This window comes from Nicotiana attenuata, unplaced genomic scaffold (assembly GCF_001879085.1).
Source record: "Nicotiana attenuata strain UT unplaced genomic scaffold, NIATTr2, whole genome shotgun sequence".
NCBI classification, from domain to species: Eukaryota; Viridiplantae; Streptophyta; class Magnoliopsida; order Solanales; family Solanaceae; genus Nicotiana; species Nicotiana attenuata.
In genome coordinates, this window is record NW_017671695.1 from 200,336 (window position 1) to 257,540 (window position 57,205).

The window sequence follows — 57,205 nt, forward strand, 5'->3', positions numbered from 1 at the left end:
GATCATTAGAATTTATGGTGCTTCAATTATTTGTATAACCAAAAATTCTAATGAGATGAATTCTTTATCACCTGTAATATTCACATAAGGAAAAAAATGTTATAAAGTATCTTCTGAAATTCTGATCATAATTTATTTGGCTGATTTGCCATTCCAAGCTACGTAGATATTATGGAATGAATTGAAGTGATTTGGAGCTTTGAAGTCTGAGTAAAAAGCCAAGGAATTAAGCCGGGATCATGTTCGGGGATGAACGGATGATAGTTAAGAACGAAACGAAGAATCGAGCGGGCATACGGCGCATTGTCTAGTAAAATGCACATAACCTTTCGCTCAGAACTCCGTTTGGGCTCCACAATATATTGTTGGAAAGCTATTTGAAACGGCTACAACTTTCTTATTTTACATTTCTGCGAATTCCCACTACCGCAAGTTTGTCCACTGGAAAATATAATACATATCCGTGGCTGATATTTCTCATTATATATATATATATATATATATATATATATATATATATATATATATATCCACAAACAAAAGGAATACTTAATAAGTGGACTCATGATGTGCCCTCTGCTCTGCTTGTTATTTAATGGAGTAGTTTTCTATAAATTTGCTTGCATTTTGTCCTCAACTTAGAAGCTTCAATATCTTAGGCAGGCTAAACAAATTAAATAAATATTTCACCACACCAAGATATACATAATGAAACATCACCATTTTCCTGGTGGATTGAGCAATAGTCAAAAATCTCTCATGATGTAAATGCTGAATTATAAGAAAGTTATTCACCGGATGTCTTGTTTTCTGTTAGCTTGTGTATTCTCAGCAACTTTCACAAAAATAAGTCTTCTATTAATAATCTGCAATCGGTAGATCATTTCAATGAAAGAAAAGCAGCACCAAACTAGAACAGATTACACAATTATGAATCAGTTCTAGAACCTTATACATAGGAAATCAAATACTGTTGGCATTAAACATAAGAGATATTTTATGGATAACTGTCCTACCTCATGTGCTTTTACTTCTTCAACTCATCTCCAAAAATAGCTCTAAGGCCTTAACTGATAGAGCATTCCCAGCATAGCCATCAATTGTAGGTGCATAGGCTATCATCAAGACTTTATGATTCATCTTCATCTTTCTCTGTTTAATGAACAAATAAAATCGAGGTTATTTTAATCAACGGGTAGATCAATATAACCTGTTCTAAAGCATAGGGCCAAAAAATTAAATTTATACATATCCAATTATAAGCTATTCTTCTTGAGCCATTCATTACCATCTTTAGATGAAAAAGAAGACAACTTCTCAATTGTGTAGCAACTTCTACAAAATCGGCAAAGAAAACATGGGGAGGCTTATGTCTTATGAACCACAGTTCTGCCAAACTAAAAAAACCACAAAAAGGTTGAATGTCCAATTTGAAAGTATTGAACCTATCAATTGCCTAAAGATTGGGCCTTCAGAGCAACTTCTTCCTACAGAAATATACAAAAAAATTCTCTATTATTTCCTGAACATCAAGTCCACCTCATTACCTGCAGAAAATTGAAATTGCAAATAATAAGCAGAAAGTAAAGTTTTACAACAAATTGAAACAGTAAATTCACAGGAGAAAGGAGAAAAAATACAATCTTGCAATCAACATCACTTATGTGGGTAACCAAGATGAAATTAAGAATAAAAAATCCTAAATTATCCCCTAATTTTTATTTATTTCCACGAAATCCATCACTTAGACCGAAAGAACATCTTTTTTTTCCTGTAATTTTCAGTATAAGAAAGAATAACAGAGATATCCAAAGCTAGTTTTCCTGAAATAGTAATGTTTTATATCACCCAAGACATACAGATGCATCAGAGGATCACAAGACAAAAACATGAAAAGAGGAAAAAAGAAAAGAATTATGGAATATGAATCCAGGCTGCAATTCCTTTTTCTTTTCCTTTTTTTTTGATAAGTCAGGCTCCAATTCATTTCTGGACTTTGGATCAGCCATAACAACATGCTATGCATGTACACTTTCAGCCACACCCAAGTCATGTTTTCCATGCTGATGAAACCTTACTCTTAATGGAAGGTTTCTCTGAAAACATGATATTCATTTGTCCAATGTCTTCAAATTGTATTTTATGACCATTTAAACGAAATGCTATCAAATGATAAATGAGTCTTGAAAAAATAAATAAATGTAAGTGCAGTAGAGAGAGTTGAAGAAAATTTACCTTTTGAACGATTGGTTAGAGCATCATGAAGCCTAAATGAATGTTGCCGCTCTTCTTTCTTGTATTTTAGCTTGTACAGTCTACGTGTCCAGCCAGGAAAAAGTTGTTGTATCAGGGATAAGTCACTCCCAAACTGCTGACAACATCCTGAAGACAAGTTTTGTTCTAAATGTTTAAGAGCAACCAAGGACAAACAAAAGAGGAAGGGAGTGCATAACAGTATTATTTGTGCTCAATCACACAAAGTCTGACCATATAGCTCTAATTGGTGCCATGACACCTATAAGTCAAAAGTTGTACCATTTTTTCAACTGCTTGATTTCTTGTAAATACCTGATAATTCCATCATGTCTAGATTCATCTCAAACCAAATTACGGAAAACTTCTTTATACACCACATTTCTAGCTTCATTCGTTATTTGGCCATCATCATCATAAACTAAAATTTTCAACCCTTTTCTACTCGTCACGCGTGAAAGAGCAACATACAGTTGTCCATAAGTAAATACTGGCTTCTTCAAAAATAATCCCACATGAGACAATGACTGGCCTTGACTTTTATTAGTTGTCATGGCAAAAGATACAACAATTGGAAATTGTCTTCGCTGGAACTTAAAAGGTATTCTTGCATCTGATGGCGTCAACGTCATTCTCGGGATAAACACTTTTTGTCCGGCCATATTACCAGATAAAACCTTGGCTTCAATAACTCGATTTTCAAGTCTTGTGATGATCAACCTCGTGCCATTGCACAATCCTGATGACTGGTCTATATTTCTCAGCAACATCACAGGAACACCAACTTTCAAAGTAATAGAGTGATTTGGAATTCCAGAACATTTAATACTGTTTAGGAATTCGGGTGTATGTACGTGTTCCAAAGCTGAAAAAGAATGATCAGACATACAGACTGTATCAGAACTCAAATATGTCTTCTGAGGACTATGATTGAGTGAAATCATATATTCATTGATCGACTCCACCATATCAAGAGTCGGAGCAAGAATTGCTCTTTGTTGGAGGTAATCAATGTCACTGGAATGGTTAAAGAAATATGGATATGTACTTTCAACAATTGCCGATATTGGATCATCACAATTATTTATGAGAAGATCATTGGGGATTTGGACTTTCTCAATGCCATCAATGGAACTCCCAATCCTTCCATCACCGATTGCTAAAATCCATTCAGAATTTTTTTTAACTCATCAAATGTGCATCTAACTGATCTCTTTGTAACTTCATATTCTTTGTTAGATTGAAGACTTCACAGTGGGCCGACAAATACGAAGAATTCAGAGTAGCGTTAACAATATCTTGCCTAGATCCTTTTGCAATGACAGGCAAAATTTTCCTGAAGTCGCCACCAAGAACAACTGTTTTACCTCCAAAAGGTTTATCAGCACTGGATGTGTCTTTAAATCTAAGAATATCTCTAAGAGTTTGATCAAGAGCTTCAAAATAATATTTATGCATCATTGGTGCCTCATCCCAAATAATCAACTTTGTCTTTATAATCAAATTTGCTAGAGGACTACCTTGCTTTATATTGAATGTTGAATCTTCAGTTAGATTAAGAGGGAATTGCAAATCTCGAATGAGCTGTTCTACCACCTGATAACAAAAGAGNGTTGATCACCAATATCACTGTATTGTTCTGTTTTTCATCTACTTACGACTTCAATTTCCTCATTCAAGTTTCATCTACTTTTCCAAATTTTGATTATTAACATTGGCAGGTCCTTTTTCAAGCACTGGATGCACAACTTGAGAATGTAGTTTTCACATAACAGTACTATTTGTGCTCAATCACACAAAGTCTGTCCATATAGCTTTAATTTGTGCCATGACACCTATAAGTCAAAAGTTGTACCATTTTTTCAACTGCTTGATTTATTGTAAATACCTGATAATTCCATCATCTCTAGATTCATCTCAAACCAAATTACGGAAAACTTCTTTATACACCACATTTCTAGCTTCATTCGTTATTTGGCCATCATCATCATAAACTAAAATTTTCAACCCTTTTCTACTCGTCACGCGTGAAAGAGCAACATACAGTTGTCCATAAGTAAATACTGGCTTCTTCAAAAATAATCCCACATGAGACAATGACTGGCCTTGACTTTTATTAGTTGTCATGGCAAAAGATACAACAATTGGAAATTGTCTTCGCTGGAACTTAAAAGGTATTCTTGCATCTGATGGCGTCAACGTCATTCTCGGGATAAACACTTTTTGTCCGGCCATATTACCAGATAAAACCTTGGCTTCAATAACTCGATTTTCAAGTCTTGTGATGATCAACCTCGTGCCATTGCACAATCCTGATGACTGGTCTATATTTCTCAGCAACATCATAGGAACACCAACCTTCAAAGTAATAGAGTGATTTGGAATTCCAGAACATTTAATATTGTTTAGGAATTCGGGTGTATGTACGTGCTCCAATGCTGAAAAAGAATGATCAGACATACAAACTGTATCAAAACTCAAATATGTCTTCTCAGGACTATGATTGAGTGAAACCATATATTCATTGATCGACTCAACCATATCAAGAGTCGGAGCAAGAATTGCTCTTTGCTGGAGGTAATCAATGTCACTGGAATGGTTAAAGAAATATGGATATGTACTTTCAACAATTGCCGATATTGGATCATCACAATTATTTATGAGAAGATCATTGGGGATTTGGACTTTCTCAATGCCATCAATGGAACTCCCAATCCTTCCATCACCGATTGCTAAAATCCATTCAGAATTTTTTTTAACTCATCCAAATCTGCATCTAACTGATCTCTTTGTAACCTCATATTCTTTGTTAGATTTAAGACTTCACAGTGGGCCCACAAATACGAAGAATTAAGAGTAGCATTAACAATATCTTGCCTAGATCCTTTTGCAATGACAGGCAAAATTTGTCTGAAGTCGCCACCAAAAACAACTGTTTTACCTCCAAAAGGTTTATCAGCACTGGATGTGTCTTTAAATCTAAGAATATCTCTAAGAGTTTGATCAAGAGCTTCAAAACAATATTTATGCATCTTTGATGCCTCATCCCAAATAATCAACTTTGTCTTTATAATCAAATTTGCTAGAGGACTACCTTGCTTTATATTGCATGTTGAAATTCCCAATATTACGCGTTATTCGTATAGAGAAAATCAAGGAGATCAGCTTTAATGAGGAGGCGAAGAAAATGGGATACGCGTTATTTGTCTTTGGAGGGTGTGAGCCAGTTTTTGTTATAAATGGGATTCCCCATTTAGATTGATATCCCGAAATTTACTCATACGATTATTTAGTAATATTTTATTATTAAATATAGAGATAACGCGTAATAGAGTCATTTAGGCCGAAAAATCTGGACTGAGTATATTTGGGATTGCAAGGTTTTCTCATACCTATAGATTTGGGATTATGGCCGTTATATGCAAGGTTTACTCATACCTATACATTTGGGATTTCTGCATCAGTCAATTAGGCCGAAAAATGTGGATGCTAAAACTTGCATTTTAATAAAAGTAAGTCTTAATAAATTAAGTTGCCATGTGTCTTTTTAATATGTTGCCACTTGGCTTATTAATAACTTGACACTTGGCTAATTGAGAATGCAAACATTTTGCTTTAATATATATATATATAGATATTAAGAAATAGATCTCAAGGAAATTGATTAAATAGAAAAGGATGGGTTAAAGGTTCGAATCACGCTGATGGGATAGCAATGATATAAAAAAAGGAATAAACTACAAAAGGGCAACAGTATTTGAACAATGTTATTGAGATTAAGGAGTATCTTTTTAAGATTAAGATGTTTTAATCTGAATACGCAAATGTATATTGATATTGTATTTGGATCTACAACTGAATTGTTAAAACAATTTATTTTAAATTTTGTGAATGTTTATAATTTATCTTTAATAAAAATTAATAAGTATAAAATTAGATCAAATATTTGTTCACGAGTCGTGAAATTTAATTTGTAAACTAGTTGAATATATTAAGATAAAGTATTAGGTCTTTATCATGGTGGTGTGGTGGTTTAGGGTATGGGGAAGCAATTTAGGGGAAAAGTTATATACCAATCTTTAAAAAAAAAAATGGGTAAAAGCAAAGATTTAGTAAAAACCAAACCCAGAGAAGAAGAAAAAAAGAAGAATTTAAATGTTAAGTGGTAACTTTCTTAGGAGATATTCTTTTCTTAACCCCATCAAGTTCTCTTTTAGAATCTCTATCTTCTTTAATTTTCTTTCCTTACTCCTCTCTATCTGTCCAAAAAGTTAATTAAAAATGCATGGGCACATAAGATACACGACGTATGGCATTAATGCATATGCATATTGTACACATGTTTATCTTTTGTGGAGTCGTGGTCTTATGAATTGAACTTCGTTGTCTTTCCGCGTGCTAATTTAGTTTGTATCTCTTAGAATATTACGAGAAATATAGTAATGGATTTTGCATTTAATTTATCTCACTATATTCGTATAGATGAATAACACAGAGTATATAGGAAAAAGGTGGTTACATTCTTGTTATTGGACAGCTTGAGTTTTATAAATTAACAAGTAAAATAAAAGTAATTAGATAATTAAGAGGGAAGGAATATGCACAGAGGGTTAACCAAGAAAATGAAGAATAGGTATAGAGCGACCTAGCTATATATTCCAATTTTAATAAGTCTAGTGTATAATTATATTTTGTCGAAAAAGGAGAACTATTCTAAATCTTTTTAGAAAATGTAAGAGTCTTTTTTTCATTACTTTATTAGTCATATCTACAAAGAGGTTGTTGTGCATGACTCTATATGGTCAAAGTCTCAAAGGTATCTTATATCATTACATTTTAAATTTTAGGGGATGCACAAGAAACTGATTTTTATTTTATTTTATTTATTTTTTATATTTACCTACTTGGTGGGGTAATCCCTTTTTTTTTTTTTTTGAAAGAGTCGAAGCTAACAATTGAAGTGGGAAAACGTGATAATTAATTTCTTTACTTGTATTTTGGACGGTGGGGGTTCATTTTTAGTCACTTTTGATTTTGCACCCCTTTAAAAAAAATAATAAAGTATATATTTTATAATTTTACCTATAATGAGAGTATTTTTAAAAGTTTTGGGGAATGAGTAATTAATGTAAAATAAGAAAAAAGATTATTTTTTCTTGATTTAGTATAGCTACAAGTAAAAATAAAATATATATATTTACTATGGACAAGTAAAGTGAACGGAGGGAATAAGTCATTAAAGCGGTAAAATTTTGTTATAGAGTTGGGTCCACATATAAAATAATACTTTACATTATCAATTTCAAATTGCATGCTTACCTTTTCTTTTTGTTTATATTTATAAACTAGTATTTAGTTTTAGTAAAAGAAAAATAAGTGTAACAGAGAAAAGGAAAAATAAGCTCCCTTCGTTTCAATTTAGATGACACACTTTTCTTATTAGTCTGTTAAAAAAGAATGACACATTTCTATAATTGAAAATAATTCAACTTTAAGAGTTAAGAAGAAGGCAAGTCTCGCGCCGCCGTCGTCGTTGCTCCCTCGGCTTCGGATTTGGATTTGGTCAATTGATTTATTAATTTTTTGGGCCAAATTTATTTGTTAATAGCAAATATTAACAAAAATTCAACGGAATATTAATATTAAATCCAACGGAAATATTAAACGTTTTATTTCCGTTATCCGTTTTCAGTTCTTCGGTTTTGTAACTGAAAATTAACCTCCCTCTTCAATTTCCGGTTTATTATTGCATAATTAGCCATTTATGTTATGGCCGTTTTACATAAACAACTATTATGAAGAGTTGCACCTCTTTAGTTTTGAGCTCTAACATTGGCTATAAATACCAGTCCATTCTCTCAGATTTTTTGAGTTCTCCTCCTTTCTTCTGCATCGTTTTAACTTCAAAGAAAACAACAGTAAGTATGATTTGCTGCTGAACTTTGTGTTTGCTGAAACATTGGGGGTTTGAAGTACCACTACACCAGTGTGTAATTCGTTCTATTCTGGGAGGAAATAATCCACAACCTTGGGTACTAGGAGGGGGTTAAATTCCTTAAGGAAACGCTGTGAATTCAGTAGGCTCGAATTAACTTCTGTTTCGTTTATATTTATATGTTATTTTATTTTCTTCAGAATTATTTTACAAATACAGTATAATAACAAGATTTTATTGTATTGTATCGTTAAATCCGTCGTTACATAATGACGTGCCACTTTATGGAACAACCGATTTGGTGTGGCCGTATCGTTACCTTATTTTTTTTTTCTCTCATCGATCTTACCTTTTTTTATTATTAAATAATCTTATTTTATACTTTACCCTACCTAATAATACCACCTCGTACTCTACTTGTTCTTTATAATATCGTAAGTTTTTCCTTCATATTATTGGTGTATAGAACGACAGCGAACAATACAATCTATTCAAATATTGTACTTATCAAAATAATATAGTAATACTTTATAATACGATATATAAGAACAACCCAAAGAAGGTGTTAAGCAAAACGAATTCGAATGAATAACTTTGGTGATGAAAGTGACAGAGATGCATGGCAGGCATAGGGCGGTAGCGTCGACCCCACCGTGTCCAAATCCTCTAATTTCCTGCATTTACAGGAAAAACCGATATATATAAAGAAAATCGTGTAATGAAAATCTGTATGTAAATTACGCTCACACCCACCCCCCTAGGACCCTAACCAACAAAAAAAACACAAGTCCTTATTGGCGGTTTTTCTGTGATCTCTATTCTCTCTCCGTGTCTATAGAGTTTAGTTTGTTGTGATTCCTTTTTCTCTTTCTTTTCCTCCTCCTCCTCCTCCTCCTCTCAATCTTGCCTCTTCCCATTCATTCATTCATTCATTCATTCGGTTTCTGTCTCACAACCCATTTTCTATTCTCATTCTTGATCCATTTTCTGCTTTTGTTCTTACTGGATATCTTGTTTGGATTTGATCTGTCAATTTTGCCCCCAAACTTATAGTTCAATTTGGTGCTTTGTTTCCCTTTGATATTTATTGGATTATTATTATGCTTTCTTTGTGTGGTATCAAATTGGATTTTGTGCTATAAAAAATTTCTATGTGGGCGTAGTTTAGATAGATCTGCTCTCTTTATGTTTTATCCCTTTTTGGATGCCTCCATTTTTGCAATTACTTTTTGTAGTTTGAAGGGTTAAAAAAATTGGGAATTAAAGATAGTGGTTATTGTTGGTGCTGTTGTTATTATTACTCTTATTATTATTCTATTCCTACAATTCTTGAATAATCAATTCAAGATATTTTTATAGATATTTTTAAAAGGTTCAGCACTTTTTCAGGCTGAAAGATTTTTTTGGGGGGCACTAGATTCTGACTGCTTTTTTTTGCAGTTGAAATTGCACTTGTTATAATGGTGCAGTTGTTGGATTGAGTGGAGAATTGGGTACTCGGATTTTAAACAGTTTTGTGTAGGATTGTTTGTTATTTATTAGAAGGGGAGGTGTGACGGATCCGAACACGGAAAATAGGGGGGTTGGTTGTGTAGCTGCTCTGGATTGTTTATTGAATATAGTCCGGGCTCTCCGGACGGGGTCCTGCTTAACTTATGAAAGCAGGACCCCTGTTCCGGGTTCTCCTACATCCGCAGTTGGAATTAGGAAAAAGAAGAGCTCAAAGAAGAGGCCAGTTTCTAGGAATTCTTCTTTTAACAGTCGTAAGGAAGAACAGTTGCGTAAGATTCCTGGCCGCTTATTCTTGAATGGCTCGAGTGATGTGGCTTCGCTCTTCACTCAGCAAGGCAAGAAAGGAACTAATCAAGATGCCATGATTGTTTGGGAGGTTTGTCCTTCATATTCATATTGCTATCTTTGTAAATATTGTTGATTAGGATTTAACTTTATGTTCCCAGCATAGCAAAAAAGCATCTTACTTTAGTTGCATTGGAGGAAGTTCAATGGACAAAGTAGTTGTATTTGTTTTAGATTATGGTTTTTGGAGGTTAATGGTAGGTTTTTTTCCCTTCTTCTTCTTCTTCTTTTTTTTTTTTTTTTTTTTTTTTTTTTTTGCAGAAATAGCCTAATCATAGTTAATTTTTCGCTTCAATCTTTATATAATACTTGTCTGATCATAGACTGTTCACCTGAGTATTCTGATGACCATCTGATATTGTGATATGCTATAGTTTCCTGTACATGCCTAAAAAGAAAGTATTTCATTTTTTTATCAAGCTGAAGAAAATATTCCTTAGATACTGCATTTCTTTCTTTTCGTTTTGGATCTGCGGGTTGTTTTCGGATACATGTCGAGGATTCTACCTTTCTCGGCCTTTTGGCTAAGATTAAGTGTAGTATATGTCGAGGATTTGTTCACACCTAGTGATCCTTTTGTTCAGATTGTCTCATTATAGCTATATGGAGAGCATCTTCTAATTCATCTGTTATAATTATATTTCAGAACTTTGGTTCCAGAACAGATACAGTATTCTGTGGTGTTTTTGATGGCCACGGTCCTCACGGCCATATGGTTGCAAAGCGAGTCCGAGATTCCCTTCCCTTAAAGCTAAGTGCACACTGGGAAGTTAATCTGAAAAGTGAGGATGTTCTGAAGGAGATCAGTCTAAATGCTGGGGCTAGCCTAAATTCTGAGGATGCTTCCCTTATATCTGCTGATGAGGATTCCAGGGTCTCAATTGACGTTGAAGAGGCTGAAAAGCAACCAGAGGTCTTTCAGACTTTGAAGGAGTCATTTCTGAAGGCTTATAAAGTTATGGATAGGGAACTCAGAAGCTACACCAATATTGACTGCTTCTGTAGTGGGACAACAGCTGTAACCTTTGTTAAACAGGTCCCTTGACAGATCTGGAAATTTGAAGCTAGGTAGATTTTATAATGTGTTATTTAGAAGATTGAACCCTACAATTTTCATTTTTTTGTAGGGTCAGGATCTTGTTATTGGAAATGTAGGTGACTCCCGAGCAGTTCTGGGTACAAGAGATAAAAGTGGTTCTCTTACTGCTGTACAATTGACAGTGGATCTGAAGCCTAATCTACCAGGTTAGATTCTATATTTTGTGTTGTGCAGATTGAACTGATTTTGACTCCCGAGCACTTTTCTGGATTTTGCTTTGGTGTAGATCACTTACAAGATTACCACTTAGCTTGTTTTAATTTGATAAACTTATTACTTTCTAGTCCTGATTGTTATGTCAGCATTTTGACTACTGTACAATTTCTCCATCTCGTATTTATGCAGCCATCAACTTGGATCAGTATAGCAAAAAATCGTCATGATAACTAACTGTCGTTCATATGTTGCTACACTTTCTTTCATTTTCCCTCGACTTCTGGAATAGTTTAAATTTAATCTTCACCTTCTAGTCAAGGATAAGAAGAGTCTTTTCTCATTTTATTTTTCATCTTCTTATTGCAATTATAGAAGTTAGAGAGGGAAAAAGAAGTTAAAGATGGAGGACTGGACTTGGAAGGAAAAAGAGTTCAAAACTTCTCTATGCTTCTCATTCAACTATCGTAATGGACACCATACCCTGTTTTGTTCTTTCTTCTTTTTCTTATTGTTTTTTATTTTGATAAAGTAAATCCCACTACCAAACCAACTCTCGAATACTCTAGAGTGGCCCTCTCCCTACCTTGCTCCTGTAATCACCTGAACTCCAACCTCTTGACGGGAACTGGAGTGCTCTTGCCACTAGAGCAACCTCACTTATCATTTTGTGTTTTCTTCTTTTCTTTTTCTAATTAATTATTAATTTCATCACGTTCTTGTTTCTAGGCATTCTTTTATGTTGCTCCATGTGTTTTTTTTTTGAGAAATATTTTGAAAAGAAAGAAGAGAATCATTACTTAATAGGTCAATTGTCAGGTTGACAGACAAGAAGAGAAAAGGAAGGCATTTGGCCTCCTTGCAGCATTGGAGGATTTGTTTTAGTTTAATTATATAATTTTGAGGGTTAAAAAAAAATATTCCTAGCAGTTTCTCTGTACCTTTGTCCAAAAAAAAAAGATAAATATCCTAGCAGTTTCTTGATGGAATCTCAGGTAAGTTCTTAGCCTAGGCAGAAGTGTCGATTCAGGGATAAGTGACAATGGGCTTAAAGATGAGTTTGTAAAATCAAATGTTTAACGACTCCCTTTAATTTCTTATAGCCGGTTTTTGGTACACCCTGCAATATTTTGTAACTTCATCCTAGGTGTACCTAATAGTGAGATAGTGATCATTCTTTTTGTTTTCCTTTTTCTTACTGCTGTTCATGAGCTTGATTAGGATTAGCAGCATCCTGAGAATTATGTGCCCATCATGCTCCATTTCTCTTCTGATTGTATATTCAACTTCTAATTACTATAAGAAACAAGTATCTATAAGTAAAACAGGTGTGCGCAAGCTAGCCCAGACACCATCGTCATAAAAGAAACAAAAAAAGACAAGTATTATATGGAAAAAGGTTATCAGAAACAAGTAACTTCATTTTGTTTTTACTTCTTGAGTGTTTTTGTTCAAGTCTCTCTGTTCGGATCACTGGATTGCCTCTGTTATTAATTGCTTAGGAAGTGTTCATTGAACTGATGTTAGTAACAGACTGAAGGATTGACATATATAAACCTTAAAATTCGAGATTTATATGTGAAATTTGACAGTTATTGGGCAGTATGTGCAGAAATACATTATTTCTATGATCGACATGATAACGAGTGATGTCTATTTGAGTTAATATAACATTACGATGGAACCACTGCATGTTTGAAAATGACGTGCTTCTGCCGGACCATATATTGGATTAATAGGAAAACATTGGCAGAGTTGTATTGAATTAAATGCTCATATGTTGTCAAAATAAGTGTGATAATTTTCAGAAACTGAAGTCTTTATTTGTTGACCGAAGTTCTGCATAAACTAAAAAGATTAGGATCTCATCCATGTGTAGGTTCTGAATCAGGGGATTAGTTATTCAGGTCCTGCTGGTCAAATCATCTTCTTGTGGTGGCCTGCCATATGTAAACTACTTGCTATCATAGCCAGTTGAACTGTCAATACAAACACATCCACTGTGATGAATGGAGAACTGATTAATGATTATAGTTCATTTTTCTTGGAAGTTTTGTCTGTTTGTTTATCTGGTCTGATTCCATACTGCTCTCTCCATTGTATAAATCTTGTCGATAGCCAATTTGAAAATATATGCTCATTTATTTAGAATAAATAAATACTGGGTTTGTTGTTGTTGCATTGTTAGAAGTATCATCGTTAGAAGAACTGTAATTTGTCGAGCCGAGTTTTTCCCTTCTCGACAAATTACAGTTCTTTTAAATTATGCTTCTGTTGAAATCCTCTTAAAGCCATTCTCTCCGTCTTTGCTTCCACGATTAAAGAGGTCTGTTGCATCGTTAGAAGTATCATGTTCGAGCCAGCTTTTTAAAATTTAAAAAGTGCTGTGCAATTCTACGCCTCTTTACATCCATGACCAGTTATAAACAAAAAATACTTGTGCTATCACAATGAAATAAAATAAAATGGAATAGAACACAGTTACCTAGATTTGAAAGACTAAGACAGATACAAGGAAGAAAAGAGGATTGGGAAAAATCTGCCCAGCAAAAAAAAAAAAAAAGAAAGGATAGGAAAATCTATATCTCTGAGTGGAAGTTTACCGAAATAAATTTGATCAATAGACCCTTGTGGTCTGGCCCTTCCCCGGACCCCGCGCATAGCGGGGGTTTAGTGCAGCGGGCTGCCCTTTAGATGTGTGCTTTGAAAAATTCGTGGAAGCTGAAGTTTTATACCTTTTGTTGGTGGATGTATTATACCGATAAAAAGCTTGGTGCTTTCTTCAAGAAAAATGAATACTTTAAAGTAGGGTGGTAGCCATCCTACATAGTGGTCAACCCCCTATAGATGGATACCCCTCGAAAGCATAACTTTTTCTGTTTTTTTCGAATTGGTGATTCTGATTAATGCTATTGGTGCGTATTTCAATATATTGTTTCTTAATTTCCTTGTCCTTCTAAATGTACAGCGGAGGCTGAGAGAATTCGTAAATGTAGAGGACGTGTTTTTGCTCTTCGCGATGAACCGGAGGTTTCAAGAATGTGGTTGCCACATAGTGACTCTCCTGGACTTGCAATGGCACGTGCTTTTGGGGATTTTTGCCTCAAGGATTTTGGTCTCATCTCTGTGCCTGAAATATCATATAGGCGTTTAACGGGAAAAGATGAGTTCATTGTTCTGGCAACTGATGGGGTATGAAACTTCGAAATTTAGTACTTTTTTATGACCATTTTACTTATTAAAAAAAAGAATTTATACATGGGTTCTTGGTATTACTTTCTCAATGGTTGTTTCATTATATTTATCCTAGTCCAAAATTAATTCCGATGACAGATATGGGATGTACTTTCAAATGATGAAGTTGTAAAGATCATAGCATCCGCTTCATCCCGTTCATCTGCAGCTCGATCACTAGTTGAAGCAGCTGTTCGAGCCTGGAGGACAAAATACCCAACTTCTAAAGTTGATGATTGTGCAGTTGTCTGCCTTTTTCTTGATTCAAACTCAAATAACTTGTCTACTGCTTCTAATACAAACTACAATGACGAGACTGTCTCAATGGAAACAAATGAAGTTGGTGCCAAGACAGATGATGCCTCTGGTCCAACTGCATTGCCTCGTTCTAGAACTGTTCGAGAAGGCGATGAAGTTTCAGGAGAAGGCGACGACGTATCAGAGGAAGGCATAGAGGAAGCCTCGGAACATGAGGAACTGCTCTTGGAGGTTGGGACAGAATGGTCCGCGCTTGAAGGGGTTTCCCGGCTGAATACATTGTTGACATTGCCAAAGTTTGTGCCTGATAAAGAAGAGAAGTAAGCTAGAGGTTTGAGATGTCAAAGTTTGGATTTATATCTTTTGATTATTTTCAATCTTTATTTAGTTGTTTCCGTCCCTTTTAAGTTCTCACATATCTTCTACTGGGAGAAAAAAGAAAACAGAAAATGCAAAAATTTGATATTTGTTGTAGACAGGAGAGGTGGGCCCAGCTATATTAGAGTGTCTGGGAATCATCCTTTCTCTCCCTAGAAGTGGAATTTTGTAAAAATCCAACTCTCCGTCTTCTTCATTCTTGGTTTCTAGCTTTTCTTTTCTTCCGCCCAAGAGTGTTGTGTACCTTATCAAAGATATCAAGATTGTGTGATTTTCCCTCATTGTTATGTTGATAATAATGCAGTCCATTTTTGTTCAAGTTGGATATTATGTTCATCTCTCCCTCTCTCACACACACAAACATGTGGCCGATTGGACAAATTGATCTTTTTACTTGTCAAAAGCTAAGAACTCAAGGAAAGGGTGACAACTTGCCAACTTTTGGCTCAATAGGGGTATGGCAACTAGCATTTGGGATGCCCAAGTGTGTAACTATCGAACTGATCCCTGTCTAGGAAGTGCAATAAAATCAAATGGTGGACCATTTTGCAATTTGCATGATTCACGTGTTCCCAATTTACATATATTTTTGTCCAAAAACTTAGAAATTCTGGGACCCCGTTGCTGGTGGTGACGCTTTGCCTTGCAACCACGAAGGGTATCTCTTAGGACAAGATTAACATAGACTCATCACAAGGATAACATGCACAAATCAATAAATGGTCTCAGAGGCAAAGCCAAGATTTGAAATGTATGGGTTTAGTATTCTAATTTTTTTTTAAGTTACTGAATTCTAAATCAATAATTTGTGCATAATTTAATAATTTTTTAAAATAAATACAAGGTTTGGACAAAAGTTACTAGGTTCAACCGAACCCGTATCCGAAGGGCTAGCTCCGCCCTGAATGGTCTAACCACTTAACCTGTACTAACTACCCAACTGACTGTAACTAACTTTCCCTCCCCTAACTAACTTTTGACTAACTACTTTGTCTTCACTTCTCGATTCTTTTGCATTTGAGCTGGCTTCTCTAAAATCATGTATCAGTACTCCCCCCCACTCGAAGATCCTTGACCACAAGGATCAAAAGAAGAAAACCTCGTTTGTAGGACAGTAACAAACTCCCAAGTAGCAGCCTCATTAGGGAGCCCTTGCCATTTAACTAAAGCTTGTGCAACAACTTTATTTCCCTTCTTCAGCATTCTTCTTTGTAATATGACTTCAGGATCAGGACAATAAAGGCTTGCCAAATCAAGAATTGGAGGATAAGAAATCTGAGATGGAACCTCATAAATTTTTTCAGCAGTGAGACATGCACTGTGGGGTGGATCTGAACTTCAGCAGGAAGTAATAACGTATAGGCAACTGAACCCACTCGTTTAAGAATCTGAAAATGGCCATAGTATTTAGAAGCTAACCTGTGTGAGGAATGGTTGGTTACAGTCACTTTCTTGTAGGGCTGAACTTTAAGATAGACCCAATCACCAACCACAAATTGTCTATCACTCCTATGGGCATCTGCTTGTTGTTTCATTCTGTGTTGAGCTCTTGTTAGGTGGTGTTTAAATAGTTGTAGCTTTAGTTCCCTGTTGATCAAGGTATTATCAACTTCAACTGAAGCTGATTCTCTTGGCAACTAAGGTAAATGTAAGGGGGGTGGTCGACCATATAATGCTTCATAAAGGGTGGTCTGTATGGCTAAGTGAAATGAAGTGTTATACCAGTACTCAGCCATAGGTAAACAAGAGTACCAATTAGCAGCATCTTCATTGCAGTAGCACCTTAAGTAGGTCTCCAAACTTCTGTTCAATACCTCAGCCTGTCCATCAGATTGAGGATGGTATGCAAAAGATGTATTCAATTGAACTCCTTGTAGTGAAAACAACTTTTGCCAAAAATTACTAAGAAAGACAGCATCTCGATCACTAGTAATAGTATCAGGTAGACCATGTAACCTCACCATAGTGTCTAAGAACACTTAAGCGACTGATTGAGCAGTATAAGGATGTTTCAGTGGAATGAAATGACCATAATTGCTAAGCCTGTCCACCACTACTAGTATAACCTCATAACCTTTTGACTTAGGAAGGCCATCAATGAAATCCATACTAATTTGAGACCACACTACATCTGGAATAGGTAATGGTTGTAACAACCCAGGATAAACAACCAAGTCAGATCTGTTCTTTTGGCAGATATCACATTTCTGCACAAAGTCTTTTATCTCCTTCCTCATGTTTTTCCAGTAGAACAGTGTGAGTAGTCTCCTTAGGGTAGCTTCAACACATGAATGCCCCCCTTGAGGAGTTTCATGCCATAAAATTATAATTGTTCTTCTCAATTGTGGCACCTTGCCTATCACCAATCTGCCTTTTCTTCTCAGTTGGCCTTGAAACCATGTGAACTGCTTGTGAGTGTGTGGATCGGCTTGGAGTTCTTCAATGAGTTGCTTGAGATCCTGATCAGAGTTCCAGCTATCAACTATAGCTTGGAAAAGATCAGTATGACCAGATGAAACCATCAATGCCGATAATTCAGCCCCAGTTACCCTAGAGAGGGCATCAACTACCTTGTTCTCCACTCCCTTCTTGTACTGTATTGAGTAATCAAATGGCAATAGTTTGGTTAGCCACAATAGTTGGGAATTAGTGTGTAATGTCTGCTCCATAAGGTACTTCAAGGCCTTTTGGTCAGTTCTGATGATGAACTTCTGTCCCAACAGATACCTTGACCATTTAGTTACTGCATGTACCATTGCCAATAACTCTCTATCATATACAGATAGAGTTGCATGCTTTGGTGATAAAACTTTGCTAATAAAAGCTATAGGGTGCCCTCCTGCATAAGTACTTCCCCAATACAATAACCGCTGGCATCAGTTTCTACAATGCAGGTCTTGGTAGCATCTGGCGAAGCTAGAATAGGAGCTTGTGAGTGCTTTTTTCAAAGCTGCAAAAGCTGCATCTGCTGAAGTCGACCACTTGAACCCATCCTTCTTAGTTAAGTCAGTAAGAGGTTTGCAAATCACCCCAGAACTCTTAATAAATCTTTTGTAATAACCAGCTAGGCCTAGAAATCCCCTAAGCTGCTTGAGGGTTGTTGGTGTAGGCCAGTTTTGGACTGCATTTATCTTTTGAGGATCAGTAGACACTCTTTCAGCTGTGATGAAGTGTCCTAAATACTCAATCCTCTGAACCCCAAAGAAACATTTGATCCTCTTTGCAAAGAGCTGATGTTACTCATCTCCACAAAAATAGACTTCAAATGAGTTAAGTGGTCCTCTATAGTGCTGCTGTATATGAGAATATCATCAAAGAAAACTAGTTAATGTTTCCTAAGGAACTTCTGAAAAACAAAGTTCATCAATCCTTAAAAAGTTGAAGGAGCATTTGGTAGGCCAAACGACATTACTAAATACTCAAAATGTCCAGAATGCGTCCTGAAGGCAGTCTTAGGCACATCTTCCTTGGCCATTCTGAGCTGATGATATCCAGACCTTAGGTCTATTTTAGAGAAAACCTTAGAGCCCCCAAGTTCATCTAACAAGTCTTCCACTATAGGAATAGGGAACTTGTTCTTCACAGTGTGCTTATTCAAATCTCTATAGTCGATACACAACTTCCATGACCTGTCTTTTTTACCTACTAGTACCACTGGTGAAGCAAAAGGATTGCAATTAGATTGAATGATACCTTGGTCCAGCATTCGTTGTCCAAGACTCTCAATAATATCCTTCTTAACTAAAGGATACCTATAGGGCCTTTTATTCACAGGTTCAGTACCATTTTGTAAAACAATCCTGTGATCAAAACACCCCTAGAAGGAGGTAATTCAGTAGGCTCTTCAAATAATGCAGAATACTCAGCTATTAATTGTACTAGCCTGTTATCTGCCTCAGGTTCCTCCTCAGACTTAATAGCATGCCACTGTTCTTCTGTCTTTCCCATAGGAACCACCTGTATCATGCATAATTGAGATAAATCCCCTGTATGTTTGACCAATTTCTCAGCTTCCTTACTTTCACCTGATTACCAGCACCTCTGAGAAGGTGTTTCCTTCCCTTGTACCAGAATTCCATAGTCAACTTCCTAAAATTCATCTTAATGTCCCCAATTTTTAGTAGCCATTGCACTCCTAACACTACTCTACATGAGCCTAAAGGTAGCAACAAAAATTCTGCTGAAAACTCAGCACCTTGCAGCTGCCAAGTGATTGTGCATACCCTATCTACCATCATATTCCCATTAGCAGCAGCTACTAATTGGGGTTTAGTAGTCTGGATTGTAAACCCTAAGCGCCTGACCAATTCAGGATCTATGAAATTATGTGAACTACCAGTATCAATCAATATACTCAGAGCCTTCTTTGCATGATAACCAGTAACTTTTAAGGTCTTGTACCCTAGTGAACCATTCAAAGCATGGATGGAAATGTCCATCTGTTCCATATATTGAGATGGTTCTAGTTGATCCATTCCCTCCTCTTGAATTACTAACTCCTGTCCTTCCTCTGCATGAGATCCTTCCTCCAATTCTTCTAGTTCTAATAGATATAACTGTTTTGAGCTGTTACATCTATGGCCTGTTACATACTTCTCATTACAGAAGTAACACAATCCCCTTGCCCTCTTTTCATTCATCTCATCTATGCTTAATGCTCGCTTAGTAAACCCCTTAGTATAAGTAGAACTACCAGAATTAGGAGTTGGTAATAAAGGCTTACCACTACTGTTTTCTGCTGCATATCTCTTGGTTGAAGGATTGGTTGTATAAGCAGGTTATTTAGTTGCAGCCAAGTAGACTTCTTGCATTCTTGCAGTTCTATACACTTGACATAGGGTTGTTGGATTAGTCAGCTTAACAACAATGTTCAACTTGTGCTTCAGATCCCCAATAAACAACAGATTGCATTTTCTTGAGATAACCTCACCCTATTCAAATTTCTTCAAAGATAGCTTGGTATTCCTTCACACTCCAGCTTTCTTAATCTTTTTGATTTCTTCCATTAGATCATCGAAATCAACTCCAAACCTTTCAACTAATGCCATCACATACTCATTCCAAGTGGCAGGTTGTAGATACTGCTTGTACCTCATGAAAGAGATATGCATTTGTATAGCTTCTCCTTCCAACTGTAATGCAGCCACTTCAACCTTTTCTTCAGCATCTACCTTTTCCATAGAGAAGAATTGTTCGATTTTGAACAACCACGACCTCATATCTTCCCCATTAAAACGTAAAAACTCCATCTAGACCACCTAGAGAAGTTAGAATTATGATGATTACAACTCATAGGACTTCTCCCTCGATGAGATCTAGCTTCAGAAGGTTCACCTTCCTCTGTTGCTGGAGCTTTATCCTTCTGGTGTTCCTTCGAATTTTTCATCTGTTCCTTTAATTCAAGGACTACCTGATCCAACTGCTTCAAGGCTAAGACTTCACCAGATAAAGTCCCTACATCAGCTATCAATTTCTGTATCAACTCACGTGGGTCAGGATTTTCTTCAGTCGAATTGTCAGTGGATCGCGTGCCTTTTGCAATGATTCCAAGGATCATACAACTCTGATACCAATGCGACACGATTGCAGGAACTCAAGAGAATTCGAGGATCGTATCACTGCTTCAGGATTAACTCGAGAAATGCAGTAGAGAATGTTGATGTTGCAGAAGAAGAAGAAGAAGAAGAAGAAGAAGAAGAAGAAGAGAGAGAGAGATGAAGAAGAGAAGAGAGGATTTAGGGAGAAGTTTGTGTATTCATTTATGATATGTAAAATGTAGCTTATAATTCCTATTTGTATTGATTCCTGTATTCAAAATGGTAAACTAGATTCATTCCTAACAGAGTTTATAACAGAATTCTGTTATACTAACTACCCAATTGACTGTAACTAACTTTCCCTCCCCCTAACTAACTTTTGACTAACTACTTTGTCTTCACTTCTTGATTCTTCTGCATTTGAGCTAGCTTCTCTAAAATCATGTATCAGATTATGACATGTTTGTTGGGTGAATATTAAAATGATCCTTTTGACCAAAAAGAGTTTGACTTTCAAGTTCGAAATAATTAAGGATTATAATAGGCAAACGTTCAATGCTCACCTGAAACTTCTCTTTGTCGATAGTTCAAGTCAGATGTAGTAACAAGAACATTTAAAAAAACCATAAAAGTCAAACGAATGAAGAATTGTGAAAAAGACAGGAAGATGTTGCCTTCAGTAATCAACGTTTATCCTCGTCTTCTTAGTCATCGTTGTACACGAGACGAATTCCTCAAATTTTCAGGAAAATATGTTTTGTCAAAGAATTTGCAGAGAAATCGATTTGATCCAAATTGTTTGGTCTGTCTATGTTGTCCTTGTACAATTAATATTCCTCAATTGGTAGATATGCAAGACATGTATGAGCTAAAGCAACATTCTTGTTTGTCCACACAAAACCAATGTTCATTAGGCAACTCGTGCTCCTCTGTCTAATGGCGGTTTTTAACTCTAAACTCGATCGAAATGCCTGGCATTTCCTGTAGGTAAGCATCATTAACTGATAACCATGTTGTTTCGCGGTCCGGGACAACACACATAGCAAATCCCATGAATATGTACCTATTATTTGGCAGCTGCATTGAAACTCAAGTTCCGTTAAGTTTGTAGACAGACCACTCTGGAACTTATTCTTCAGGGAGGTAAAAAAGTGGGCAGTCCGGTGCACAAAGCATCCCGCATTTATATGGACTTAGGCGTGCGTCCAGATATGGATTTGGAGGGCCGTAGGATAATTTGCAGCATTTTGGCAAAATTGGATAGTTGAAGTTTTGGAAGGTTAAGAGGTTTGATCGGGAGTTGAATTTGTTGATATCGGGCTCGGATTGCGATTTCGAGAGTTGGATTAGCTCCGTTTTGTCATTTGAGTCTTGCATGCAAAATTTGACGTTATTCCGGGTTGATTCGATATGTTTCGGCACGAGTTTTGGAAGTTGGAAGATTTGAAAATTCATAAGTTCGATTCGAGGTGCGATTCATAGTTTCGACGTTGTTTGATGTGATTCGAGACCTTGAGCAGGTCCGCGTTATGTTATGAAACTTGTTGGTATGTTTCGACGGGGTCCCGGGGGCCTCGGGTGTGTTTCGGATGGGCTACTGGCCATTTCATCCTCTTTTGGAATGTTGTTGCTGGTGTCTGATGTCCTTCTATGCGATCGCGTAGGTACAGCCGCGATCGCGAAGGCTGTTTTGGTGGCTGGACCTTTTTTCTCTTCGCGTTCGCATGACTTTGCCCGCGATCGTGTACGTGTGTATCCTCCCTCATCGCTTTCACATTCATAGTTTCGCGTTCATGTAGCACAGCCTTGGTAGCTGATATCTTTCTTCTTCGCGATCGCATGAATTAGTTCGCGATCGTGTAGTACATTTTTGGGCAGTAGTTATTCCTTCTTTGCGATCGCAGTTGTATCTCTGCGATCGCGATGTGCAAATGCCTGGGCAACAGATATTAATTTTCAAACCCGAGGGTTTTGTTCCATTTTTCATCTTTCGAACTAGAGGCCTCGAATTTGAGCGATTTTGAGGGGTTCTTCACGTGTTCGATTGGGGTAAGTTTTCTTTATCCAAAATCTATTGTATTTCATGATTCCGTCTTTATTTTTTCATCATTTCATTAGTGGTTTGAGTTGGGTAAAATGAGGATTTTGAGGAAAACTTTCAAAAATGTAAAATGGGGATTTGAAGGACGAATTGATATCGGAATTTGGTAATTCTTGTATGGGTGGACTCGTTATCGAATGTGTGTTCTTTCGATACGTGGGCCCGGGGTTGATTTTTTTAGTTTTTATTAAAGATTGAAGCTTTATTATCTGGAATTATTTCCTTTGAGTTTTATTTATGGTTTGAAGTTATTTTGGGTAGATTTGAGCCGTCCGAAGGTTGTTTCACTCGGGAAGGTCATTTTAGAGTAATGCTCTAACTTTTTTGAGGTAAATATCTTGCCTAACTTTGTGCGGGGGAACTACCCCTTGGGATTTGAGTCATTTGTGCTAATTGTGTCATGTGAATGCCGTGTACACGTGGTGACGAATATGTACTCGGGCTTAATTGTGGAAATTTGACCGTCTAAGGCTCTTAGGTTCTTTTATTAATTAGAAATGAAGTTGTTTTGTCATGTTAAATCCTCCTTTTACTAAATTCACCCTTATGTTCTTATTTGGTGTAGACATGTAATTTTTGACCCTCCCCGAAATTTTACACATTTAGCGTTTTTTTTAAAAATTTAGTTTAGGTCTAATATCGCTATTTTAACTAGTTTTGACTCTTTTACTTTATTTTATCACAAAAATGAAAATTACAAAAAATATTTTTTTCTTTCATTTAGCTAATTGATATTTTATCTAGTTACTTTTAGTTTATCTACGTTTCATAAAATTAAAAAAAATATAAAAATAGTATTGATATTTTATTTTTCCAAAAATAAAGATAAAGATAAAAAGAAAATTTTTGGACTAATTTTTGTCTTGTTTTTATGTGAGAAGACTACAATTTTAAGCTTGAGTTCCCAATTTTAAGTCCAGATCCGGATGGCCCAATACCCTAACCGTAATAACTCTTTAAACTAGACACTCCCACCCTAACCTTCTTCTTCTTCTTGAACCTAGGGCTTCAACTCCACCACTCTTAAACACCCCTAAGCAGCCGCAGCTACTGACCCCCGACCTCATCTCCAACTCCTCGCCGCACCAACCTGCCGCCACCAACAAGAACACAGCCGCCGCCGCACAGACCCCCCATCAGCCGTTTCTATCATCATCTTCAACCCCAAAACACCCCCTGAACTTCCAACGCCATCAAACTGGAGAGTCTCCAGCGGCTCCCCTTGGAGAATCGATCAACTCTCTCAATTTTGAACGCAAAAAACCAGAGAACCCTTCTTCTTCACTCCCTAACACCAAAAAGTTCCCGCCGCACCACCCCTGGTTCTCAACAACCAGCCGACGACTCCTCCATCTCTAACATCGGCGGCGATCTTCAGTCCAATTTTGAGAGAAAGAAGAAGCTGAAAAACAGAGTTAAATTTTAAGAAGCTGAGAAAAATAGTCTGTAGTAAGCTTTAGAAAATGATACTCTGAAGAGGTTTCAAATCTGTTCAAAGATTCTGAAGTTTTTGGCTTCAAATTTTCAAATTATTTCTGGGGATAAAGAGCTGAGAATCAGCATGGATTTCTGTTGTTGTTCTTCTTATAGTTCCTGAGCTTAATTCCATTTACCCTTTGCATTCAGTTATTATTTTAGCTTGTTTTTATGCTCCTTAAGGACAATCCAAATACTTTTCTTTCATAGAGTTTAGCTTCTTCCGATTTTCGATTTTGAAACCATGGAATCCGACGGAGTTTCATTGAGGTCGTTCTGGTGCTCGAGTTTTTCCGGTTCCGGCTCTTGTTTGTATCACTGTTGCTGTAACTAAAAGAATATCACACCTTTGAGGTCCATTTCTTATCTCTTTCTTTAGTTAATGCAAGTATTGGTGTTCTACATTGCTTTTGGTTTGAATGAATCTGATTCTTGATGAATTTTTCATTGCTTTGGATTAATTTTCCACGTTTGTCTTCGTGCTGTCATCATTTGAAATTAGTACATAATAGTGGTGAATTTAGGATTGGGCTCGGTCTAGCAGATAAAATCAATTGTTAAGAAAATGAGCATGATCTAGAACTCTCTTTTTATTTAGTTTTCTTTTATTCTTTTATTTTGTTACATCGTCCGTTAGGAGCATGCTTAGGCCGACCACATTTGGGTAGGCAAGCCTTAGCACGTTTAGTTTAATTTATAATGTTTGAACGTAAGGTGAGAGGTTGTCCCTTAGATAAATTCATCTGGGGAATGCCCCGTGGACTTTGTAAATATTTTAACCCGGAGAATACCCCGAAGTAAATGTAAATGGAGGTCATGGCATCGTCAGTGGAGGCATAGTATAGGCTAGTAGGACTTATTTTATTTTGTTTTATTAGGAAGGGATGACCTCAAACTTTTTGGATGTTTATTTTCCTTTGTGTGTTTTTACCTCAATTCGAACATTCTAAAAGTCAACTTGTTCATGTACGCAATCGTACTAGTTACGGGACTTGGGGAATGCCTAACACCTTCTCCCCGAGTCAAATGAACCCCCTTACCTTGAATCTCTGGTGCAAACTTAGTTTTGGAGTCCAAAGTGTTTTAAAAGGAAAATTATTTCTAAAAATGGTGACCTGACACACCGAAACTAAATGTCGGATGGCGACTCTGAAAATCCTTTTGAACACAAAATTTTGTCACTTTTCAATTTTGCAAACCCTTTTGAGCTTCAAAATCTTTTTATTAATTTTAAGAAGGTTAGTGAGGTGAAAAAAAGGGGTGTGACAGCTTTGGCGACTCTGTTGGGGAGTTGCAGGTTCGAGCTGATACTGTGATCTTGTTGGCTTTTTAGAATATTCGGTTGAGGTTTTTATGTTTTTTTATTTGCTTTATTTGATTTTTATTTTGTTTGTGTTTTTTTATACTATTAATTGCTAGTTGTTTATGTGTTTACAGTTTTTTTTATGTGTTACTGCTTTATAATTGTCATCATTTGCATAACCTCGAGTTAATTCTTTCTGCAGTAAGTCTCGGAGTACGCGTCGCGTACACGAACACTTTGTTTAGTCACCCTTATTTTAGGAGGGGGTGCCGTCGGACGTATGGAGTGGGTGGAAAGCTTGAGCAGCCACCATCGACCATACGCTCCCCCGAATTGCCTTATTAGTGAACCCCAAACTTAGGTCAGCCTTTAGGTCATTCTTATTTGCATCATGTCATTTAGACCTAGTAGGGCTTGGTCCCAGGTACCGTGTCCCTTTGTAGGAGGCCTATCCAAATTTTGTCAAAAAAACATTTAATCATCCCTATGCGATACATGTTGCATCTTTGAGGGTAGAAAGGTCATTTCGCGGACTGATATTTGGGAAAGAGGGTGAAATATAAAAATGAAGCAAGTAGCGCCCAGTTATGATTTTCTTTCACAACTTTTTCAAGAAAAAGACAAAAAAAATGAAAATGAAAAATCCAAAAAGATTCTGCACTTTCCCATCATTTTCCAAAAAATATCAATAAAAAAAAAAAGAGAAAAAGAAAATCCAAAAAGATTTTACATGTTTCGTCATTTTACAAAAAAAAGACAAAAAATATGTTTTCTTTAAATCAGTGTTTTTAAAAAAAATTCTATCTCGTATCCACTCTTCCCGAACTACGCATACCTGATTCTCGTCTTTCGGGGCGGGATACGTTGGCAGCCCACATAGGGTCCGATCTTCCTAGTGAGTCTTAGGTTCTTGGCTTCGGGGATCGTAGCCAAATCTTGCATGTTTAGCCACATTTGGCTACATCGGTCATTTTTGCAAAATGGGGCTATTTTCTCAAAGTAGTTTGTTATCCCATGTGTTAGAGCCTTAAGTCTACAACAAGGTGTCCTCTCAGTTTTAAGGTCCATTACTGTTGAATTTGGATGTCTAGCCATTTTTGGGCCACATCGGCCATTTTGCAAAATGGGGTCATTTTCGCAAAAGTGGTTCAATGACCCATGTCTTAGGATCGTGAGTCCACAACTAGGTGTCATATTACTTTAATGTCCGTCCTTTTTGGGTTTGCATCTTTAGCCACTTCTGGCCACATTAGCCGTTTTTGCAAAACGGGTCATTTCTGCAAATTAATTTTGGGCTATGATTATTGGGAGTTTGAATCCATATAAGCCTTAGTGAGGTATTTCCATGTCTTTGTGGTCACATTTGTTGAGTTTGAGCTAATAGCCACCCTTGGCCACGTAGGACATTTTGCAAAAATAGCCCAATCATGTCTTGCATGTGTCCAATAGGAGGTGTTGTGGTATCCCGTAGTGTCTCGATTCACTAATCTATTTGGTGTTATTTTTTTCATTCAAGTATGGATTCATCTACTAGAGCTCGAGCATGACAGATACCCCAGGTTCATTCCAGTCAGGACCGTCGCATTCAGGAGCTTGTTTGAGACGACTTTTTATGTTTTGAGTCTGTCATTCATGTTGTCTTTTACTTTCTAGTCTTGTCCAGTAGTATTGAGTCTTTTAGCTGGTGTAAGTTTGTCGTAATTTCGGTGGGTTTGTCGAATCTTTTGTTCTGTATTTGAAAACTAAAAAAAGTTATAAATGAAAAATCAAAAAATATTTTTGTTTTTTTGGTTTATTTTGTCCATTACTTTTCCAGAACTATGCTTGGTCTAATTCATGTGGAACATGATACATAGGCAACCTACATAGGGTTCGATCGAATTATTTTTTTTAAAACTAAAAAAAAAAAGAAAAAAAGAAAAAAAAGTGAATGAAGTTGTGGGACGTGAGGGATGAGAGAAAGAAAATAGTGATAATTAAAAAGAAAAGAGAGGAAGGGAAAATGAGCAAGCCAAGAAGTGCTAGAAAAGAAAGAAAAGAGAAGACTGAAATGGACAAAATTGGGATGATGCCAAATGACCTTGTGATCCTCGAAGTCATTCTAGAACCGTTAATTGTTGCTAGGGGCATTGCACTCAATGTGATATTTCTATCTGATAAATGCCCTAACGCTAACATGTTGGCTTTGTTTTGCTCGTCTTTGTTGCTTTCATTGTTATCATAACAAAGGGTGGTTAGTTTGTGGCACTTTGACGATTCATCCATACGACACAAGGTCAAAGAGCATGGTAGCCATGGCTAGCAAAGACTTGGACACAAGAGTTGTTGACCCGTCGAGGGAGTTTGTGGAGTCGGAATCTGAATTGAAAGAGGAGGTCCAAAAGTTGAAACAGCAGATGGCAGAAATGTATCAGTCTTGGATCAGGGGGCATCCTCCACCTTTATTCCCCACTAACTACATTGAAAACCCTGCAACTATCCCACCACTATCACAAGCTCAGGTTCCCACTACCGTTGATCTTTCCCCTCAACATGCACCGGGCTTTACCCCTTACCACAACTACCCTAGCACTTCCTCCCAAATTTTCCATGCTCCACCAGCCAAAACAACCACATACCCTGCTCCGACATCAGCTCCTATTTTTGTAGCCACTCCGCGAGCTACCCTCCGTCGATCTTCTGATGAACCTGCGTTCCAAGCTCCAGACACCCAATATTATGCTCTGGAACAAACTTTCAAAGTCACGGATCCTTATTCCTACACCCTTCACTTTGAACCTCCTATTGAAACTGAGAAACCACCCAAGAACATAGAGCAGGATGAGATATTCCGGAAAGTGAAAAGTTTAGAGAAATCTTTAAGAAACATGCAAGGGATAGGAAGCCAAGTAAGTGTGGCTTACAAGGACTTGTGTTTGTTCCCTGACGTCCAATTGCCCGTGGGGTTCAAGATGCCCAAGTTTGACTTGTACGATGGACATGGAGATCCCGTTGCCTATTTGAGAGGATTTTATAGCAAGATGAGAGGTGCCGGTGGGAAAGACGAATTATTAATGGCATATTTCAGCCAGAGTCTGAGTGGGGCGGCTCTAGAATGGTACACCCACTAGGACGCCAGCAGGTGGTACACATGGGACGATTTGGCTCAGGCCTTTGCTTGGCATTTTCAGTACAACATAGACATTGTCTCGGATCGCCTATCCTTGACCAAGATAGAGAAGAAACCAAGTGAAAGTTTCAGGGAATATGGTTTCAGATGGAGAGAGCAAGCTACTTGAGTCAATCCCTCGATGGAAGAAGCCGAGATGGTTAAGTACTTTCTTCAGGCTCAAGAGCCTACTTACTTTGGGCATTTGATCTCGTCTGTGGGTAAGCTTTTTAATGATGTGGTAACAATGGGAGAAAGGGTAGAAGATGGGCTGAAGTCAAGCAAGATCATGAGCTATTCTGCTTTAAAATCGACAACACAAGCAATTCGTAACGACACAGGAAACTTGCTGGTTCAGAAGGAACATGATGATGTTGCCATGGTTGTCTCAAGATCACGACATGGCCCAACTGGTCCGCCTCACCAATATACTCAGCCTCGACCCCGACCCCAACCCCAAACCTATCCCCGAGCTCCACATAATCCACCTCAGTATTATCCTCCGAACAACGTCCAATCATTTGTTCAACCACTGGGCCACTCCTTATGGCGAGCACCAGCACCGCATAATACTCTTTCGCCTTCACAACATTTTCGAGCACCCAAAAACTTTAGAAAACAAAGGCATAAAGGGGAATAAAGGCAAAGAAATAGTTTCACGCCAATCGGAGAATCCTACACAAGCTTGTTTGAAAAGTTAAAACAGCCTGGCCTGATTGGGCCTCTCCTCGTCTATACTCCGGACCCATATGCAAAAGGTTTTGATCTTACTGTACGGTGCATGTACCACTCTAATGTCCAAGGGCATAGCATTGAAGATTGTCGTGCTTTGAAAAGGGAAATAGAAAGAATGATTTAAGAAGGGATAATTGTGATCCAGGACAGTGACACCCAAAATATCGCGCAGAATCCTTTACCTGCACATGATGATGCACACTTTGTGGGGAAGATGCGTGGTGACAGGGAGTATGAGAATCCTCTTGGGAACTTGCTGAATGAGGTTAATGATATTGAAATTGGTGAAGGTCCTAGTAATTTTGATGTGCAAACCAGTGGTTAAGATGTCGAGTTTGGTAATTGGAAAGACACTCCTTTCTTGGCTAGCCAGGGAGGAGTTTTGGTGGTTTATTTTGTTGTCATTTCTATTGTCCGGGTTATTTTAGGGTTCTAATCCGGATATTGTCTTGTGGCTCAAGCCCTTCTTCTTCTTATTTTTCCTAGTTCATTTAGTTGTAGCAATTCGTCTAGTGTTATTTAGGATTGTTCCACGGTTGAAACCCATGTCTATTTTGGTTGTTTTTTTCAAACCCTTTTCACCACCTGTCTAATGCAATCTCCTATTTTCTGTTAGTTCTAGTCCGTTTTTGTTTAGGTCACTTTTCCTTTTATAGTTCTTTTCATGTTGACTCTAGTGACATGACATGCATGCATAGTTCTCAGCGTGGTCTTGAAAGTTAGTTTAATCATGAAGCAATGACACAGTTTTGAATATGATAAAAGGATGCATTTGAGGAAACAAGTAAAGATTCACGCATTCTGAGATAACCTGAAGCTTGAATTAAGTGAAACTGAGGTAGTTAGTCTGGGAAATCAAGAGGTTGATAAGAGCATACAACAAGGAAATGTCTCTCAAACAGTTTGAGGTAGATCAGTTAGTGTTGAAATGCATTCTTCCACATCGAGATAAGGTTGAGTCAAGTCTGCTTCGAACTGGCAAGGGTCATTCATTTGGACAAAGGTATTGCCCGTTGGCACTTTTGTTTGTGTTGATGCCATCAATAGATACTATGTATGATTCCTTTGCTTATCTTCAATTGCATGTTGTACTTGGCATTTTTAATGTTTGGTATGACGAAGACATTTTATTCTGCTACCCAAACACTTTTATCTTTTGTTACCCCTTTTGAGCCCTAATTTGTTTTTGTTTCATACCCCTCTTTTGGAATCAGAAGTAGAGTTAGGAACTAGAAAAGAAAATGAAAAAGAGAAAAAGCAGATAAAGAAAAGAAAAGAGGAAAAGAAGAAAAAGCAAAGAAAAGAAAAAAAGGAGAAAAGAAAAAAAAAGGAAAAAAAAAGAGAAAAAAGAAAGAAAAGGAAAAGAAAAACAGCAACAAAAAAAACAACAACTTTGTGTTGGAACTACGTCCGACCTGATTCCTTTTAAGGATACGTAAACAGCCTTACTCTGAGGTTCGGTCCCATCAAAGCAAAAATCCCCCCCAAAAAAAAATCCAGACTCCAAGAAACTGGGGCAGAAGTTTTAATTTTGCCAAAAGATCTTATTCCAAAAGTTGTAATTTTGAATCCTTTCATCTTAATTTATTTTGAGCCTTCATGCCACCCTTTCTTTCTAACACTTTTGAGGATGCCAAATCAAGTGTGTGGTAAAAGTATGATCTTCTTGTATCATGGGTAATATCTTGTTCTCAGCACAAAGAGAGAAAATGATAAAATGAGAGAGTTTTATCGGTGAAAATCCTCATGGGTACCATAAGCGACGATGAGTTGAGAAAAAGAGCAAAATGAGAGAGACTTGATGGTGAAAACCCTTCAGGGCACTACAAGTCGACTGAGGATTGTGGATCAAATAGGACAATTGGAGCACTGAAGCCCAGTTTCACAACTTTGAGGCATAACAAGAGTTGAAGATTAGACTTGCTTGACAGATCAGGCCGCTTAATCCAAAATGCATGTCATGGTCAGTGGAGATGGCCTTCAAATCAGATTAGTTTCTACTTTGTTCTTTTTCCTGGGTAAAAATATTTTCTTTTTAGATACCATCTCTTCTCGTTTTTTTTCCTTATTTTGTTCCTCTTGTTTGTTTGAGTCCCTTTTGAGTCTGTTTTTGTCGAAACAAGTGAGAAATGACTTCAAAATCTGCTACCAGCTTTTTAATCACACAAAGTCGAGTCTGGAAAGCACATCAAAATGGCCTAAGACATAGGAGAATAATATGTGCACTGTGTTGGTAATAATAGATGTTCTTTGGGATTGATGTAAAATGCAAAGATTTGGTGAATGTTAGAACACGAGTGCAATGCATCGGGCATAAGGTATTGGACTTGAGCGAATCAGGAATATTTATTGTGATAAGGGTTGTCTGGAAAAGCGGTCGGCCGATAACAAGCACTGTCTCCTAAGTTGAAGTCCAAGTTGATCATGACAAGTGCAAGAGAAATCGCCCTCATAATCAAGGCCACAAACTAACCACCATGTTTTAAACTCACAAGTTTTCTTTGTCTGAAACAGGGATGAAGGCTATGTTCATATCATAGCTTGAATTTTCCAAGTGTAATGCCCCAATTCTGCTTATGCAAAGGCTATTGAGAAGATCACACATCACCCCTAGGAGACGTACTTCCTAGTCTGGGTCATTCAGGTTATATTTTGTTTTAGGAGACGCACTTCCTAAATTGAGATTTTACCCCTAGGAGACGCACTTCCTAGTTTGGGTCATTTGAGTTCACCCCTAGGAGACGCACTTCCTAGTCTGGGTCTTTCAGGTAATAGTTTTGTTTTAGGAGACGCACTTCCTAAATTGAGATTTACCCCTAGGAGACGCACTTCCTAGTTTTGGGTCATTTAAGTTCATTCCTAGGAGACGCACTTCCTAGTTTGAGTCATTAAAGTTTCACCCCTAGGAGACGCACTTCCTAGTCTGGGTCTTTCAAGTTATATTTTTGTTTTAGGAGACGCACTTCCTAAATTGAGATTTTACCCCTAGGAGACGCACTTCCTAGTTTTGGGTCATTTGAGTTCATTCCTAGGAGACGCACTTCCTAGTTTGAGTCATTGAAGTTTTACCCCTAGGAGACGCACTTCCTAATCCGAGTCTTTCAGGTTATACTGTTTAGGAGACGCACTTCCTAAATTGGGATTTTACCCCTAGGAGACACACTTCCTAGTTTTGGTTCATTCAAGTTTCACCCCAGGAGACACACTTCCTAGTTTGAGTCATTCAAGTTTTACCCCTAGGAGACGCACTTCCTAGTTTGGTTCATTCAAGTTTCACCCCTAGAAGACGCACTTCCTAGTTTGAGTCATTCAAGTTTTCCCCCTATGAGATGCACTTCCTAGTTTGGTTCATTCAAGTTTTATCTCTAGGAGGCGCACTTCCTAGTTTGAGTCATTCGAGTTTTATCCTTAGGAGACGCACCTCCTAGTTTGGTTCAGTCAAGTTTCATCCCTAGGAGACGCACTTCCTAGTTTGAGTCATTTGAGTTCATCCCTAGGAGACACACATCCTAGTTGAGTCTTTAGTTTTACTCTCATCATTGCATCAATAGCATAGGTGATTTACAGTTTTGCTAACAACTCACAAATCTTCCTAGTGCAAACTGGGGCAGAAAATTTTGTTTGTTTTGTTATTTTGATTGCAGGCACCCATATGGAGAACGAGGGAATTCATTTCGGGAATTATTTCAAGTTTCAAGTCAGTAGCAGGCACCCACCTGAAGAACGAGGGAAGTCATTTCAGAATTCAATTCAAGTTAGAAGTAGCAGAAGCTCGCCTCAAGAATGCGAGTCGAGAGTCCGAGATGACCAAAAGAAGAAGTCTCAATCCAGAATGAAAAAAAGGAAGTAAAGTAAATCCAAATGCAAAAGTAGATGAAAGATGTGAACTGCTCAAGACATGGTTGAAGTCACGAGCACTGCATGTCAGGTCTTGATCCAAAGAAGTCGTGGAAGAATGAACCAGCACATGCAACTAGCAAGTATCAAGGCTCAAATCAAAAGTCTGCATGAAGAACCATTCAAGACTCAAGATCAAGCTTCAGTAGACTTATAGATAGGGATCTTGTAACTCATAGCTGATAGGCTTGCTTAGTTCTTTTAGATTTTGATTTGATATAATAACAGGACCACGGACCGGAACCTCGACGACACCTCAATCGGCTCTCCACCTCGGTACACTCCGTCACTCTTTCTTCTTCTAAACTACACGTGGCTTGGTTCCTTTATAGGCAAGGATATGTAGGCAGCTCAGATACCAGGGCTCAGTCACATTCTCCTTTCTTTTAGTTTTTGGTCTCTCTAAATAAGGGTCGAGTCAAAAAACCTGTCTCCTCGTTCTTTGTCTGAAAATACTTCGTGTTTTCAGTCAAAGAGGGGCAGCTGTAGACATGTAATTTTTGACCCTCCCTGAAATTTTACACATTTAGCGTTTAAAAATTTAGTTTAGGTCTAATATCGCTATTTTAACTAGTTTTGACTCTTTTACTTTATTTTATCACAAAAATAAAAATTACAAAAAATATTTTTTTCTTTTATTTAGCTAATTGATATTTTATCTAGTTACTTTTAGTTTATCTACGTTTCATAAATTAAAAAAAATATAAAAATAGTATTGATATTTTATTTTTCCAAAAAAAAAAGATAAAGATAAAAACAAAATTTTTGGACTAATTTTTGTCTTGTTTTTATGTGAGAAGACTACAATTTTAAGCTTGAGTTCCCAATTTTAAGTCCAGATCCGGATGGCCCAATACCCTAAAACCGTAATAACTCTTTAAACTAGACACTCCCACCCTAACCTTCTTCTTCTTCTTGAACCTAGGGCTTCAACTCCACCACTCTTAAACACCCCTAAGCAGCCGCAACTGCTGACCCCCGACCTCATCTCCAATTCCTCGCCGCATCAACCTGCCGCCACCTACAAGAACACAGCCCCCGCCGCACAGACCCCCCTATCAGCCGTTTCTATCATCATCTTCAACCCCAAAACACCCCCTGAACTTCCAACACCATCAACCTGGTGTCACGACCCAAAATCCCTCCGAAGGAGTCGTGATGGCAACTAGTCTCTAAACTAGGTAAGCCTAACATTAGCAGAAATAATATGTATATTCACTAACTTCAAATTATATAACTCTGGACACTCGCAATTCCCAAAACCGGTGGTAAAAGTCATAAGCCTTTCTAGGAGTAGTTATACATAATAAATACATCACTGTTCCAGAACAAAAGGAACAAATAGAAATAAGAAAAAAAATCGAAGGTGATTCCAAGGCTTGCGAACGCAGCACCAAGTTTACCTTGAGTCTCCATAGCGATGATTCGCACAACTACTTCCAACCAAATACCTGAATCTGTACAAAAAATGTACAGAAGTGTAGTATGAGCACACCACGGCGGTGCCCAGTAAGTATCAAGACTAACTTCGGTGGGGTAGTGACGAGGAACAGTCAAGACACCTACTAGTCAAATAAATTGAATAGGATATGATAATGAACTACCAAGATAAAATTAACAAAGTAATATCAATAGCAAGGAGAAGTCCAACTACAAATAGTAGAGACAATAAAGGGAAACACAGATAGTAATGAACGATAATCAAGTAAATTAACACCAACATAACTGGGACACGGACAAGTAAGAATATGTTCAAACAAAGAAAGCGATGCTAACTCAATTAATCACATCATTTCTAATACACAATTCCGACCATCTCAATCCTCGGTATCTCATGTCATAATATCAAGTTCCACACCTTTAGTACACATGGCACCTTGTGCCCACATATCTCTATCTCGCTTTACGCAACATCATCCTCATGCCACTCAGTACATAGGGTCCATAACCAATACAATAAAGATGTTCAAGGAGTCTCATTTATATAACATTAAGTAGATTATAACTTCTAAACCAATTAGTAAATTGACAAGAAAAGATGAAGTTATTTTTAGAAATCATTTGAGTAAAGAAGATACCCTTTTTAGAATATACAACATCGAATGAACTATTACATTTAATACAGGATTTTAATAAAATTTAAAACTTAGTAGAAATTCCCTTTTAGGTAAGATTAAACGTCATCGGGTTAAGGAAAACTTAGTTGAGAAACTAATTGAAATAGACCATAACATTTATAGGAATTTGAATCATTGAAAGGTGTATACATATACAAGGTGAGTTCAAATTTAAAAGTCACTTATAGTAGTACTAATTACTTTATTTTAAATTACGATATTACTAATAACTTAACAAGTCCGGAGGAAAAGATTCAACGTAGTAAATTTACTTTAAATACTAATTCACCAGAATAATAATTTCAGAGAAAGAATTCAAGGAACAACGGTAAGTCAAAAACTCAATGCCAATAACCGACCCTCAAAACTCAGTGAAACCCGAAATACAAATCGTCAAAGTTTTAAACAAATGGACCAGGGTCTTCTCAGTATTCAGCTATAACCAAAACCTCAATGAAATGTAAAACCACCGAATAACTTGTACAGTCAAGAGGAATACATAAGCACATATATCATTTGATGCGGCGCGCATCCCGATCCCACCAATCCTCCCTTATTCCTCCGTAACAATTGCAATGAAAGTAAATGATATATATATTTGTTGCGGCGTGCAACCCGATCCCACCAATCCTCCCTTATTACTCCTCAATATATATATATATATATATATATATATATATATATATATATATATATATATATATATATATATATATATATATATATATGTATATATACACACACACACACACACACACACACCATATCATTAACATCAAGATCATTCACCCTTATTCCTCCTGTTGCGGCGTGCAAACCGATCCCACCTGTCCACCCTTATTACTCCTTGTTGGGCGTGCAACCCGATCCCACCAGACAACATCAATTCTTCCTTATTCCTCCTCAACATATCAACAACCAGACATAGTTTAAAATCAACAACAACAACAATTCAACAACCCAACCACAAGGATTTCTATCACCAAGAGTGTGAGTACACGACAACAAGAGAATCACGGAAAAACCAAGAAGCATAACAACCTTTACAAAAACAACAAGACATATAAGGAACGTGATAACTACACCGGCAACCACAACAATTTGTACACATAGCATATAGACACAGGGTCATAGAGGAATTCCACAATTAAGAATAACAAACAATAAGGAGGACAATTACTCCAATTAAGGCAATTAAGGGCCAAGTAACAAGTAAGAATTAGAGGAAAGTTAACAACACTGTATGGTGCATATAGAGGAAAGACAAGCAATTAAGAAACACAATTATACCGGAAAACTTCCCACTTAATGAGCATAAGGACCTAGTAACCCTAAAGGCAAATTTTTCACAAATAAGTCCGAGCACACACTTGTCACCTCGCGTGCACGGACTACAAATAGCATAGAAGACTCAAATCCTAAGGGGGAGTTCCCCACACAAGGTTAGGCAAGATACTTACCTTAATCCGGCCAATTCAATACTCAATTTAGCTTTTCCTTTACCAATTCATCAACGCTCGGCTCAACTGGAGACTGAACACGAAGGGCTACAACTTTCGTTTTTGAATTATCTCAAAATGCCTTGTAGATCAAAAGATATAGGCTTCCAAAGTCGGACCAGCGAATCTGCAGATCTTCCCTGGAGCGCCTCAGCGCCCCAAATTCCGCCTCAGCGCTCCAAATTCCGCCCTCAACGGAAATCCCTTTGCTCCTAGCGAAAATTAAACACCAGAACCATGCCTGAGTTCCGGAAATGCCCGGACTCGCTCAAAACTCACCCGAAACACACCCGAGGCCTCCGCAACCTCAACCAAATATGCCATCAAGTCCTAAAATACCATACCAACTCAATCGAGCTCTCGAATCACCTCAAACAATAACAAAAACAGGAATCGCACACCAATTCAAGCTTAATGGACTTGAAACCTCAAACTTTCACAACCGATGCCGAAACCTATCAAGCCTCGTCCGAATAACCTCCAATTTTGCAAACATGTCACAAATGACATTACGAACCTACTCCAACTCCCGAAATTCTATTCCGACTCCGATATCATAAAAGTCAACTCTCGGTCAACCCTCTCCATTTTCCTAACTTCAATTTTTTTTTTCAATTTCCGCCGAATGCCTCAAATTACCCTACGGGCCTCCAGATCCGAATCCGAACGCACGCCTAAGTCCAAAATCACCATACGAAGCTACTGACATCACCCAAAACTCATTCCGGAGCTGTTTACTCAAAAGTCAAATTTCGGTCAAATCCTCACCGCTTAAGCTTCCAAAACTAGATTCCTTCTTCCAATTCGATTCGATTCATTTGGAAACAGAACCCAACTATGCACGCAAGTCGATACACATAAGATGAAGCCGCTCGAGACCTCAAACTGCCATACCGGACGAAATTGCTCAAAACGACCAGTCGGGTCGTTACATCTGGAGAGTCTCCAGCGGCTCCCCTTGGAGAATCTATCAACTCTCTCAATTTTAAACACAAAAAAACCAGCGAACCCTTATTCTTCACTCCCTAACACGAAAAAGTTCCCGCCGCACCACCCCTAATTCTCAACAACCAGCCGACGACTCCTCCATCTCTAACGCCGACGACGATCTTCAGTCCAATTTTGAGAGAAAGAAGAAGCTGAAAAACAGAGTTAAATTTTAAGTGACGAGAATTTTTTTTCAGAAAAATAGTCTGTAGTAAGTAGAAAATGATACTCTGAAGAGGTTTCAAATCTGTTCAAGGATTCTGAATTTGTTGGCTTCAAATTTTCTGATTATTTCTGGGGATAAAGAGCTGAGAATCAGCGTGGATTTCTGTTGTTGTTCTTCTTATAGTTCCTGAGCTTTATTCCATTTACCCTTTGCATTCAGTTGTTATTTTAGCTTGTTTTTCTGCACCTTAAGGACAATCCAAATACTTTTCTTTCACAGAGTTTAGCTTCTTCTGATTTTCGATTTCGAAACCATGGAATCCGACGGAGTTTCATTGAGGTCGTTCTGGTGCTCGAGTTTTTTCGGTTCCGGCTCTTGTTCGTATCACTGTTGCTGTAGCAAAAAGAATATCACACCTTGAGGTCCATTTATTATCTCTTTCTTTAATTAATGCAAGTGTTGGTGTTCTACATTGCTTTTGGTTTGAATGAATCTGATTCTTGATGAATTTGTCATTGCTTTGGATTAATTTTCCACGTTTGTATTCGTGCTGTCATCATTTGAAATTAGTACATAACGGTGGTGAATTTAGGATTGGGCTCGGTCTAACAGATAAAATCAATTGTTAAGAAAATGAGCGTGATCTGGAACTCTCTTTTTATTTAGTTTTCTTTTATTTTGTTATATCGTCCGTTAGAAGCATGCTTAGGCCGATCACATTTGGGTAGGCAAGCCTTAGGACGTTTAGTTTAATTTATAATGTTTGAACGTAAGGTGAGAGGTTATCCCTTAGATAAATTCATCCGGAAAATGCCCTGTGGACCTTGTAAATATTTTAACCCGGGGAATGCCCCGAAGTAAATGTAAATGGAGGTCATGGCATCATCAGTGGAGGCATAGTATAGGCTAATAGGACTTGTTTTATTTTGTTTTATTAGGAAGGGACGACCTCGAACTTTTTGGATGTTTATTTTCCTTTGTGTGTTTTTACCTCAATTCGAATATTCTAAAAGTCAACTTGATCATGTACGCAACCGTACTAGTTACGGAATTCGAAAAATGCCTAACACCTTCTCCGCGAGTCAAATGAATCCCCTTACCTTGAATCTCTGGTGCAGACTTAGTTTTGGAGTCCAAAGTGTTTTAAAAGAAAAATTATTTCTAAAAACGGTGGCCTGACACACCGAAATGAAATATCAGGTGGCGACTCTGAAAATCCTTTTGAACACAAAATTTTGTCACTTTTCAATTTTGAAAACCCTTTTGAGCTTCAAAATCTTTTAATTAATTTTAAGAAGGTTAGTGAGGTGAAAAAAAAGGGGTGTGACATTTGGAATTAATTTATTCATGTTCTACCCTTATTGCTAATTAAACTCTTACGTGCCTTAACTGAAGTTGTTGCCTCTTTTATTATAATACTATCTTTTCCGTAATTGCTTCACATTAATTGGAGTTATTATTATCTCTTTCGTAACTGTTTAGCCATAATTAAAGTTTAGTTATCCCTTTCATTGTTGATGTATTCGTATTTGGGGTCATTGATTCATGCGCTCTCTCTCTCTCTCTCTTATCATTGAATGTACTTTTGTGGAATCGTTTTTACACATTATCTCTCCCTTGTTGAGAGCATTATTCCCTGTTTTGTCTTCTTTTTGAGTTCGTTTCTTCGTGTTCTGGAGTTCTTGTGTTGATTTACTTGTCGTACTCTCGTGTTATTATTGTTGTTGCTATTGTACTCAGTTTTATTGAGCCGAGGGCTATGCGTGGTTGCGGTGTTGAAACTGTTTTGAGAAAATATTGTGGCATATGAGCACATATTGTGAAAGTCATCTTATTGTGTTGTTATGTTTTGGCGCACGTGGTATTGTTGAGAGGATTGTCGGGGTGGTCATACGTGAGTTGTCCGTGCTGTTGTTATTATTGATACTAGTTTCTCGCCACGTGCGTTGCACGAGTAAGTCGAGTCATGTAATATGAAGTTTATAAAATAACATTAATATTATAAAATAAAGCTTTGAGTAAACAGTTGTACATGAAAGAATATGCCGAGGATAGGATGATTTGAAAACCTACGAAGTTCAATAATCAAAGTTCAGTTAGATACATGTGAAATATTTCTAGTGTATGTTCATTTCATTCGAATTAGTTGTTCTGTTATGATCGGGACTCCCAGTGTATGTTCATTTCATTCGAATCAGATGTTCTATCATGATCAGGATTCTTGTTATCGATACTAATATTCCTCTTGAAAGTAGTACTACTGTTACTAACCTGGGAATTACATCATAAATGTATGATATTAAAATTAGTGATAAGTATCAAATAATTATGTATGAAATTAGGTAATTCCTTTAAAAATTTACAAAGTTAGTGTTGTCACTATATTTTCCCGTCTTCAAAGGATACAAATCATTTTGAAATTTATTGGATAGGAATGTCATTGTTGGATTCCTTTATAATGGCATAGTTAGTAAAAATAATTTCAACTTCTTTCTGCATTGAAGAGTAATTGGGGTTAACTCGATTCATTCGGTCATTAATAATAGTAGCTCCTATTTGGTTCAGATAAATTATCACTTTTTTACATCATTAACAAAAATGTTGAAAATTTAGCCCTTTAAAAGCTTTAACCAGTAGTTGATATATTTAATAAAAATAATATGAACAGGTAAAAAATATAATACAAATTTAAAATAGCCTTACTCTTAGTTAACTAACATTATAGGACTAAAATTTATATTGTGACTTGAACTTTTGCGTCTTACTAAACCTTTTCGAGCTACTAATACTTTTATGCTCAGTCACGTGAATATATTTTGGTGCTGACAAACAAAAGAATAAATATATCAGACTCACAAGAAGCAGTGGTATGAAAAAAACTTTTGTAAATCAGATTTTTTTTCTTCACATTTTCAGTTTATCTAAGAATTTAGGACTTTAAACTAAGACTGTTTAGGAGTGTTACAGCAGATGTAATGATATGTTCCGAGGCTTTTACTGTTCCTTGTTCCAATACTCCCTGAAAATAAAAATAAGATCGCTAAAGCAAGCAACAAAGAAACATTTTTAGAATCATGTTTGCCATCTCATTTCAAGGGCACAAGCAGCAAACGCGATTAGATCTACTCCATGGCGTTTAGGCGTCCAAATTAATCAAAAGTCTTTGTCAATCATACTACCTTTAGAATTGAATTTTGAACTCGTGGTTAATATCAATTTGGTGAAAGAAGTAACATAGGCATAACTTAAAATTATCTACCCTGTCATTAGTATAATTAAGACTTTACAAAATAAGAAAAATAGGAAATAGTTAAATAGATTATAAATGGAGGTTTGTGCATGGAAAGATTGTGATCTTAAACCAGGAGCATGAAACGTTGCTTGCTTGTATGGGAAAAGTAGGTGTCTGTCACTTGCATCTATTTGTAGTTTTTTTAATATTTAAATTAAAAAAAGGTTAGTTTAATAAATAAGGAGGGATATTTTAGTAATTTAACTTTTGACTTAAGGGTTTTCCACTTTTAATATAGTATAGATAGATAGATAGATTTGCACATGCGGTGTGACAAGGCGGGCTATATGTGTGGGTTTGTGCATGTGGAGAGACAAGGTGAGAATATTATTGTACACTGCGGCGAGATAAAGCAGGCATTTACTTTATTGTTGCACACATGGCGAGACAAGGTGGGCTATGCCGGAGAATGATATGTGATGACTTGTGAAGGCCTGGGGGCATTGTTATTCTTGTTATTTGTGTAGTGGTATGCCTACCTTGTGTGAGTTATACCGTATACATTTTGTGGTGATCGTTTCTTGTTTGCCATTCATTGTCTCTACTCTTACTTGTTGAATTGAATTATGGTAGAACACTTGCACAAGCATACACGTAAATAAATCTCCCACATCGGTTTAAGAAGATGAATCCTGATGTTACTGATCATTTACATGTACTCCCGTGTACTTGCCTTCTGTGTGAGAGTTATCCTGTTGGCACGTGAGTTATCCGTGCAGTCAAGAGTCATTGTGATTGTTGGCACGTGAGTGATCCGTGTAGATATTAGATATTGTCACTCTCTTGGCATGTGAGTAGTCCGCGCTGTTATGAATTGTAATGTAGGGACAAGATGCCAAGTGATTAGAGTTCACGGATTGGGACCCGTAATTTGTGATTTTGAGGTTTGGTACCTCGTGGAAATTTTGGATAAACCTGGTGTGAAAGCGGTTGTTCTTATTGAGTTGTTACTTGTTTTCCTTTATTTCGTTTCACCGGATTTAAACAGTGTTCAGCTTACTCTACAGTGTTATTACTTATCGTGTCTCGTTGTTAACTGTTGCTTTTAGTTCCTATTACACACATTGTATTATCATTGTCATCATGCCTAGCTTTATATTGATATTGTTCCCTGTTAGTTCTACAATTATACTTGTTCAGGATGTTTAGTCCAGCGGGTGTCTTGTTTATTCCTCGTCACTACTCCACCGAGGTTAGTCTTGATACTTACTGGGTATCGATGTGGTGTACTCATGCTATGCTTCTGCACATTTTTGTGCAGATCCAGGTGCCTCGGATGTTGTTGATTATTAGCTAGCTGGTCAAACATTGCCGTGGAGACTCAAGCTAAACCTGGCATCGTGTTCGCAGGCCTCGAAGTCACCTTCTGAAACTTCATCTTGTACTATTTATTTCTCTTCCGGAACAATTATATTTAGATATTTTCTAGTAAACTCGGTAGAGCTTATAACTTGTACTACCGGTTTTGGGTTGTAAGTTTTGTATAGAGATTTCTATTTCATATTTAACCGTTGTTGGTTGAATTTTGCTATTAATTCAGTAAGTACTGGGCTTACCTAATCCCTAAGACTAGGTGCCATCACAACATCGTTGGAGGAAAATTGCGATCGTGATACGATGTCTGTTTGGGATTTTGAGCCTTGTAACAGGTTCGTATTGTGATTTGTGACTTGTACGTAAAATTTGACGTCATTCTGGGATGTTTAAGTATGATTCAGACGTGTTCGGTGAAGTTTTAATGTTTGAAAGTTAAAAAGAAGGATTTGGATCATCGATTCATGGTTTTGATGTTATTCATGGCATTTTGGGGATTTGGATAATTTTGAATGAGGTATTGGGGCTTGTTGGTGTAATTAGACGTTGTCCCGGGGGCCTCGGGTGTGAATCAGGGTGGTTTCGACCATTTCATCTTGTCTTGTAATTGCTGGTTTTTGGTGTCAAGGATGTTCTTCGCGATCACAGAGGACAGCTCGGGATCACATAGTGTTGTTTGGGAGCTGAGTGAATTAGTTCTTTGCGATCTCATATGGTGGCTCGCGATTGCGGTTCTTTGTCTTGCTGTTTATCGCGTTCGCTTGGCAAGGGTCGCAAACGCGTAATATTATATATGGATTTGAACATGAATATTAGTGAAAATTGTGGAAATTTTTGGGAGAAAACCTAGACACGGTATTTTTGGGTTTTGACCATGAAATTGGATATGAAATTGGGAACAAATTATATATTTGAATTCGTGACGTATTGGGTAATAATTATCCTTAAAAATTTCGAAATCTGGGCATGTGGGCCTGGGGGTTGATTTTGTTGATTTTTCGAGCGAAGTTGGAAATTATTATAAATTGTTAAGTTAAGAGTATTGGAGTATATTTTTTATTGGTTTGCACATTGTTTGACTTGTTTTGGATCGATGGGCATCGGCTTAAGGTGTTAGAGAGGCGTTGGAGGCGATTATGAAACTTCAGAGCAAGGTAAGTCTCATGTCTAACCTTGCGAGGGGGAATCTACCCCATAGGTGTTGTAATTGTTTTGTGCTACATGTTGTGGGGGCTACGTACGTATGGGTGACGACTGTCCATGCGTATGCTAGAATTCATGATTAGGTCCGGATAGACTTAGACTCGCGCCATGTTTTAAATATAATATTTGAGTTACCATTTCCTGCTTAATTGCTTTAATTTATGCTCTTTTCTAAGACTAGACTTGTTTAAAATATCACACGTACGAATTGTGATATATAGTTAGCTACTTGAGTGACAGTATGGATTACACTTCCTTTTATAGATTTCTCTCGTGTTGTACATGATTGTCCGAAAATTTCTTGAATTTTACACCTCACATATATTCGTGAGTGGGGCCAGTGGCCCGTCAAGTCTTTGCTATTTCCTGGGAATCGGGCGAACGGCTTGGTAGTATATATTGAGATGCATCCATGGATCGTACCGTACGACCTCGGCAATGTATATATACAACCTCGGCAATGAATCGGGTCGAATGACCTCAGGATAATTCGTGTGTGAAATTTCTAGGAGTACGAAAATCCACGATATTACCCTCTTTATTGAGACTTGGAAATTACATGATATTCCCTTTATGACGTGAGATCGGATAATTACTTGATGGTTCTTATTTGTTGAGGACATGTGGTATTTGGGGATTACGCCCAACTCTAGTCCTAAAAAGAATAAGCGGTCTCTGCAAATATAATCCGGTCTAAGAGCCCGGAGTCGAATCTCACAGAGAACTAAGGTTTAGCTACAACTGTTCACTATCACCAAGAAGACAAGTTCGAACAATTTCTAAGTTATAATATAAATATTCTTATGTCTAGATAATTAACTAATAAATTAAAGGAGTGAATTAACAAATAAAGATACTAAGGGTTGGAGACAAGATTAACGAGGTCTAGAGTTATGATTTTTCCAATCGTCGGAATCCTTCCCGCTACGTCTTCTATAATTTTGCCTAAGTATTCTCTATCGATCTTGAGCACTTTAGTTGTCGTAATTCTCTCCCGAGCAACTACAGCAATTTACTAGACATATTCTCCCGAACTACGCTAGCTGACACAATCTTACCGCTCACTATTACCACGTCAAGGCTTTATTATTCCTAAACCCACCTTTTAACCTGCCGTATTGATTCCTCATATACGTAAGGAGTGACGTTGTTCAACAACTACCTAAATATGTATCCTTTCCCAAGTAATACATAATAAATAGGCACAGTTAATTGATGGCCTTTCAATCAACAGAAATAAACACGTAGTTGAAAAAGTAAAGAAATTCAAAGGCTAAACTATATTCAAGCTTGTTTACCGTGAAAATGGTAATAACAATTATATTTGATTATGAGGTTCTAAAAATACGTGATCTATTTTTATGCTAGTTGTGAAGCGATGGATGCCAAGTAAAAGGTTAGAAAGCAGGATTATAGCTTAGAAACGGCATGATAGTCGAACCAAACAGTTGAGATCGGGGGTCTCGAGCTGTCGATTATGAGGCCTCGGGGTCGAGCTGGATGGCCGATTCAGGGCAGTCAAGAGGGGGATAACAATTATGAGAGCTATGATGATGGCCCTTTATGATCAATGATAAGCAATAAATGAAGAACAATAAATAGAACACAATGAACATAAGCAATAAATGAAGTAATGAAATTAAGAGAATATGTTAAAGAGCAGAGAGAATGTTCTTGTGTATTTAGTATTGAGCATCAGATCTGTACAAATGACAGGGATTCCCCTTTATATACGAGGGGGAACATAGTACAAAAGCATTAATTACAAAGATATGGGGCAGGTATAGCTACTCAATGCCCTGATACGGGTCAGAGCTAGCCTTCTAGGTTTTGTCAGCCCTAGTCGTGCGCCAGGGAACTTCCCACTGTTCTACCATAACCGTTGACTTGGGCTGCGTCGAGGTTGGACACCGATGGCTCCTCGGGATAAATCTCGGCCGCAGTCTCGGGCCTTTGAAAATCTTGCTCACGAGGCGTTGTAATGGACGAAAATTGGACCCTCCGATTTTACCGTATACAGATAGTCCCCGCGTTTCTTAGAGTAGAATGATAAGAAATGACTTTGATATCCATCTCTTCAGACTTCCCGCGATGATGTCATACTTACGACGTGAGCCCTTATTGTGAGCACGTGATTTTTGCCCTAAGCAAATTAATTCCAAAAGTTTCAAATAATTGATTTCTTTATTATTTTACAATTTTTTGTGAATTTTTGTTTGAGTTTTTGTGTTAATTGGTTGCATTTTTCATAAAAAATACAGAAAATATGCACATACATTTAAGGATTTTAATTTCACAATTGTTAGTATTAATTAGGTATTAATTAGATTTAGAATAAAGAAAAGTCTTGTTGCACTCTTAATTGTTATTTGTTGCGTTTTATTTCTAAATAGAGTTTTAAGTAATTTTAGGAAGTTTAAATAGTTTAATTGAGTCTTTGTCTTGTTTTAGCATTTTTAAAATTAAGGAAAAATGAATAAATACAAAATACAAAAATACAAAATGAAATACAAAAGAAATGCAAAAGGGGCTGCCAGAAATTGGGCCCAAATGGCTGAGCCCAAATAAAATAGGCCTGATCCGTCCCAGACCCGTCCAACCTTGCCTGGTCCAATTCCCCAGCCCATGTGAAACGACGTCGTTTGGACTCGTTCAATCAGGACCGTCGAGGTTCCTTGATCGAACGGTCCTGAAGCTGGTTTTACTTAATATATATATGTCCGAAACACACCCCCTACCCCCTCGTTCATCTCCCCCGCACCCCCACTCTCACATCTCGCCGGAAATCGCCACACCGTAGCCCCACCGTACCCTACTGTATCTCCACCCCTTTGCCACCGTCCGCCGCCGGCCGGAAATCGCCGCCGCCGGCGGCGAAGCTCCAAACCACCCAAACAATACACCCCTTACTCCTCCTCTTCCTACCCCCTTTCCAACCATCACCATAGCTCCCCTCGAATCAGGCCCCAACTCTTCGAATCTTAAATGGAAGGTTGGCCGGAAAACCTCACCTTCTCCGATCGGCCGCCAAATTAACACCCTAAGACCTTCTAACCACCCCCAACCCAAATCCTTAAACCGTTTGGCTCGAATCTTTCTGGAACTTCTCGAATCTTCATTTGAAGATTCGAGCCAAACATGAACCTGTCCAAACCGGCCCAAATTTACACCCCACAGTCACCATGACCTCCCCATCATTAATCCCTGACCAAAACCTTTCGAATCTTGCCATAACTCCTCGAATTTCAAATCTTAAAACCGGCAGAACCCTAGCTCAAAATTTAGGGATTTTTGACCGTAATTTCCCTAATCATGTGGGTTCTTGTGAAAACACACGATTAGGGATGTTACGCGTCAAGAATCCCGGAGGATTCAAACATTAATGGCCGGCTGGAGTTTTCATCAGTAAGTTTCTGATTGTTATTTTTATTTCATTTTTATTTTTCTTTATTTCTGTTTATCTGCATGCCTGTTTTGAATTAATAGGTCTACTGTTAAGTAAATTGTTCTCTGTTAATTAGTAATAGTTGTTAGAGTAAAGCATGATTAAATGTGTTTTGTTTCATTAGTTTAATTGATAATAGTTTTTGATGAATTTGAGTCTGTGTTAACTCTGACTTTTATATTGGTTAAATGAATTGGTTATAACTGAAATCTGATAGTTAGTTTAATTCAGTAATTGTATCAATAATTCTTTAAGTTTAGTTTTCAATTCATTAGTAAGATTAGCTTGATTAGTTGGCATTGATTAGTTTAATCGATTGGGTTATAGATGATAATGGTAATTTGGTAAATTGAGACCAAGATCAAGGGTTAATAATTGCAAAATAGGTTCAGGGGTTAGTAATTTTAGGATGAATTCAAGGGTAGCTTAGACATTTAGGATTAGATAGCACGTGGTAGTTGAAACTAGAATCTTCTAGGACCTTCCAAAGTAGGACTTCAATGTAATTTCAGTAATTGTAGTGTGCTAACTTGTGACACAAGTCAGAAAATGAGGGATTAAGTAGCAAAAAGGAAAGTTGGAGAGGGACTAAAATGAAATAACTGAATCCCTAAGGCTGCCCTAGTAACTTGCCTATAAAGGCATTGTTACTTGAGGCTCAATTCAGATTTGGAAGGGCTAAAATTCCTAAAAGTTCTAGGCGGCCAAAATTGCTAGAAAAGACTGTTCCATTGCTGATGCTCTGATTTTTTAAACTTCTCTAATTCTGGAACATTTTTGGTTCATTTAGGGCTTAGAAAAAATAGATTGAAGTTGGTTCTAAGGTCTGATGTTGAAGTTTTGGGTTTGCACTTAAGTGAAATCGTTTTGGAGTAGGTTGTTTGAACACTGTTTTGGTTTTAAGACTGGTTTGCTGGGGTATTTCCTGCTGTTGACTACTGTTGGCTTCTGCTTGTTGCCTCACTTCTGCTCATTTTCTTTGTCCAATTTCCAGGTATTCCTTGATTCCCTAAGGGTTGAGATGAAAATAGGAAGCTGTAATTGTTTGAAGAATACATGAATGAATGGTTGTTCTATCAATCGTCTGCTTTAAAATTCCTGAAGTTAGTAGTGTAGTGTGATGGCATGTAATCTAGTTCATTCATAGTAGTGATGTTAATTCATGTTGCTTGTCATTCCGTTGGAAACTCATAGCTCGTTAGTATGGTAGAATACTCGAGAAATTGTGTACATGGACTGTTGGACTCATATATATTCTATTTGGTAGTGATAGCTTTAGTATAGTTTAATTTCAGTAATCTATGTTGAATTTTTCTCAAGGTTTACTGTCATATTAATTTAATTGTTAGATTTGAAATATTGTATAAGTCGGAAAACGATTTTAGGACTAATGTGTATGTGCTGATGCTGGGGTTAATTATACACCTAATAGATGTTTGAAACAGTTCAATATCTGATTCCCATAGTCTTAGTTTTGAGGGCATCGGACTAGAGCTTTGAATATGCAACAAATGAAAGAAAATCCAACCGTTTCTTTAGTTTTTAACCTGTTAATTAATATAGTTTGTCCACTTATTTACAATTTAAAAGTAAAGCGAAAGGGCTGGCCTTATTTTATTAAGTTTGGGGCCCGAAGGGGATTTGATCTTAAGCCCCCAACTTCAATTTTACTTCAAATTGGGCTCATCCTTGGACCCAAAGTGCTGAAAGACTGGGTCCAACGTTGACCCAGCTGCATAACAAGCAAGCCCAAGTATTATGGATACTTGTGTTAGCCCCCCAGAAATTCAGTACTGAGTCCCTTGTTTAAGCCACTGAAGTTGGACTCAATTTTAAGCCCAAAACTGGGCAAGTTTTAACATGAGCTGTATTGTCCTTTTTCCTGGGCCAATCTTTCAGGCCCAAAATCGCTGGAAGCCGAAATCCGTTAAAATCACATTAGGAACATGGGAATCAATTTGCAAATATAGATTTAGGTTCTCGAGTTAAGTGGCGGACTCAAATTAAGAGGGTTCTCCCTTTTGTTTGAATTCGGACTTGAATTCGAGCCCCGGATTTATAATTGTAAATTAATTATGCCCTTTTAGAGACAAAAATAAATAGGAAATCTTAGTTTACTTTAGGATTGGCCTTTAAATAAAACATGAGGTGAGCCTCGCCGCATAAAACATACAAATTGCGAGGCCCTTATTAAATACTATGTTAAAATATTTAGAAATCGGGTAAGCCATTTAGCAAATTCCCATGGTTCCCCGCAAAGATACCAACACGCTAGTCGCTTTAGGCGCGTTATTTAATAATTTTACCTTCCTAAACTCGGGTGTGCATTTCATGCAACCCAAATTCAAATCCCAAAACGTTGAATAGGAGGTGTCGAGGATCCGGGTGCATTTCATGTGACGTGATCCAAGAACACGCTCTTAAACGGCATTCACTTTCATAAAAACTAATTAAAAGCGGTTAAACAAAAATTTATAAAATGGCACTATAGGATGGTATGTATGAAAATCAGATTGTTAGCCAATTATAATAATTTAAGCGACCGTGCTAGAACCACGGGATCGGGGGTGCCTGATACCTTCCCTCGGGTCAACAGAATTCCTTACACAGAATTTCTGGTTCGCAGACTCCAATTGGGAAGTCGAAATTTTCCTCGATTTGGGATTTAAATTAAATCGGTGACTTGGGACACCAAAAGCCAATCCTATCCCAAGTGGCGACTCTAAAAAAATCAATAAATAATCCCATTTCGAATAATGTCACTTTAAATGGAAAAACTCCCTTTATACGTTATCCTTCGGGGTAGGTGTGTAAAAAAGGAGGTGTGACAGCTCTGGCGACTCTGCTGGGGACACGAACCCAGAATTTCGATTCAGGGTTCAAGAATTCGAGCTTACTACAATTGTTATATTTGGCTTTATCTGATTTTTCTACATGTTCCATGCTATATGTGCTAAATGTCTTACCGCTTTGATATTTGTTGAAATTGTATATATAAACTGTCGCGAATCCCTTCCTCTTTCTGAGTCATCTACATCATGGAGAAGGGTGCACTTCGTGTAGCTTCTCTTCTGTTTAGAGTCTTTTCCCATTTAGAACGAGGTTGGATAAGTTGCAAAGCCGGCGGAGCTTCTGTATCCCCCGGTAGCCTGCCTCCCCCTCGGCCGAGTTTGTCCCTGGTTAACGCCAGGTCCTAGACCAATAAACCTAGGGTTAAGCCTAGAAGAACAAAACCACATGCCGGATCCCTAGTAGGACGTTTGTTTGCATCATGTGCATTTGACTTAGGGGACTCAACACAGGGGTTGGGTCCGTCTAGGACAGGTGACCTGAAACAAATTGACCATCCTGATGCATCTTATGTGCTACTTGCGCATTTATTTGCTCGGATTTGCATGTTGACCGGTTTGTCTAAATGAGTGAATTATTAAAATAAGCAGTGTTAGGACTAAAGGAGGGTAACCATTTGTTGTGAGAAACCAAATGCCCAAATAGTACCGAAATGCTGCCGGATTTTTTGAAAAAATGAAAAAATATATTTGGAAAATAGAAAGAACAATTGTTATTCAAAATAGCTGGATTTTGGCAAATCCGCCCGAACTACGCCGGTTTGATTCTCGCCGGATGTGAGATACGTAGGCAACCCTCATCGGGTCCAACCACCCTTTTTGCAAAGATAGCCAAAATACCAAAAAATTTAATTTTTGTCAAATACATTGGGTGATGCCACTCTTGTTTTACAAAATAAGCCGAATGTCCCCAAAAGGACGCCGGAAGGCCGTTTTTGCAAGAATAGCCACCCTGAGTCATTTTCAAATGGTTTGCAGGAACAGCCTTAAAATCTTCCTTCCAGAAGTGCTGAAAGGCCGTATTTGCAAATCCAAGTCCTTTTTTCTAAGTAAAGAATTTTTGCATAAATAGCCCTAAAATAAATATGCAGGATGAATTCAAGTGACATCGAAACCTTCTCAGTCCTGAGCGAGATCCCTTTGAAACTCCATATGTGGTGGCATGACTTGGGAAAAGGAAGCAGAGATACTGTGATCAAAAGCCTGGGCGGTCTCGTAGATTTATTAAAAATCAAGCCAAGAACAGATATCATTGAGGCACTAATACCATTTTGGGACCCGACCCGTAATGTGTTTCGATTTTTAGATTTTGAGCTCACGCCTACATTAGAAGAGATCGCCGGATACGCAGGTCTAAATGGGAACCTCCGTGGTAGATACCCTTTGGCTCCACGGCCGGTAACTCTTCACAGGTTTTTAGATTTGTTGAACATTAGTCGGGATATTCAAGACCCACATTTGGCGGAAGGGTGTTGTACACTACATTTCCTGTATCACCGGTATGGTAACCCCAAAGGCTTTGAGGAACCCAATACAGGATTGACACATGCTGGAAACAAAGACAAATGGGAAGCCCGACGCGGATTAGCCTTCATGGTGGCCTTTTTGGGAGTGTTAGTTTGTCCCAGGAAAGATGGTCACATAGACCTTGGTCTAGTAGGCATGCTAGATGTTGCCATAAAGAAACCTACTAGCACAGTGGCTCCTTTGATTGTAGCAGAAATATATCGAGCTCTGACCAAATGTCGAGAAGGGGAGAAATTCTTTCAAGGCTGCAATGTGCTCTTGCAGTTGTGGATACAGGAACATCTCTGTCACCGCACAGGCTACATGAATTACGGTTTAACCGGGTTGAGTTGTATCGCAGAATTCGAGACCCGAGTTACAGGTATTGAGTTTCCGGAGGGTACTGAGGCTTGGTCGTCATGTTTAAGATCCCTCACTGCAGACAAAGTTGATTGGGCTTATGGATGGCTTCCCGCTACTGAAGCTATATACACATCAGCGGAGGTCCCTTATATTCTTCTGATGGGTATTCGAAGCATTCAGCCCTATGCTCCTTACCGAGTTTTGCGACAATTTGGAAGATTCCAGACGGTGCACGGTGATGAAGACCTGAGTGGGCAAGTCATTGAGTTGGGCCCAAAGGCTGCATTCCCTGAAGGCCAAATCCGAAAGATATGGAATGAGTGCAGGTACCTCGAGCCCAAAACTATGGTACAAGACCGGGCCAGAGGTGAGATAGATCCCAAATACTTGGTTTGGTTCAGTAAAAGGTTTCAAATCCCCGAGAGACCCGCCAAAAGGCCGCATGTGCAACAAATAACAAACGAGGCTCGGGTGCAGTGGGATTGGTTGGCTAAAGAAAAAGAGTACAGAGCTCGGATTGGCGTATTGGAAAAACAGGTTCAGGAGCTTCGGTTCGAAAACAGCTTGCAAGCCGCAGCCGATGAAGGTGATAAAAAGCAATTGGCCCAAGAGAATGAAGCTCTCAAGATCCAAATTCAACAATTGAAATTAAATGCAAGGAATCGAGAAAGAAGTCCATCTGACGAGAGATTGATAAGGGGATTGAAGAAACAAGTCCTGGACTGTCAGGAAGAACTGGAAAAATCCGAGGGAAGTATGGCAAAACTTCGGGCTCAATGGGCAAAAAAGACAGAGGAAAGGGCCCAGTTTGTACAGCAAATGAAGAAAAACTATGAGGGGACCATTGCCAACATGAAAAGGAAAATGAACACTTTTGAAGAAAAGGCAGCCCGTCGGGAGAAAGAGCTACAGTCCGAGAGGGAACGATGCTATGAATTAATTACCGATATGGAGAAGGAGCTAAAATTGTTACAGGATCTTCACTTCCAGGATTCGCAGGTACTAGAAGCCCGCACTCAACAGATAAGCCGGCTACTCCAAGAGAAGGGTCAAATCCGGGAGAGAATCATAAACATTGCCAACTATATTGTCATGAAGTGTCAGGCTGGTGAACGTATGGGTCGTACCACATTCTTTGCCTCCGCGATGATATTTGTTCGCCAGGTCATGAACGATTTAGATCAGTTGCAAAAGGGTCTTGCACGCAGGCCCGCGGCGATGCCGAGTGATGCCCCGCGGGCCCCGGGATTTGAAGCTTTGATGTACTCTTGAGGCCGTAGTTTTCATTTCCAAAAAAGAAAATAGTCTAGTAGCTTTGTAATTGCCTTTTGTTATTAATGAAAATTTGAAAATTCCCAAAAAATAAAATTGTTTCTTTATTTCTTGCATTTGAGTTCTCATCTATTTGCAAGAACTACGCTTGGTCTGATTCATGCGGGGTCATGATACGTAGGCAATCTCCATAGGATTCGACCGTAACCCTAAAATATGGGGGGAAGAAAAACAAGAGAGAAAGAAATGGCAGAAAGAGAAATAATAAAATATAGAAAAAAAACCATGGCAAAAGAAAAGGAAAAGCGGAAAACGAAAAACAAGGAGGAGGGAAAAATGAAAAAAAAGAGAGAGAGAGGAAAAGAAAGCAAAAGAAAAGAAAGCCGGGATGACACATGCAACCAGTGCAAACATGTAGACAACCGTTTAACTGTATAGGTGCATCACACCCCAATGTGCGATTACCTATCTGTTGTTTGTTTCAAACTAACCGTGTGTTGCTCATTCCAGCCTAGCTTTTAGAAACGGTGGTTGGTTGTGGTAAGCTGGCATCGCATCAATACTTTACCAGATCAAAAGGAAGTGTGGAAATGTCTACAGAAATGACTTTGCCCGCAGTCCCCATTTCTGAAGATAGCCCCATCTCGGGGGTCCCGGCCTCTGAATCTTTTACAGCTAAAGAGAATCGAATCTTGCGCTTGCGACTGATGGAAATGTGGGATGCTTGGAACAATGGAAAGGAACCTCCAAGCAATATTCCCGGATTCCCAGAGTTATTCCCCAGAGCTGGAGGTGCTACTACGGTCCCTATCAGTCACCCCCCTACCCCTTTTGGGCAACCTACCATGACCGCTCATTTCGTTGGAATGCCTTCTGAGGTTCGCCCCCAGGTGTTCCCAGCGGGAGCGGTTCCTAACATCTTCACTGCTCCACCATGCCCTGCTACAACACAACCTTCGCTGCCAAGGCCTGCCTTTGATCCCTCAGCATTCACATTCCAAAACCCTGTACTTCCATCAGATCCTCCTCAGTATCCCGTATACAATTACTCTCAGCCACCCCCATACGAGCTTACGCCAGGGCAAGACAAAAACCCCAAAGACACAGAACAGGATGAAATGGCAAAGAGAATGAGGAGCCTCGAGCAGAGCCTGAAAAACATGCAAGGATTAAGCGGGCAAAAGAGTGTCTCATACACGGATCTATGTATGTTCCCGCATGTTCATTTGCCGTTAGGGTTCAAGACTCCAAAATTTGAGAAGTATGACGGACACGGTGACCCTATTGCTCACTTAAAGAAGTATTGCAATCAGTTACGGGGAGTCGGTGGCAAAGAAGAGCTTTTGATGGCGTATTTTGGAGAAAGCTTGGTAGGTATCGCTTCAGAATGGTACATGGATCAAGATGTATCACGTTGGTATATTTGGGATGATCTGGCCCGAGACTTTGTTCGACAATTTCAGTACAACATTGACATCGCACCAGACAGGAACTCTTTGGCAAATCTAAAGAAGAAACCATCAGAAAACTTCCGTGAGTATGCAATTAAATGGCGTGAACAGGCATCGAGAGTGAAACCTCCAATGGACGAGGTGGAGATGGTTACTGTTTTTCTCCAAGCACAGGAAGCAGATTATTTTCAGAATATGATGTCCGCCATGGGTAAACCTTTCGCCGAGGCAATAAAAATCGGAGAGATGGTAGAAAATGGTTTGAAAACAGGTAGAATTTTGAGTCAAGCAGCCATAAGAGCCACCTCCCAAGCCATTCAAGGTGGGTCTGGAGGGATGGCCAAAGGTAAAAAGAAAGAAGAAACAGTTATGGCAGCATCGGGGGGAAGAAGATATCGGGCTCCGAGACCTGTGTTTTCTGAAAGAACCCCTCAACACTACTATCCTCATGTTGATACGGCTTATGTTCCCCCACTTTATGCGGTCATGAATGCTCAACCTTTCGCCCGACCGCAGCCACAAGCCAACAGAAATCAACCTCCATTCCAAAGAAATCAGCCTCCCCACCAGAACCACTATAATCCCCGACCTCCGCAGAATAACTTCCGTCCTCGGGAACCACCCCGAAGACCAAACTTTACCCCAATTGGTGAATTTTACTCTAGTCTATTCCCGAAACTTGTCCAAATAGGTCTACTGCAGCCGGTTCCTCAGAACAGACAAAACCCGGCATCGCCTGCCTACAGAGCTGGTGTCAGGTGTGCATACCATTCAGGGGCAGAGGGCCATCATACAAATGACTGTTGGACTCTGAAACAAGCGGTGGAGAACTTAATAGAGCAAGGGAAAATTGTGTTGAGGGATGAGGATGTCCCAAATGTGACCAATAATCCGCTGCCCGCTCACAATAACGGGCCAGTAATCGGGATGATCTGTGAGGACAGAGAATTCGATCCAGCCTTAAAAGCTATAATTGCTATTGCCGATGCAGAAAGAAAGCCCGAAGTGGCCCCGAAGCAAGAGAAAGGGGAAAAGAAGAGCAAAATCACCAAGACAGAACCAGAAAAGAAAGCTGATTTGAAGAAAGGAACACAAATGTACATACCCAAGCAAGCCTATGTGGTGCGGGGGACAATTAAACCACCTCGGCTGAATGAGCCAGTGGTTATTGGACGCGTACCACAGAAGCCTATGACGAACCCTGCTACGGTACCATGGAATTATCATCAGATGGTGGTTACGTACAAGGGTAAAGAGATCTTGAGAGAGCTGTTAGAAAACCCCCCTATTGAGAAATATTCAAATGTAGAGGAGATAAACAGTGCCACCAGAAGGCGTTTCCCGCCTAAGAAGCCTGTGAGTGCTGAGGAAGCAGAAGTGTTCTTCCAAAAAAAAAGAAAATGGCTGATTATGAGGTGGTACATTTGTATGAAACTTTTGTCAAGCCTAAATACGGTAAAGAGGAAGATGATGAGGTTTTCATGGCTGAAGAAAGTGAGGAAATACGTGGGGCAATGAGGAAAATGCTCTACAAAACCCATATGGTCCAATCGGGAGAAGGGACTAGCACCGCTGAGATGCTCTACGTGGGACCAAGCGCCAAGCTTCAAAACTGGAAGGCTACGCCATTCCCGATTAGGCGGGAGTCCCGGTAGACCCGTCCTGCTACTTTTTCTGCATCCCGAGTTATTCCAGGGTGTAACTCGGATGTTTCTTTTAGTTTCTTGTCTTTAAGTTCCCGAATGTGAACCCTGTTATCTTCAAAATTCCAAAAAATATGAAATCAAAACTTCTTCGTTCATTTTTCTTTCTGATTTTGCTATTTTTCTCCTTCATTTTCTTCTCTTTAGTTCTAATAATGCAGCTTTAAATAAGATGACATGCTTGCGGACTTCATGCCTAGACCCCAAAACGCTGTCAGATTTCGAAATCATGAATCAAGAGTCGAAATGCAAAAAAGGTGACCTTGAGGAAATAAAACAAAGAATTAGAACAATTGAAGGAAAATTGGTTCGCGGTTTGGAAAGGTCCATACATTACAACAAAAGAGTGTGCTGTACTCAAGGCACATCCGGGCAGTTGTACCAACAAAGAATGGCCCGCGCTTACAACAAGAAGGTGCCTCCCAGGAATTTTGAAGTGGGACAACTCGTGTTAAGACGCATTCTCCCTCATCACCAGGAAGCAAAAGAAAATTTCGCTCCTAATTGGAAGGGTCCATACATCATCCGGAAAATATCGCCGAGAGGAGCATTGTATTTGGAAGATATCAAAGGAAATGATCCCGAAACAGCTGTGAATGCAGATGCAGTAAAAGGTACTATGTCTAGGCTCTCTACGGTGTTGGTTTTTGTGCAATTGAGATGACGAAGGCTTT

The 57,205-nt window shown here is 38.2% G+C and overlaps 1 protein-coding gene across 1 annotated transcript; it reads left to right on the forward strand.

Moving 5' to 3' along the window:
- The first annotated feature begins 5,362 nt into the window (after positions 1-5,362).
- Positions 5,363-15,492, forward strand: LOC109209731 (probable protein phosphatase 2C 33). The gene is made up of 6 exons (XM_019373051.1): positions 5,363-5,479; positions 9,711-10,076; positions 10,692-11,081; positions 11,173-11,290; positions 14,266-14,489; positions 14,631-15,492. Exons 1-6 carry the CDS (start codon positions 5,363-5,365, stop codon positions 15,111-15,113), a joined length of 1,698 nt encoding a protein of 565 aa, XP_019228596.1. The 3' UTR covers positions 15,114-15,492.
- Positions 15,493-57,205: the final 41,713 nt, after the last annotated feature.

Excerpts from the sequence above, each read along its gene's own strand:
- LOC109209731 (XM_019373051.1), top strand. The coding sequence starts at position 5,363 with ATGTTGAAATTCCCAATATTACGCGTTATTCGTATAGAGAAAATCAAG. Across the intron at positions 5,480-9,710 it reads TCTTTGGAGGGTGTGAGCCA|GATTGTTTGTTATTTATTAG; the intron begins GTTTTTGTTATA and ends AGTTTTGTGTAG. Across the intron at positions 14,490-14,630 it reads TTGTTCTGGCAACTGATGGG|ATATGGGATGTACTTTCAAA; the intron begins GTATGAAACTTC and ends TTCCGATGACAG.